The sequence below is a fragment of the Centroberyx affinis genome, unplaced genomic scaffold, assembly GCF_046629955.1.
Source record: "Centroberyx affinis isolate AG114_WGS23_722 - 3 ecotype Tasmania unplaced genomic scaffold, CSIRO-AGI_Caff_v1 ptg006222l_1, whole genome shotgun sequence".
Lineage (NCBI taxonomy): Eukaryota > Metazoa > Chordata > Actinopteri > Beryciformes > Berycidae > Centroberyx > Centroberyx affinis.
In genome coordinates, this window is record NW_027283160.1 from 1 (window position 1) to 70,064 (window position 70,064).

Below are 70,064 nucleotides of genomic sequence, written 5' to 3' on the forward strand. Positions count from 1 at the left end.
TATATGTATATATCTACACATACATGGTGACCTCTAGCAACAGAACTATGCCTGGTCCCTCATCACTGAAATCACCGCCGTTTGATGGCAAGTTTGAAAGAGTAGGTGGTCATGGAGAACATTGTGACAGCTGATCAGTTAACTGAAATCCAGTTAATATGATTCACATGATTCAAAGATTGTTCCAGACACCATTTTTGAAAAACAGGTTGTGGGGCTGAGGGACAGGATCCAGTATCACCAGCCCCTCTACCATGTCATCAGTGATTTGTTAGTTAGAAATTGTGCAAAGATAGCATGGTGTTCCATATTGCAGCCATTTGGGAAAATTGGGCCTCAGTAGCCAACTTTGCAGTGACCTAATGTTTCAATGGTTTCTCTACCTTGAACTCCAGAAAAATCTCTGTCGGTTCACATACTTCCAAATGACAGAAAAGATCCCCCAGCAGTTTTTTTTTCCTGTGAACAACAAGCCCATCCATTTTCATTAATAATATAAAATGTTCTCTGTGCCACATTTGGTGCTTTTATCACAACAAGCACAACAGTTGTGCTTCTCTACGCCATTGGATGCTTCTGAGTTATTAAAATAAAACAGCACTGGGTTGGAGAAGAAACATTTTTGCCAGAATTGTTGTGTGCTGTTGTGTTTATTACTGTACCTCTCTCTCTTTTCCCTTAGCTCAGTTTCTGCGCTGCCTGTCGGTCTTAAGCAGCAGGATAGGGAAGCAAGGCGGAGAGGCAGCTGCCGCCGGTGCAGCGAGCCTGGTGGACAAGATGGCGGAAAGCCCTGAGAAGAGTGTCTCCGTCTCCGCTCAGGAGCTGAAGGAGCAGGGCAACCGACTCTTTCTGAGCCGCAAGTACCTGGAGGCCGCCGCCTGCTACAGCAAAGCCATCGTAAGGACTGGGTGACAGGAAGTAGGCAGGGGTGTGTGTGTGTGTTTCTGCGTCTGTCACGTGTGTGTTCAGCCTCACGCATGCATACACCTGGTCCTGTGTGTAGGTCAGAGGTCACCAGCCGTTCCAACCAGATGCTACAGCAGCTGATTTCACTGATTAACACACCTTCAGCCAGAGAGGAGGAACTAATCAGAGAAATCAGCTGCTGAGTGTTTGGGCGGAATCAAAACCTGCAGACACATGGCTCTCTATGGCACACGGTTGGAAACCACTGGTGTAGATCAGTGGTTCTCAGCCTTTTTGGCTTGTGACCCCTTAAAATGAAGTGATTCCTACTCCCGACCCTCCATCAAAGACCAAAGAATGATTTTCCCTTTTCAGTTTGTTTCATTTGATATCAGAGAAGACCTAGAGGCTGAAAACTGTTCAGTATTTCACAAGAAAAAAGCAAAAATTTGAGAAAAAAATGGACATAATCATGAATTTGTATGATAGAAATACGTGTTTTTCTTATCCCATAAATCATGTCACGACACTGAAATTATCTTGTGACCCCCTGGGGCGTCCTGACCCCCAGGTTGAGAACCACTGGTGTAGATGATGAAGTAGGAAATGGGGGATCAACAGAAAGTAGAGCCACATATTTTCAACTGACAAATGATGCCATGTAATAAAAGTGTTGATAGTAAATGTGTTAGGAATATATTGTGAACTCCTAAAGAATGCAGATCTAAATAAATAAAATGCACTCCCTCTTCCTAGAGCCACAGTCCGTCTGTGCCGGCGTACTACACGAACCGGGCGCTGTGCTACGTGAAGCTGCAGCAGCACGACAAAGCCCTGGCAGACTGCCGGCACGCGCTGGAGCTGGACAGCCAGTCGGTCAAGGCCCACTTCTTCATGGGCCAGTGTCACCTGGAGATGGAGAACTACGATGAAGCCATTGGCAACCTGCAGAAAGGTGGGAAGGATCGCCTGCATTAAGACTAGTTTAACCAGTGTTTCAGTTCAGTTTGATAGAAAATTATCACTTACCAATAGGCTTGGGGCATATCCGGAATGTAATATCGCGATGCTGTCCCGCCAAAATATTGTGATATACGATATTATCACTGTTCCTCCTGTATTTTATTTTATTCCTTCTAAATGACATCATTCTTCTAAATTTGATGGCCATTTGGTGTAATTTGCTCATTTCTGATATTTCCAGGAAAACGGGCTGATTGTGGAAAAGGGAACCCACTTGAAATAAAAATTTCACTAGAACTTTGGTTATTTATTTTTTTTTTTTACTATCCTACCACTAGTAGATTATAGATTTAAAAGTTTGCACAATTGTACTCTAAGAAACAGGACGGGGGGGCAGGGGTAATGTTCGATACTGCAGAAAATTAGATATTTTATATGATCGAACATCGGCCCAAGCCTCCTTTCTAAAAACAAGACAATATGGCGTTCACAAACCGCCAATATTGGTCCCTCTGTGAGCCTCCATCAGTCGAGTACTTTGGTTGTGAAAACCCATTCTAAAGATACTGTGCATACAAACATGACAAGGTGACTATTATCATTATTTCACTCTGTGTCCTGGTATTTTTCCCTGGTGCCAGTTAATATTGAGAGCTGGGAAAAGAGACAGTGGATTCACGAGACAGATGATGCTGGATGTGGACTCCAACTGAACAATAGAGACGTGCATGCAATAAAATAAACGAGATTTACCAAAAATGAATTAACTCTTTAAGCGTTCCTGTTCACAGTGGCTCAACATCACACAGTGGGCGAGTTTGGTGTTTGCCCTTATCTTGTTTATCGGACATTTCAGGAAGTGGAGTCACATGGTTTTGCTGAGATGCTGAGTGATCACGTGCAAAGACAGCAGCTACTGAACATACACTTGGAACAATTAAATGGAAATAGGCAAGTAACAGTAACATCTAGTGCGTCTTTATTTTTTTTTGCCAGCTTATAACCTAGCGAAGGAGCAGCGGCTGAACTTTGGCGATGACATTCCCAGCGCTCTGCGAATAGCGAAGAAGAAGCGCTGGAACAGCATGGAGGAGAAGCGGATCAACCAGGAGAACGAGCTGCACGCCTACCTCACCAAACTCATCCTCGCTGAGAAAGAGAGGTGAGCGAATGCAATGAAAATTAAAAAAAACCAAAACAGACTGATAGCCGGAAACATATCTCCCATTATCCGTGACAACACAATTTGGGCGATCGCCACACTCTGAAATCTTTGCTTTCTTCCCCAAATTATTGCTGTTGCTAGGGTCAGGCAGTCCTCGACTCTGATTGGCCCGGGGCCTGCACTGTGTTGACTTGTGTTCTGCCTCTGTGTGGTCTAATCCACAGAGAGCTGGAGGGCTGCCGACAGAAACAAGAGGACAAGTCCGAGGACAGCAGGAGTCAACACAAACTCAACAAGATCCAGTCAAAACATGTAGGATTTTCACCGTGACCCTAGTCCAAACACAAAGTTTTGGCAAGCCTTGAAATGTAGTTCTCCATTGAAAACTCGCAGATACTACCCTACCACCCTCAGATACTCTTACACTGTTATTACATGTGTATCTGTAATGTTTGAGTTATTTTGTTGTTGGGTACTGTTTGGTGTACCCACTCTCTGTCCGCCTGCCTCGACTAGTTCTACATCTGTCACTGATTTCCAAACTATTCCCAAAATGCCTTTTTGATAACCTCGAGAGAACAGGCGTGACCTTGTTGTTTTGAATTAAAAGTGGGCTTATGGGCATATAAATATAGCCGGCCATGCCCCCTTACTCAAAACACAACATGTCTTGTGGCTGCAATGCATTCTGGTCTATCTCCTGCTCCTGTGGGTGGAGAAATTGGTCTCTCTGCCTCTTCTACGATGGCTTTCTCCCTGTGTGATTGGCTGAACGTTGAAATTGAAAACAGCCCTCGCTCTTTGATTTTGAGGGACTGACACCAAAATCTGACGTTTACTGTTGATGTTTTAGTTCGCTGAAACATTTTCTGATATCAAACTCAGGTGCTGGAAATATCTCAGTGTGACGTCACCTCGTCTACGTGTGGCCAGTTATTCATGGAAATACAAAAAATATACCACCAAACAACAAAATGGACCCAGAAATGTAACAGTTTTAAAGTGTTTGTGGGTGGATTTGTCCTGTAACTATCTATTAACCCCAGTGTGTTTCAATTTTGATTGTGTTATTTATTTAAAACCTACAAAACCCCTGATTTGAGAACTCTGCATTTATTATTATTGTTTGCATTTATTTACATTTTTGCACTGTCTCTATAGTTTTATATTATGTACATTACCTTTATTTTTTTTTTCATCTTATTACCTCTTCTCTTTATTATCTTCTGTACTTATTTTTCCCTGCTACTGTTCTGCCAGTTGCTGCTGTGGCACCTGAATTTCCCCATGGGGATTAATAAAGTGATATCTTATCTTATCTTAAAACTCTCCTGTCTCTTTCCTCCCACAGGACAAGTACCTTGCAGACATGGAGGAGCTGTTCTCTCAAGTAGATGAGAAGAGGAAGGTTAGTGTTTGTGACTAATGACCTAACCTCTGCTCAAGTAGGCTCTTTCCTTTTTATACAGAAAGGGGAACTATGGTTTTAGAAAGGGATTAAATGATCCTGAGCATCAATATCAGGCAAACAACACTTGAGTGGATATAGAGAAAAAGAGTGGCAATCTTATCCGTTTAAGTTAACTTATCGAGCCTAAAACATGCTGTATACGGACTTCAGTATAGTGAAACATGCTGGTAAAACTATTAAAGTAAACCAGAGTTAACGGAGGTAGTATGGAATAATTCAGCCTAGTTGTAGGATGTGGATTTCTTCCTCTGTAAGGCAAGTGAAGACTTTGTTTTCACAGTTTCAGTGAAGTATATACTGTCCTAGGGAGATTAAACTGATCCCAAGCAGAGTACAGTCATACACATGGTTTATTAACAGCTGAGTAGTTATTAAAGAGATGAAATTATTATTCTATTCTATTATTATATTATTATTATTACAAAACTGGAATCTGTGCATTGTTAGTTTCCGCTTATTTATTGTCTTGACATTACAGAAAAGAAGTGAGTAAAGTGAGTTTCCTCTAAAAGAAAATACACCGGGAAACTTGAAAGACAAAGGGAATCTATGCATTGGTATTGCTGATACAGAAAAAACAAAATTCATTACTATTCACTCCAGTCTTAAAATGGATTTCAGTTTAAGTAATCGGAAGTAATTTAGGTGGACTGTCTCTTTTAAGATGAAGCTAAGATAACCAGACCCAGGTGGAACTGGCTGGTGTCTGTTTGACAGAAGCGTGAGATCCCAGACTACCTGTGTGGGAAGATCAGCTTTGAGTTGATGAGAGAGCCGTGCATCACGCCCAGCGGCATCACCTACGACCGCAAAGACATCGAGGAGCACCTGCAGGTAAACGGCGTTGGGCAAGTCGCTCTTACTAACCCTAACCCTACTTATTACTCATTTAAGAAGTAATCACAGTACTTTACTAATTCCTCAACAGGAGCAGTAATTAGTTACATTACTCGTTACATGATTTACCGTTTCGTTGGCAGTAGAGGCTCCTTGTCGGGTTGTTTTTCTCCGAGTTTCACATTGCTGTTTTGCCGTATTAGATGATTTGATAAATGTATGGTTGTATGTTGTACAGAAGAGGATTAGCGCTTCATTCTGAGTTTCTGACTTTATTCTCGGAATTCTGAGATTAATGTCAGAACTCAAATAGATTTTTCACGTGGCCCTAATCCTCTAGCCTGGTAAGACCATCCTGATCACGTGACCTCACGTTCTGTTTCGCCCCACGGATCAGTCTGGACTTCTAGCCGCCCACATCGATTTCAGCGGGCGGGAGTACTTGCCTTGACAGACAAACTCCTTCAGCCAATCAGCAGAACGGCGAAAACGTCTTTTCCGCCGTTAGTCCGCTAGTGCGTACTCTTGTTCTTGTTTAATTGTTGTTATTGAGTCTATTTCTGCAATAACTGCACTTATGGCTGTGTTTACTCTACTGAAGTTAACGTTTCCGCTCGTCGCTTCGGGAGACGCCATTACTGTTTTGCCAGCGGCGGCCTGTATTTCACGTCATCAACTACGACGCAGTCCCTGATTGGCCCGGTTACAGTGTAATTTCAGGAAATCGATGCGGGCGGCTAGAAGTCCAGACTGATCCGTGGAGCGAAACAGAATGTGAGGTCACGTGACCAGGATGGTCTTACCAGGCTACTAATCCTCTTCTGTAGAAATGATCTTGTCTATGTAATGTAAATGTAAAAAATAAGCTTGTGTATGTAAGTTGTTGATTTTATTTCATCCCCAAAATGATTTCATGTTGTTTGTTGTACCTGTTAAACTGAGTATCTGCAGCAGGAGTGTCTAAGGTCACACTCTGTTTGGATTGTTTGCTGGACAGTGGGCTTGATATTTTTGGGAGGTGAAACAATTCATATATTTATGTCCAGCAAATGAAACATCACATTATGTGTTATGTGTGTGTTCTTCCCTTCCAGCGAGTCGGCCATTTTGACCCAGTGACCCGCACCCCGCTGACCCAAGACCAGCTCATCCCCAACCTGGCTATGAAGGAAGTCATCGATGCTTTTATTTTGGAGAACGGCTGGGTGGAGGACTATTGAGCAGTGACATGAGATGAAACGGAGTGGAGAGAGGGAGGGAAGTCGGTCTGAGGAGAGATCGATACGATGTGGATCGAGACAAATCGGTGTGTCCAGTCACAATAGCCTTCACTTAGACTTGGTTTCCCTCTCCTGTGTTTGGTCGTTCTCTCCATCTGTCCCATTCTCCTTCCATGTTCAGGGACCAGTTAGCTGAGCACCGCAACTATCAACTATTACGCTTCTTTGTGAATATTCATAATCAAGTGATGGGACTGGGGAGAGATGCCTATCTGTCCGTACAATTCTGTGCGTCAAAGGACTTTGCATGACTGAATCACAAGCTTCGGTTGGCGGTCACCAGTTGCCCAACGGCGGATTAGTCTGATAGTGTGATGTGATCAGATTGCATGTCCGTGAGAAGTCATCAGTTGCTGGTTTCTGATATTTTAAAGTAATCCACTATTTATTACTTTTTAATTATTTCTTACTGACTAGAACATTAAGGTCCAAATTCACTAAGATTACGTTGTGAGGGCGATCTGCGCATTTTTTACGCCTCAGTTGTTTGAGCTTAGATTTTTTCTCTTATTTACTAAGAAATGCAAATCAAGTTGTGGAACAAACGAACACTGTGGCAGCAATTATCCCCATGATCACCAATTCCAAGTGCAAATCAGCAGTAAAACTAATCCACAAAAGCTGCACCCTTTACATCCCAGAGTCTCATCATAATCGGAGCGTTCTCGGATCTGGTCTGAGGTTCTAGGATGGAAAAGGCTCTTCCCTTTCTCTTGGCACAAAGTCTTTATTTCTCCTTTCAAAGGATCTTGTGTGTGCTACAATAATTTGGGGGAGTTGGTATTGCGAAGTGTTAGTGGATTGGGTGCAATCTCGAATTTGCATGACCTCGCCTACAAATAAATATGTGGGCAAGATAATGTGATTTACCTATAATTTACATGCACGACCAAGAGTTTATTTTTGGACCGCGGGTATTGGGCAGCTTTCCACTTGGCTGCATACGGTTAGTGAATAGCGCTGTGATTGGGAATTCAGATTTGGGAATTTTGGTCGTAATCGGTGAAAATCTTTAGTGAATCTGGACCAAAGTATCTTAGCCTAGTTTTTAGCCAAACACACTTAAAGTTAAATCACCAAAAAAGCATCTTGCACACGATCTATAAATGGTGTCAGGCCGCCCATTAAAAAGAATCCATCAGCATTTATGACAAACACTTCTACCACTAAAAAATCATATCAATCATTAATGAAGTAATCCACACTGCAGCTACAAGCATCAACAAAGTAACTACAATCAAAGTAATCTGATTATCAAGGATCATGGTTGCACCTCCAATTCATGACAACAACAATAATCTTAAATGGAAGTAGAAGACTAGTTCTCCTGGTCTTTTGTGTTTGCTGGCAAACTCTAAGAGGAAAACAGTGCTGCTGTCATCACTGAGTGATGTGACACAATCATAATATAAATGTTGGTTGCTGATCGTGCTGTATAACGAGTTCCTCTGAAGACCGTTATCTTGTCATTCAGCTGTTCAACCTGTCTGCTACCAGATCAGCCGCCTGCTGATGTGAACACGAGGCTTCGACCGATACGGGTTTATGAAAGCTGCTGCCAATATTTTCTGAAAATATTCAGTCTTTAAGTTTGACTATTTTGATTCCAAAAAATGACAAGTATTCAGTGTTTCCCCCTTCATTTAGTTCTTGTCAGGCTGGAAAAGCCTTGACACTGCCTGGACCATGTCTGATTTTTAATAAAATGCCAATATCGGCCCAATATATTGGCTAAACAATGTATCAGTCTAAACCTAGTGCATACTGGCAAATCCCTTTTTTGCCAGCTTCAGAGTTAGTGTATATACCATATTCCTACATTATGAATTTATTCCTAATAACATGAGTAGAATACCTCCCCAAATAAGACATTATTCCCTGTTGTCTTTTCCTGGGAAACTCCAATCACAAGTTTCCTGACACTATGGTGTGTTTTTGTCATGATGCTCCAGAGTGAGGCCTTGTGGGTTTTGACATTATAGCGCTCAGCGTTGGGGAAGCAGTTGTCTAATCCTGAGGATGCTCTGCTTCTGAAACACCTTTTTCCCCAGTGTGACATTTTAATGATTTCAAGTTTAGGACCCATAACTCTGAGCATCATCTACTATTTGCACATCTCCACTGCAATTTGCACAAATAATTTGAAAAAAGATAGGGTTAGCTCAATACTACTGTACAGTGAGTACAGAGTTGTACTGTAATACAATACCAGACCAGTATCGTCCAATACAAAGAGTACAGAAAACTCCTTGATGATTAATATTCAGCGGTCGGAGTGATCCTGGTTTACTAGTTGATCTTCTAATAACCTTTAAAATTTGGACAAATGCCTTATTTGTAACTTGTGATGCCACAAACACCCCGCCCCATACATAATAATCTGGTATCAGTATTGTGGGTTAGGTGTTACAGTACTTCATTATTATTTAAAGCATCTTTCGACCCTAGGAGTTTGAAAACGTGTATTAGCTTCATTAATATTAAAGTGCTGTATTGGGATGTGTGTGTGCCGGGGGGGACAGATAATGTTCTTACTGTGTTATTCCATGACAGTTCATGTTATCAACAGACCAATAAAAACTGAAACCCAGTCATTGCAAGTTTCTAACAAATAGAATAAAAACAGACAGAGACTTTGACAGTTTTTACTTAAATTACATTTGTAATTACATTTGGTTTGATCGAGGCAGCAAAGCATAATCTGTGTAACTACAGTAAAATCAACTCTTCCATGGAATGAAAATACCAAATCTGTTATCCAGAACTAAGCAAAATGGTAAATCAGTACAGAAAACAAAACAGGACTAGACAGTTAATAAGTCTCACATGTATTTCCATCTACATTTTTCCCTGATGTATGATGCCTGATTTTCTCAGTAGTGAGCAGAGGGTTTGAACTTAAAACCTGAGCCTCAGCCAATCATCTCCATTTGCTTGATTGGTCATTAAGACATTAAATACACACAATAATTACAAAGCGTAGCTGCATATTAAGATGGCAGTCTGCTCTCTGACACCAGTTAAACCGGTGAGGAGAGCAGAGTGAGGAATCGACTGGAATGTTATTTGGTCCCTGGTGTTAAATTTGGAGGTTGTGTCATTCCCAGACCACAACATCAACAAAATCACAATTTATCAGTCTCTTTGTTGATCAGCATAATCACTCATGTGGAAGATCAGATCGGGTCCCTTGTTGAGTCTGATCGGCTGTGTCCGTCCTCCTGTCCTCCTGTCAAAGTGCATCAGAGGAGAGGAGAGCGGATGGAGTCTCAGCCCAGGAAGGTGGAGATGAAAACACTGGTGTCCAGGTTGAGAGTGGCGTGCCACCAGCGGTCGGGGAAATACAGCAACTGTGGAGAAAGATCTGCTGTTAGGAAATACTGTGAGGTCACGTGATCAGGATGGTCTTAAGGAAATACACTGTAGGAAATAACTTCTTAGTGTTCCTTCCAGACTTGTTTCTGTCACTCTGGGAGGTTTAACTATGGAGGCCATGAGGCAAGAGAGGAAGAAATCCAGGATTCCCTTGGTGAATCCAAATATCTAAGTTTGGTCTGTGTGTTTTTTTCCTCAATACATTGCTTACCAAAAAGGTTATTTTTTTTGGCAGGATCCCCAAGTTGCCTTTCTTACTACAAATTCATTCAACTTTATTTTAACAAGAGCTGGACAGGCTTTTTTCTGTGGCAAAATAAGAAAAGCGTGATCAAACAATAATAAAAAAAGCCTATCAAAGTAACAGAAATAGTAACATTAGCAAGAATATTAGAGTAAATGACAAAAACATATTTTTATCACAAGAGCGACAAGCAAATGTTTAATGTTTCAATCACGTCTTCCTCAGTGACCTGATCTGATGTAACCACATTCTACAGGACCCACACACTGCAATATTACATCTCACACTGTATGAAATGAAACAGGCCTATTGCATGGTAAATTCAAATTCAATACCCAGAGTTGGAGTGTGAATGTGAATGTTACCCAACTGTAAGGAAACAGAATGTGAATTGAATTGAAATGACAAGAAACAGAATTTAAATCCATGAAATTCCACTTCTAAGAGAGCTCGTCTTGACCCATGAATCAAACATTATGCATCAAATAAAAGACTAGAGTTAAATCAAATGCATTCAATCATACTGTATATATTACGATAACATGTTCTGCATCAAATACCACCTGAACGATTCCTTTAACATTTTATGATATTCAGTATTGATAATTCATAACACTACATGTAATCTCAGATATGTGGTATGAAAAAAACATGTAATTTCACTGAATTAAATTTAAATTCCTGAAATTCCAATTCAATTCCAGTTCTGTTTCCTGTAGGTTTTTTTTTTTTTTCTTCAAATTACAGTTCCCCTTTCTCAGCTGAACTGGAGTTGAGTTGTTCTCACCTCTCCGGGCCGGATGGTGCACTCCAGCGGAGCCTCCTCCTGCGGCAGGAGGGGGTAGGTGTCCGTTACCCAGGACAGAGTGGTGCGGTTGGGGTGGAAATGAGGCTCATTCTCTGGCGGGTAGAGGAACCAGCGCTGTGTGAAGACACCCAAAGTAATTAGAGTTCGGCAGACTCAACTCTCATCAGACAGCGGTTGTGAAAGCCCAACATGTGTGCTAGTAAGTGTACAATGTAGCTTGGAACATTTTGACATTTATCTCCATTAAAGACCCCATGAAATGGCATCTTTACTTCCTTGATTTGATGCATTTCCTGTTGAAACAGGATGTGGGGGCGGGACACAATGCAGGGAAGAATCATTCAGAAATTCAATGTTCAATGTTTAACTGATATAGAAAATGAGTTTCACTTTGTTTTCTATTGCCCTTTTTATTGGGAACTGTGCAATACTTTGTTTAGTAAGATAAAAACAGATTGATTTTGTAAATATGGATGATGCACAAAGATTGAGTTGGCTGTTTGCTTATGAAACATTTAGAAAGCCTGGGAGATGAGAAAAAAAGCTCTTTATCAAGATAAACTAAGTTTGTAGCAGTTCTTTTCAGTGTATTGTTCAAATGTTATTTGAAAGAATATAGTAGTACTTTATAATGTGGTCATTTATTTTATTTAATTTTTTTGTTCTTATATGTATCACCAGAAGATGTATGTTTTGTAAAATGGTGGTGTCCTGTAATCCCATGTGGGATGGGCCAGATGTTTGGCATGACAACTAATGGGAGATCAGTCAGGGAGAGAAAGATCAAAAATCTGTGATGGGTTGGAGATTTTATTTACGCCTCCTGCTGCAGCATGAAGTCACTGTTAAAGATACTCTGTTTTCCAGGAGTGAAAGTAATGGGAGTTCATTTCATGGGGACGTTAATATTAATATATCAGAAAAAGTTACACCGATTCCCCTTCTCCTCCCCTTCCCATGTTGTGTGTGAACCCGCTACAAGCTATTTAGTATGCAGCATGCAGAGCGAGACTTTCAGACTTACAGACCAAGAAATCAACATGCAGAAAGTAGAAGAAGAAGAAGAAGCTGGCTGTTTTTTGGGTTTTTTTTTTTACCTTTCTGCCATAAATGACCTCAGAGTATCCGGGGCCGTGCCAGTGGAAGGGAACGCCTGTCCCTGGACCTGCAGGGGGAAACAGAGATAATGTGACTAGAGTTTGACCAATATGGGATTCAGAACACCGATATTAAAACATTTTTGAGTTGAAGCTGCCGATAGCCGATACTTTAAATTTGACAGTTTTCACGCCCAAGAATTGTCTTCCTGTCAGGGAGCAAAAAAAAACATTTCTCTGTAAAACAATACAAGCGCAGACCGCACTCGGGACGATTCAGCCGAACAGAAGAAGACTGACCTGCGATCCCAAAGCTGTGCGCCCCAGTAGTGCGAGGCAGGACGTATGGCGGAGACTTGTAGTGGTCAAACAGGCTTCGCCACTCGGTGAAGTTGTTGTCCCCGAAGAAATACAGCGTGTCTGTCGAGGAGGGAAACGATGGGATCTTTTAAAGAATGATGGCAGACTGTGTATCTGGTGAAGCGTCAACTGGAGATATCAGAGGTGGGGACTCGAGTCAGCTGACTTGGACTGAAGTCACAATTTGAATCGCTTGAGACTTCACTTGATACTTGAAGAGAAGACTTGAGACTTTGAAGACTTGAAATGGTTTCTAAAGTCTTGACTTGAGATCTTGTGTTTGTGTAAATGACTCGGACTGAAAGTGATGAGATTTGTTCCAGCAGACGACTGAATTTAAATTCTGTTTTCTGAATTTGTATGGAATGATTGAATTTATTGAAGTTGAAACTGATTGTAGAAATCAAACTCATGATGCTCTTACCAAGTTTTTATCCTATTAAAACCATATTGCATTGAAAAGTCCTAGATATTTAGTTTTCTTTAAGATATTAAATTGATACTGGACTCTTGATTTGTTCTGACTTGACTTGCTGTTCTACATTTAGACTTGAGACTTGACATTAATGACTTGATTTGGTAATCTGCATTTAGATTTGAGACTTGTGCCTCAAGGCTTGAGACTGACTTGGGACTCGAGCAGACTTTACTCGGTCAAACCTCCAGTAGATATAAAGGATTTCCCTGAACCAGCAGTAGAAAAGTGGTGAATCTCTCGCTATTCTTTCTCTCCTTTGTTCCCATAACAGACGACTGAACTCCGATGAAAACTTGATTCCCAAACCCTCCCAAGGCAGAAGAAGGCTTTACTCACCGCTGCCTAGAGAGTCCACAGACTGCGGCCTCAGTAATAAGTCCACATACTCTTGGAAAGGGACATCCACTGCAACAAATTGATCAGTTAATTAAGGGCTTGTGGAGAGAGAAATCAGAAATCCATGTGGGCGAGAAGTGGACCTGCGTACCTTTCCTGTAAGAGAAAGTGTTCGCTGTGCTGAGCCTCACTTTCCGGCTGCCGTATTCTTCAAGTAAGCTCGACTTGGAGCACAGCAACCTGAATTTCTAGAACAAAGACAGCGTGCGGTTTATAAAGTGAAGCAGTTTGTTTACGACCCTGTACTGTGTGCATGTTGGACGTCTTAAAGGAAAAATCCCCTTTAACACTGTAAAAAAAAAAAAAAAAGGCTACATTGCATTTCTGGGTCCATTTTGTGTGTAGTGTTTTTCTTATTCCCTCAGATTATATAAGATTCTGATATTCCCAGAAAGTGGGTACACTTTATTACAGCATTATTATTTCAGATATCGATATTATTACAACACCTAATCACAAAATAACTTCTGGAGTACATTGGACATCACAAATTGACATCCAACGGTGTCAGAGAGTCGGAGGCTGGATTTTTCCTTTAATACAGAACAAGGACAAAGCCATTACACAGGAAATTTATCCAAATTAGACTTCCAGTGTAAACTCTCTTATGGTAACAGGTTTCCGTCACACACCATGCAGTGGGATTTACCGGCGTCCTCGCTTTTGAAATTCAAATACATACCGTGTTATCAGTTAGACCTCTGAGAATGACCGGTCTTGTGTACGCATATCTGGGGATAAAAAAAAAAAAAAAAAAAAAAACATTTTATCAGCAGTGTTCAGCCAACCTTGATGTGGATCTATAGCCACAAAGATAACCACACACTGAGGAAAGGGCAGCAGATCTTCAAATGGTAGTTTAAAGCTGCACCAGGCAAGATTTTTATGTAAAAATACACCGATGATTATCAGCCTGAATCTGCAACAGAGAACAGCTTCCCATTCCCACTGATTGAGATGCCGTCGATTCACCATGTGTGTCCAAATTAATTTCTGGTGTTGGTCACTGGAGCAAAATGAATCTTAAAAAGGCAAAATGCAAAACTCTCTGCTAATCAGCAGCGAGTAAACACTCCGTCCAGAGAAAGGAGAAACGATGAGGAGAAACGATGCACTGAGAAGAAGACAATCGGGTCCGAGGAGTCTGCACTTTGATGACTTCATGTTGCACGATTTTTGGGTAATCAAGTCCTTCAGCCTTTCAAAAATTCAAAGATCGTTATCTTCCGCCACCACTTGGGGCCGCAAAGCAGTGCAAAGCTGGCTAATGCAGCTTTAAAAAGTTAACAATTATAGGCAACAGAAATGTGAGAAATTAGCAGCTTATAAAACCACATACAGCCACATATAATTCACAAATAAGTTATCAGTGGTAGAAAGAGTACTATACTCAAGGAGAAGTACTGCCACTTTGCTGATATTTTACTTAAGTAGAAGTAAAAGTACTGGTGTAAAAATCGATTTAAGTAAAAGCAAAAAGCAGCTCATTTAAAATGTCCTCAGTTCCTGAGTTTCTCTTTAGAAAAGAGAACGTTGTTAGCTGTGATCTTTTCCATGTGATTCTACCAGGAGAGAGGACAGAGTTCAAACTGGATTCTTTTAAATTTTAAAACGTGTAAATTACAAAACAAAGTGCACAAACAAAGTAAAGTCAGATTCCTCTTCTCACTGTGAATGGCTTCACTTTTTTGCCAATTTACACTGATCCAGTTTCTGTTGCTTATGGCGACACAAACTCTGTTCTGTAATGGATGGGATTTAAAATGCAGCAAAGTACAATACTTAAGTAAAAACATACTTAAGTAAAAGTAAAATTAGTTTTATTAATTAAAAACACTCAAAAAAGTACAAGTACACAAAAAAACAAACTGAAACTGAAAACTACTGAATTACAGTAACGTGAGTAAATGTAATTAGTTACTTCCACCCTTGTCAGTGACAGTATCATCTTACTACTGTACCTCCTCCTGGAGAATAAACTCTTCAACTTATTGGACATACTTACTGTTCGATGAACTGTCGGTGTGAGAGCGAGGCGGCATCCAAGACATCTATGTTGCACGGACCTTCATCATGCAACCTGTAGTCTGAGTTCGATGACCTGAACATAAGATGTAGATATTCACATAAGAACAAAACATTAGCTCACATTTTGCTGCCTTTCGTAGCCTTTTTTATTTCCCATCTCATCATGATGTGATCACAACGCAAACAAAGCAAGTGCATTGAACCTGAATATCCTTTGCTGCTTTGGCTCCATGCACTTATTAATGAGGATGGTATTCTCCATTTTTAATTATTTTAGCTGTTTTTATTTGTTTGTATTTTTTTATAATTTCATTTGAATTATTTCATTCTTTATTGTTTTTGTTTATTCTTTCACATTAAGAGTATTTTAGAGCCAAGCAAGTGCAGCAACAGTCGCAGCTGAATACTCATAGGAGATATATTGAAATTTGAAAAAGCTAGAGTGAAAACCTGACAAAATATCACAATTCTGGTGTTATTTATTGATTTATGGATGAATTCACAATATTTGAGTACATGTGACTAATGAATATAATCTTAATTTGTCCAAATATTTTTCACACCCCACGGGGGCCATCAAGGGGCCACGTGCAAAAGGGGCTGCAGTGTTTCTGTTAATTAGATAGAACTGAAAATAGAATTTCACATCCGAGGTGTGTGGAGCCAAAAGCCAGTGACTGGTGACTGGACTGTTAAGGACATGTATTAGCCTTAGGGTGCCTGATGTTATGAGATATTCTATTTATGACAACAGTCATTTAAGTGTTAGTGTAGTTATTAATACCATTTTAATTGTGCTGCATGGTTGAGAGCCTCCACTGAGCCTACAGCACTGGATGTACTGTAAACCATACAGTGACTGTCAGTGGATGCCAAATTTCTCACAGCTAGTGGTTATGCTACAATGCAGTGGTTCCCAAACGGTGGTCCTGGGACCACTATGGGTTCCACAGCAAAATGAGGAATTATTCATTTCCCTATTATCTCACTCCCTTGACTTTACCACAATGACAGAATGTATAAAGATGACTATTTTGTTAAGTTTCCCTGTCCTGACTGCAGTTACAGTAGGTTACCTCACCACCTACAGCACTGGTGTCCATCCATGTGCCATGAGACCCATGTGTGTCTGCAGGTTTTCATTCAACCAAACACTACACCAGCTGATTTTAATCATTAACACAGCTTCAGCCAGAGAGGAGGAACTAAACAGTGAACTCAGTTGCTGTAGTGTTTGGGTGGAACAAAAACCTGCATACACATGGCTCTCGATGGCACATGGTTGATATAGACAGATATTTAATTCTGTATTATATCTAACAACAAAAACTTAGTGTAAAATCTTACCAAATTGGAATTATCTATTTGGGTGGTCTTCGATGTTAAAAAGTTTAAGAAACCTCGCCACAATACTTTACCCTTCTCTCGCTGGGAGAGACGTTCAGGTATATACCTCGTAAAACATGAACTAAGAGCTTTTTCTACATATCTAGGAGCCACTCTTCAATTCGGCGGACATATAATCCAGCAAGCAGCACTTCGTTATAATAAAATTTCAATTTTGTAATTGCTCCACACTGGGGCTCTATAGCGCCCATCGCGGTATATTTTGGTGGGAAAAGACAGCGAATAACAGGAAAACCAGTTCTAAAATTTTAGAAGTTGTTGAAATAAGTGCTGCTTTCTATATTGGATGCATGCCGTATTGAAGATAGCTTTCTATTTGTTCGTAATTGATCATAACTTATATTCTATGTGATGTGTAATTTTGCTAGTAGTCACAGAGACATTACATTGCCAGAGTTTTAAACGGAGTTTGGTGTTATCCTCATACAAGAGAGCAGCAGGTATCGGAGCTAGGGAACCCCTGCTAAAATGCACAGCAGAACCGGCAAAATGGAGATCCCAAACATATGCTAATGGTTGCTAGCTTACAAACATATCTCTGTTTAGTTCAGATGAAAAGTTACAGCTGTCAAGATGCTCAGTTCAGACAGATTGAGACTCACCAGCCGCCTCCGTCATCTACCAACACCTCTGCCTTCTGTACAGCGAGCCATAACGAAAGAAACTGTATGAATATATGTAATAAAGCTTTATATTCCATTCAAAATCGTATAACCGCCAATTTAATTATAATTTAATTCAGGAGAAAAATGTAGTTAATTCCAATGAAATGCAAAGCTCCTTGAATGCTTCCCCATACAGCATCAAGTGCCGTCTTCTTCCTGTAAAAGGACCAATCAGAAACGACCACATTAACCTGCCTGCTTATCGTGCTGCGTTCACATACCATGGGGAAATAACAATTGAACATAGAATATAGCCCGTACCTGTCTCACTGAGAAGTAGTAAAATTACTGGTGTCAAAACCACTTAAGAAAATGTAAAATGTACACTAAAGTGACTGAGTTACTTAAGAGAACACACATTGAGATCTTTCCCATGTAATGCAGAAAGGACAGAGTTCAAACTAAATTACTGTAGTTAAAAAAACAACTTTACAAAATTAAGTGCATAAACAAAGTAAAGGGTGAATTAACAACAATTTAGCAGACATGTTTACAGTGGTTTCTGTACAGATCATCCCTTTTTACTCTCCAACTGACTTTCCCTCACTCCTCACTCATAAATTGTCCAGTTTCTGATGCAGATGCAATGCTGATGGAGAGCCTCCAACATTTGCAGTCTGTAACAGATGCAATTTAAAATGTTGTGATGTGTAATGCATTAGTCAAAGTATTTCAAAAAAATACAAAAAAAAAGTACAAGTACACAAAAAAGCTACTCAATTACAGTAACAAGTGTAATTGTAATTCATAACTGTCACCACAAGTGCTGTATAGGCTGACTTTGGGCCAAGCTACAACATTGGTAAAATGATTTCATTAACAGTTTGATGTATGAACAAAATATAGTAAAGTCTAGCCTTCTTTATACTTTGAAATTATTAATTAAAAAGTTTCTTTCATAGGCCCACTTGATGCCTGTTAAAGGTACAAACAGGCCTATAAAAGGGTTGAAAACGTTTATAGGTGTGTTTGTACCTTTGTACATGCATCAAGTATGGTAGTAGACCTATACTTTGACATATTCATTAAAACAATACTTTCTATTCATATGCATTTGAATTGTAGTCTTTGGTTGTATTTTTGGCCCTGATTACACTAATCATTGGTACATAAACATAAATTACTTTTTTTTTTTTTTTAAGTACAGAAACAGGCAAAGCAATAAAGGAAGAATGAAGGATGCAAAAATTTAGGTTATGAATAAAATAAATGAAGAAATCATTGATTAAAAGAAAAATGCTTTTATCAAGAAGATGCATACAGGGGAGAGCGGGGTAAGATGAGCCAGTTTTTACTGAAAATGTTATCTTGGCAAGGAAAAATGAGACATAACTAAAACAAATGCTTCCACCCATATTTCAGGATGTTGACTTTCAAAATAATTGGTAAGAATGCAGCTAAATGAAAGAAGAATGAAAATATAACTTCTTAAAAAAAAAAAAAAAGTGGTCCTGTGACTCAATTTGCCCCAGGGTGGAGGTGAGTTGATCCTAGCAAGTGTGGCAAACTGAGCCACTGAATTATTAACGTTGGAATCTGGATAAAATACAAATAAACTATTTCTATGTCAAATGAGATTGAAGACAATGTTGTCACTTTAAAACATCTTTATTATTTTAGTTTTTCTCATAACATTAATAGTGAACTAGAGCAGTAGTAAAATGTTCTTCCATGTTTTTTTGCAAAATAATCTGAGTTAAATGTGACATTACTTGACAACACAAGTAACATTACTTGAAAAGTCTTAAATTAAAAGATTTGAAGCCATTTTTTTTTTAATTGACATTGCTCCAAACTAAATGCACATGTATGCCTTCAAAAAATATGTCTCCTGCTGATGTCATCACTATTATTGTACAGAAATCATTACTAATCATCATGTTTGGGACACAGCCTTAAGTAACAAACTACTGTTGTCTAAAGAAAATATCAAGGTGGCTTTCAGTCACCTGGTTCCACAGTAAATAGTCAGATCACAGAAGTGTTAACTGGTCTCTGGTCTCAAAATAAACGGCAGACTGCGCTCACAAGCTTTCAATTCAAATCTTAGGTGTGACAGTGAAAGCTGAACTTACAGTTAACAACAATGTTCTTACCCTTTTCTTTGATCAGTTCAAAGTAATGTGAATATTTCCAAGTTCTGCAGTTTATTGTGTTCATTCTGAAAGCAAGTCGTAACCTACAAGCCTCCATCGCACTGCCAGCCTATAGTCTGCTTTTAATAACATCATCAACATCATTTTTTTTGCACTAACTAAACATTTAACCATTAGTAAGAAAAATAAAAGTAGCAAAATGTAACTTTGAGAAAGTAACTAATACATAAATTGAAAAACTAACGTGTTAATTTAGAACACTATTGGTAATAGACCAACATTTATTGTATATTTTGAATGTAGCTAAATTGGTATTGAGACAACAGCCATTAAACAATGAATGTAAAAAATGTACTTTTTTGCAAAAAACGTACTACTTGTCCTATGTTGCTGGTTCCATCACAGCCATGTTGCAATGGAAGTCTCTTCCTAAATGCCTGGTCACATGACACATAGAGCTTACCGTTGCCAGGACCCAGGGGATCGCTCAACTTACCCACGGGCTCATCTCACCCCGCTCTCCCCTACTGCAACTACTATAAAGGACACGTTCTGCATTTGGTTTTGCATTAGGAAAGGTTACTTTAATCAAAGCGGTGTATGGGATTGTACATTTGTTCCAATCATCTGTAAACATAATATATACATTTATACAACAGATTATCTATTGCTTAAATAACTTTGTTGAAATGAATCCCAAGAAGACCAGTCCATGACTCCAAAAGTGTTGTTATTGATCATTTCGGACAGCAAAAACTCTCTGAGACATAAAACAAACAAATTGCCAGCAATTATACATATACGTAATAAGATAACAACTTCCAATGCTGAGAAATTAAAATAAATTAACTTAGCATACTTCAACTTCAGTGAAAGGTCAAATTTACATCCAGTTTATTTGGTATTGTTCACATATAATTCAAATATAATGGTTAACACAATACAAAGCCTTCAAGTCTGCTTTATTTTCTTTTTCAGGTTTATAGTCAAGCATAATGTCTTTAGGGTATTGTTAGTATAATTAGTATATTCTGGGTATTGTGTTACTATAAAATCTATTATTCAAGTTGATTTGAGACAATTTGAAAACATACCAAACCCTAACCCTAACCATTTATTACTTAGTTATATGTAATATGATTTGTACATAATATATTCTAATTCTTCTAGACATGCTCTGCTGAAACAAATAAATCACAGTTGCAGTTAAATAATACAGTTGCAGTTAGTGCAATAAAATAAGAGCAGTTTAAGGAGGTAACAGTGAGCTGATATCATTCACCATCTTCACATACAAAGATACTCTTCATCTTTCCTCTGTGTGGAACGTTTCCCCACTGCTGCATCACAGCTTTAAGTTTATGACTTACTAGAACGCACCCATATGCACAATAGTTTCAAACCTGACCAGAAATAAAAAAGTCATTTCAATTCTTAAAGGATAAGGCTGGTGTTTTTTAATGCAACAAATCCTATGAAAAGAACAAAATCAGCAATGATTTTGTTTTGCCAACAAGTCTCGTCCATGTAGCCGGTGCTCAATGCAGCAATGTCCCAGCAGCCATACAATTACATACAATTAATTTTTTATTTTTTATTTTTTTGGTTACCCGGGCCATTAGGTGAGAAGGTAATCGCTAAAGAGCTGGGTCTTTAGCCTTTTCTTAAGTATTGAGAGGGACTCTGCGGATCGAATGGAGTTTGGTAACTCGTTCCACCACCGGGGAACCTCAGAAGAGAAGAGTCTGGCTAGAGACTTAGGGCCTTGCTGTGGTGGCAGCACCAGGCGCCGCTCCTCGGCAGAGCGTAGTGGGTGGGAGGGAGCGTAGACCTGAATGAGGGAGTTTAGGTAGGTCGGAGCCGTTTGGTTGCTGCTTTGTAGGCGAGCATCAAGGACTTGAACTTGATGCTGGCAGCAGCTGGGAGCCAGTGGAGGGAGATGAACAGCGGAGTGACATGTGCTCTTTTGGGCTGGTTGAAGACCAGACGCGCCGCCTCATTCTGGATCATCTGCAGAGGTTTGAACGTACATGCTGGGAGCCCTGCCAGTAAGGAGCCATAGAACTCCATTCTATTAAAAAACTATTAAAAACCCGTCACAGAGCCATGCTGCTGTTCTGCAGCATATTTCATCATCGCGATGCACCGGGCCGGCCGACTGTTTCCTCAAACAACTTAATAAGCCGACCATAAACACGTTTTCCATCTCAGGAAAGTAATTCCATAGCACCGAAAATAGTCCCCGGCATAATGAAGAATTTGTTCCCATTTGAATTTGATTTGGTAATAACTACAATAGCCTGACTTTTCATGGTAGCAGGTAGCGATTTTTAAAATTGAAACTTTAGCTTACAATTGCCAATAACTTCCGAGTTGAAGGCTAAAAAGGGAACGTGGGAAGTCGGAAAGTAACGGGAGTAGAGCAAACGCATTGTTGATTTTGTTATTTTCATAGGATTTGTTGACGGTAAGAAATGCATTTAAAAACACCTGCGTTATCCTTTAAGTCATTTCAGGTTAAAAGCTCAGGTTAAAACGGATATTTGCATTCATAATCAATATCTTTACATCTGACCATTTTCAGCCCAAAAACATGCAGAGTAAAAAAAAAAAAAAAATTGTATCTTATCAGGGTGAAAAACCTCTGAAACAGCCTTCAGACCATGGGACACTGAAACCCAGGAAAATGGTAATCATAATCATTACATACTGGAATCTGATCAAAATGTCTCATTAGAATCAATTCAGGTTAAGGGCTTCCCATAGACAGCCAGCATAGTATTGATCAATTCTACAATAACTATATAATCAAACAAACTGCATCATGTCAGATGTGTTTGACACTGACAGGCCAATATCCAATTTTTAATAAAAGGCCCATATGTTGGTACTGGTAGCCTATACCTGTCTTACCTTGTTCTTTGCTAGTGTTCTCTTCAGCTTTAAATTCCCAGAAACCCCAAAAATTCACAGAAATCACCAAACTGCTAAAAAGGAAACCTGCCACTTTCTTACGATAGGATACACAGGGAGAAGAGCACGGGTAGAATGAACACCAGGAGGGAGATGGAGAGGGAGAAGAGAGAATTGGTTCCGATGGAGGAGGAGGTGCCGCCGCCGCCACCGCCGCCGCCGCTGGAGCCCCTGAAGGCGACGAAGCCCGGCTGGTTGCTGCTGCCGACCTGGCTGGTGATCCAGGTCTGGTACCGGGACACTCTGGCGTAGACTCCTGGGAAATCAGCCTGGGCACAACCCCGACCAAAACTCACCACTCCAGACTGGATCCAGATGGAGTCCTGTTTGCTCACCATCGGCCCGCCTGAATCCCCCTGGACACGACGCACAAATTATGTCAGTTAAAGTAAGTACCAGGATGTCCTGCTCCAGTAGAAGTACTTTTACTATGTTGATGTTTTACTGAGGTAGAAGTATTGGTATAAAAATCTACTGAAGTTTCATCATGTCTCTTGGTCCACAAGGCCATAAATATGTACAGGGGTGCAGACGTGTTGCACAAAACCTTTTCACTATAAACTACAAACGATCAAATATACAGAATTTACAGATACAGACACATATTTACAGACAGGGGTGGAAGAAGTATTCAGATCTTTGACTTAAGTAAAAGTAGCAATACCACAGTGTAAAAATACTTTGTTACAAGTAAAATTCCTGCATTCAAAATGTTACTTAAGTCAAAATACAAAAGTATTAGCATCAAAATGTACTTAAAGTAGCAAAAGTAAAAGTAGTCATTATGCAGAATGGCCCATTTCAGAATCATATATATCATGTTATTGGACTATAATTATTGATGCATTAATGTGTTAATCACTTTAATGTTGCAGCTGGTAAAGGTGGAGCTAATTTTAATTACTTTATATACTGCTGGGTAGCTTAACCTATAAAAATATATCATAATTTATTAGTTGATTTATAATTTGTATTAATAATCTAAATCTGCAAAGTAACTAGTAACTAAAGCTGTCAAATAAATGTAGTGGAGTAAAAAGTAGAATATTTCCCTCTGAAATGTAGTGGAGTAGAAGTATAAAGTAGCATGAAATGGAAATACTCAAGTAAAGTACAAGTACCTCTAAATTGTACTTAAGTACAGTACTTGAGTAGATGCACTTAGTTACATTCCACCACTGTTTACAGAATATGCAGATGTGGATATGTGCATTACCAGCTGTTGAGTTTATTAAAAACGTTGTGCTCACCTGACAGGAGTCTTTGCCTCCCTCTGACAGACCGGCACAGATCATGTTTTCTGTGATCCCTCCACCATAGTTGGAGTTGCACTGGCTGTTGGACACGATGGGAACATCCACCTCCTGCAGCCTCTGAGGTGAAGGGAGGGGAACTGAAGAAGAAGAAGAAGAAGAGAGAGATGTGTAAATCTTTACAGAGTTAAAGGTAGACATGGGTCAGAGTCAGGAATGAGTCGCATCCTGACTACAGTGCCAGTTTATTTTAAACTTAGGTTCATTTAATCATTTCTATGGTCAAACCAACAAAATAGGCATCAGCAAGGTGTTTTGCACGGAGATCATATACACAAAGTTCATGATGCGAGTACTGACTCTGTGGGAGCTCAGTGATTAGTTTGTATTTTGAATGTATATTTCGAAACTGTACATGGATGTTTTTATGCTTTAATTTTTGGTAAACATGACAGCAAAATAGATCTACATTTTGAGTTATAAAAGGATCTGAAAGGTGCAAGACAGCAGCAAGTAGCTTCCAGTGGCAAATCCTGTCCTACTTGGACCTGCAGGGAATATTGGCTCCAGGGTCAGCTGTCAGTTAACAGCTAACAATGCTGCTAACAATGAGTCCACACAGGCTTTGTCAAAAAAGCTGACTCTGGAGCCAATATTGTCGGTGGGTCCAAGTACTACAGGTATGTAACAGACAAATTATGTACAGGTCCAAAATCGCTGAACTTATCCTTTAAATTAAGAAAAGTTTATCTATGCTACTACTGTTTTTATAATCTGCTTGCAATGCATCACAGCACACTACAACCTGTTACCACTGTTTTGTTTTTTATACCAATCACTTCAAATGAATCCAGCTGTCTCACCTCCACTGTTGATAGTTCCCCAGCCAGTGACCCAGCTGGTCGTCCCGGCATCGAAGGAGCTGCCGTCCGCAGCCAGGCAGGCCGGTCTGATGTAGTCTGTGAAGTCGACCGGGGAGGACAGCTGCAGCAAGGCCATGTCGTTGTTGCTGGTTGAGTCGTCGTAGTCCGGGTGTCTGATGATCTGGGACACCGTTCTGGAAACCTCGTTCACATTGATGCTTTGCTGGGTGTCGCGTCCGAGGTAGACGATCAGCCCAGATGTGCTGGTGCTGAGAGGAAGACAAGACAATATCGATGTGAACGTAGAACAATCACAGGTGTGACCAAGTCAGCTTTGCTCGAGTCCCAAGTCAGTCTCAAGTCTTGAGGCACAAGTCTCAAGTCAAGTCCCGATATGGTTTTAATAGGATAAAAACTTGGTAAAAGCAGGAGTTTGATTTCTGTAATCAGTTTCAACTTCAATAAATTCAATCATTCCATACAAATTCAGAAAACAGAATTTAAATTCAATCTGGTTAAGTCAAGACTTTAGAAACCTTTTCAAGTCATGGATCAAATATCAATAAGTTTATAGTGGTAATCTGTGGCATTCTCGTTTCTTTTATTTAGTCTCCATCTTTGTCCCTCAGCCTCACTGTGGTGTTTCTGCCCGGCCCTTCCCAGACAGATCACCTGTCAATCAAACGGTGTGGGCGGAGCTTGGATTTTCTGTTGCTGCAGTTTGAGTTTCTCTTTTCTTTGTCTGTTCAGCCATGGTGGCTATCACTGCTCATGCTAACTACCCAGTTCTTCTTCTTCTGTTAATTCCAAACAAATCGGAAATATAAAATGCATCATTTCCTGTGCGGCAGGAAAGAGCTACCAGACACCAGCTGTTTGGAACAGACAATGGAAAAGCTTTCATGAACTGGATGTAGGTTGAATCACTGTTGTGTTAAATCAATCAGTGATAGAGAGTAGGAAGACGGACATTTATTAATGGAAAATGTGGTTGGGACAGGTGAGGACTCTGGGCCCCCCTCCACTTTCCTCTTGTCCCCACACCAACATTATTATCGATGTCGATCCTTCCACAACTCAAACACACGTCCACACATTCATTTACTGATCAATTATCGGACACATCTTGAACTGAAATTATAGGTTTTGGGTGCTGCCACCCTGATAACGCTAATCAACTGTCTGAACCAAACTTTCACCAGCAGTCTCCTGGTCAAAAGTTTTGTTTTAGTCTGGACAGGAACTTCCTCAAATTTTACTCCTGCTTGACTTTGTCTCAGGTGACACAACAGTTGCTGTTTTATATTTTTGAGAAAGTTTTGTTTGCAGTTTTGATTTCAACTTACCCCATTTCAAAACTAGAGCAGTGTAAAATAAAAGTATAAAATATTTATAAATACACACTTGACGACCACAGAATGCATTTTAGTTCAGACAGTTTTGGGGCCCTGTTCGCCCCCACTGCGGGGCCCCAGGCGCTGTGGTACGGACATGGGTATCGTTCAGCCGCGCCATCTGATCAAATCTCACCTTTCGAAGCAGTGAGCAGCAGTCAGAACCCACTGGTTGTTGATGAGCGTTCCTCCACAGAAATGTGACCCAAACCTGTGCAGGCTGGCCTGCCAGGGCCACGTCCCTGCTGGGGCGTCTTCGCCTCCTACGATTTTAGTGTTGAGCGGAGCGGTGCCGCACACTAGATGGAAACAGATCGGGACACACAGTCCATGACAGATCACATAATACTCTGCGAGACTTCTTGTTTTTTAAATTCTTCCTCATGCAAATCAAGTAAATCTGTCATTGTTGATCTGTCACACCTGCTTGTTAATGTTTGCCTAGCATTTCCTCACACCCCTTTTGTCTTTATCTGACAGCTTTTGAACCTGCCTGTCCACCCTGCATTCACCATTGTTTAAGCATAGCATGGTTTGCATGACTGACATTTGCCCGTGTCTCTGGATGAATGGAGATACACATGCCAGAAAAAAAACACATTCATGCTGATGCCTTTCCTTCAGTTGGACTTTACCTTGTGTATTGGTGACAAATATTGTCTCTTATACCTTTGAAATCAAAGCAAACCACACCCTTCCTTTATGTTTGCAACATTTTTCCATACATTGGAAAATTAGACAGCACCCAATGCAGCACAACATCATGGTTAATTTGTCCAAAGGACGATGAATGAATGAATGAATGAATGAATGAATAACAACAGAACTCACCATCCAACTGTGCTTCGCCACCTGGGGAGATAACAATTGATTATTTACAGATCAGCCTGCTTGCCTTGTTTGCAGTACAGTGATATAGAAATCTGTCTTAAAGGTGTGTCCGGCCTTCCTGGCAACCTGTTTTTTCACATGTTACTGACTTCTGTTTGTAACCCTGTTAAAATAATAAAAAAAGAAAGTATAAAAAAAAAGACAGGAAAAAAAAAGGTGTGTCCAGCCTGAACCCACTGGTCACAGCCAGCAGGAAAGTTATGACAGGCACATTTGCATTTTTAACCAAACATAGAATGTGGTTTAGGAAAAGAAAGCCAGCTGGATGTACTCTTTATGTTCCTCTTTATTCTTCTTTATGTGTGTGAAACTTGTGACCCTGCGATCTCCCTTACATCCCAAACATGTGGTCATTAACAGGGTTGGATTGCTTTGCTGTAAGCGATGGGTCATGGGATGTTGTTGGGTAGAGGTAGAAATTTACAACAAAGATTTATTCTGTGTAATGTAACGCCAAAAGGAGACATTCAATCCTACTGACACTAAAATTAAAGGCCTATAAAAGTCAATTTTTAGCTCAGGTACGTGCCTCAAGTTGACAGATTAGGCTGTTTGAGTTTCAGCAAGCATCAACACTCTGAAAGGAACAAACTGGAACTTCTGGAATTTCGTGTTCATCGGCGGTGGAAATGTTTGCTTGGATATGGGTGCTGACGCATAGCATCGGAAAAGGAATTAATCTTGTCATTTCTTGTCTCTTACTCACCTTTGGCAGCACAAAAGGCTATTCAGATCAATAACCTGTGTTTGTTTTATATCATAACCAAACATGGATGGACAAATGTGACACTCAACAGTCTATAGAAGTGAGCTTTTATTGTTTGTCTAGTTTTAAAATAGTCTTTATTCAACTCAAGGACTATGCTATTTTTTTCAGCTGTGCCGTATCTCACGTAGTTTGTTCATATGTCCAGAGAAAAAAACCCTAATTCATATAACCACTTACTACTTACATGAGTAATGTTGATGAATTGTCACAATTCACAATTAATAGACAGATACATTGAAACAGGCAACTCACTCTATTCTGTGCCAAATTCAGACTTCACTATAGTCTTTGTAAACACAAAACAAATCACACTATTTCCATAGTGACTCAGTACAGACACCAAGTTGCCTTTCCGCAGCAAACTAACTCTTGTAGAAGAGGATTTGTAATATTAGGACTTACCCTTCACCATTAAGGCCAGAAGCGTTACAGCACAGGCGAGCAGCCTTGAGTCCATCTTGTTAATTGTTCTGACTGTGTGTTATCAGTGAGAGAAGGGAGCGGTATCTGCCGAGAGAAGGAGTGACACTCCACACCAAACCTGTTTTCCTGTCAGATGCATTGCTCCATCTGATGATGTCATTCTCCATCACTGTCAATTCTTCACATGCTCCACATGTCTAACTCCCTCTGTTACAAACATAAGAACCAACTGTGGTGGTCACAAGTCTGCCAGCTTTCAACATGTTAAGTATTGAAACAGACCAAGACAAAAAAGGCATTTTTATTCACTACACTTGCTGTTTTTGTCTTAAACAGTAACTGCTAAAGCCTACTGTTGTTTTACACCTGAATGTTTTAATGTGTAAGGATACTGCAGTAATCTAATCTATTAGTTTGTAAATTGTTGGACGGTTGAAACAGATTGAAAACAAATCCTCCATGACAGCCAATCACATAAAAAAAAAAATTGTAACAAAACTGTATATTTTATATAAGTTGATCTAAGAAATGTGTTGACTTCTGCCCTTATGAATTCCTTTTGGCTCGATGGTTATGAAAAACTCGAACGGGTAGTTTCCATATGTAAATGATGTTGTTTGTGTGATATCTGAGTTTGCTGAATCTTTTTCTTTTTTATGATGTTTGTTCACCCATGTAACTTGGTAGTGTTATGTAAGTCCATGTGGGCTGGGCACCTGGTGTGTGTGACACTTTAATAAATTAACAATCAATCAAATATAAGTATAAATCACAAAAAATGAATAGAACTCTTAAGTTGCCCCTACACAGCTGGTTTAATCCCAGGTTCAGATGCTTACACACTGTATTGGAGCTAACAAGCTATTTGTTTTTTGATAAACACTGGTCTGTGATCCCTGGAGTGTCCCTCTCTATTAGGAGAGAACAACCTGTCTGACTTCAAATTTGACTGCTTAGTGTTGCCTTGCTTTTGAAAACATATGCACTTTGTAAGACATTGCTTAAGACCTTTATCGAATCATTAGAGTCCACTGACGAATTCGGCACACATTTCAATAAATGTCATGTTATATACAGTAGGTTCCTGTTATATATATGACATTTAAAAAGTTGACATGTTATTGAAATAAGTCCTGCTCAGTGGATGGAAAGTTTGGGGTTCGACAAGGTGCAGCAGTGGAAAGAGTACAGGAATGTCCTGCTCCAGTAGAAGTTCTGTTACTTTGCTGATGTTTTACTTAAGTAGAAGTAAAATTACCAGAGTAAAAATCTACTGAAATAAAAGTAAAAAGTAGCTCATTTACAATGCACTCTACTAGAACAAGCTAGATTCTTTTAATTGGAAAATTTGGAAAAGTGCACAAAGTAAAGTCAGATTAAAAAAGTTAAATTATTGACATTAAAAAAATACTCAAAAAAGTGAAAGTACACCAAACACTTTGCCAACAAGAACGGAAAAATTTAATTCCCAGGTTTCAGGGTCTGATGTGATTTTCTCTCCCACAGTCGTCCAGAAGAAGAAGTCCCTCCTCATCTGATGTTTCAGCAACACACAGACAACATAAAGTAAATCATGAAATGGCCTCTGAATTTATGTTGATAATCAGTGAAGTTTAGATTCACTGTGATCTTGTTGCTGTATCTTGTGTTTTGAAAAAGATCTGCAGACCAAAACTCTTAAGATGCAACCAGCTGCATCCAATGCCTCCCAACTTGCTCTTTGTTTCTTTTTTTTATTGTTTATTACGGTTTGTCTCACACAAAGCACATTTCTTCTGCTTCCTGTCCACAAGCCCTTTTAAAGGTGCTACATGTAATATTTTAAAATCAATAAATCATCACTTTAATTTGGAAAGATCAGTATAATTACCATAAACAAACAAGACCATTTTCTAGAAGATTAGCAGCCTCTAGTGCATTTTACATTGTTTCTTCACCTGGTGGATTTGGAGGGACGCTTCACATGACGCTTCAGAGGAAAGGATGTCTCATTTCTCTAAAAACATATTTCCTTGGGTGCATCCCAAGTCTCTTAAATTGCATCCACGTTTCCCTCACTTGTGTCTTTTCCTTGCGTCTTAGTCCCTCCCACCGAGGATGCATGGAGAGACGCAAGGAAACCATGCGAGGAGAGAGGAAACAAGGAAATATGTTTTTAGAGAAATGAGACGTCCTTTCCTCTGAAGCGTCATGTGAAGCGACGTCCGTTTCTGCATGACAAAACGGGTTGTGGATTAAATAAACCTAATTTAGGTTCCCCATGTTCTTGCATTAACATTATATATCAAAAAGCATAAAATAACGGGCATTTACACTCGTACTGTTTCTCCGCCATCTCGTTCAAATTTGCCAGATATAGGGGCGGAGAATTGACGTTGTGGCGTTCAGCTGAAAGTCTTCTGGGAAGGCTGCTCTCGTGTCTCCTCGCTCATAGCTCCTCAGAGATCCCTCCTCCCTCCTCGCTCCTCGCTCCTCGGAGCAGAAATAAGAGCTTTGGGACGACCTTCAAAATGACGGACCAGAACGACTTACAGTTCAAGCGAGGATCGAGGAGCGAGGAAATATCAAATAAGAGACTTGGGATGCACCCCTTGTTTCCTCTCTCCTCACATGGTTTCCTTGCGTCTCTCCATGCATCCTCGGTGGGAGGGACTAAGACGCAAGGAAAAGACGCAAGTGAGGGAAACGTGGATGCAATTTAAGAGACTTGGGATGCACCCTCTGTTCTTCCAGAATGCATGTGGAGCCACACCAGGGAGGGGGACAGGAAGTAAGAGGGAATATGGGAAATGTAGTCTTAATTTGGAGAAACACTAGCACTAACAATACCACCGGTGTGAGATAGAGATGACCAATTGCCTCCACCATGGTCTCATTTGTTTACAGTAATTATACCAAGGTATCACACTTAATTTGACAATTACATATTGATGTTTAAAAATGCTACATAGAGTACCTTTAAGATCATTGTGTAACCCTCCACAGCAACTTTACTGGCTACTCTCCCTCCAGCTTGACTCTCTATCTGTCCATGCCCTCCTAAATTAATTTAGCATACTTCGACTTCAGTCCGCTTATTTGGTATTGTTCAAATGTATTTTAAAAACAATGGTTAACAATACAAAGTCTTAAATTCTGCTTTATTTTCTTCTAACCTAACAGTTCTAGTTTGTTTTTTTCTGGTTTATAGTTACGCATAATGTCTGTAGGGCATTGTAAGATAGCTGTAGCCTGAGGGGCTTTAGTGGAGTAGGAGGCTGACGCAGAAGGCAAGCTGAAGGTCCCGCAGGTGGACATTTATTTACAGTGCAACCAGGACAAGTGCAACACAAGAAAAATGAAAATAAAAATAAAACTAGAAATAACTGCCTCGCGGTTGTATGCCTCTGCCATTAAACTTTGTTTTATAAACTTTGTTTTATCATTGCAAGGTCTTTATTTATTGAACATATATAATTCATGTGATTATTAGGTCAACTTAAAGGATTTTGGTGTCTGCAAAAGTAAGTGACAGCACTTCCACCGATTTTGTAGAATGACCCAAGATCGTTTTCTCAGCTACAGTGGTAAGCAAAACATTATGATGTCACAGTGAAGTTGACTTTTGAACTTTTGGATATAAAATGTCATCACTTCATCATTTTATCCTATTAGACATTTGTGTGAAATTTTGTCATAATTAGCATATGAATTCTTGAGTTATGGCCAAAAAAGTATTTTGTGAGGTCACAGTGACCTTGACCTTTGACCACCAAATTCTCATCAGTTCATCCTTGAGTCCAAGTGGACGTTTGTGCCAGATGTAATGAAATTCCCTCCAGGCGTTCCTGAGATATCGCGTTCATGAGAATGGGACGGACGTGAGGTCACAGTGACCTTGACCTTTGACCTTTGACCACCAAATTCTAATCAGTTCATCCTTGAGTCCAAGTGAACATTTGTGCCAAATTTGAAGAAATTCCCTCATGGCGTTCCTGAGATATCGCGTTCATGAGAATGGGACAGACGGACAGACGGACGGACAACCCGAAGACATAATGCCTCCGGCCACAGCTGTCGCGGAGGCATAAAAACTGATGACTTAAAGGATAAGGCTGGTGTTTTTTAATGCATTTCTTACCGTCAACTAATCCTATGAAAATAACAAAATCAGCAATGAATTTGTTTTGCCAATACAAGTCTCGTCCATGTAGCTGGTGCCCAATGCAGCCATGTCCCAGCAGCCATAGAACTCCATTGTATTAAAAAAACGATTAAAAACACGTCACAGAGCCATGCTGCTGCTCTGCAGCATATTTCATCATTGCGATGCACCGGGCCGGATGACTTTTTCCTCAAAGAACTTAACAAGCTGGCTGTAAACACTTTGTTGATCTCAGGAAAGTAGTTCCGTAGCACAGAAAATAGTCCCCGGCATAGTGAAGAATTTGAATTTGATTTGGTAATAACTACAACAGCCTGACTTTTCATGGTAACAGTTAGTGATTTTTAAAATGTAAACTATGTCTTTGTGAGATGTATTTCAAGGTTTTTAGCTTACAGTTGGAGCCAATGACTTCCGGGTTGACGGCTAAAAACGGTACGTGGGAAGTCAGAAAGTAACGGGAGTAGAGCAAACGCATTGTTGATTAGCCTTATCCTTTAAAGAACAGAGGATAACTCAACTCATGCCAATACAAAATCAAAATAACAGTATGTGCATGTGTATCCCATTTTCCTACCGTACCTGAATGCATCACAAAATACATAAATACTCTCTGTCACCCTTAGCATAAACACAATACACAAATTAACAAAATAAGAACCCCCCTCCCACATGGAATAGCCCATGACATCATCGCTGACGTCATCGAGGACGAAACAAAAAAACTTTACTATACAATTCTGAATATTCTGTAACCAAAACAGCAATAAAGGTAACTGAAATAGCAACAATGTCTGTCTGTCATTAATGTGTTAACCTGAAAATATGGAAGATGGAAATCTCAACAAAATATAATGCTAAATACAAACAGACCGGGGGTCAGCATGACAGCATTATTATTGAGTGGAATTACCGGTCATCTTAACACGTAATGGAACTTAAAACATGCAGAGATGTACTAATGAAATTGACTTATGGATGAATATGAACAATCATAATAATAATAATAATATGTAAAAGTGACAAATGATCCCATCTATCCACTTTATCACAGGCATTAAAATTAGTATATTCTGGGTATTGTGTTACTATAAAACAATCTATTTTTTTTTTTGTTAATTTGAGACAATTTGAAACCATAATCGTTTATTAGTTAGTTACACATAATATGAGTTGTACATAACATATGCTGATTCTTTCATTCAAAAACATCCAACATACAAATTTTATTCTTATCAAGGTGGAAAACCTCTGAAACGGCCCTCAGACCATGGGACACTGAAACCCAGGATAATCATAATCATAACACACTGGAATCTGATCAAGACACTCTCAATAAAATCAATTCAGGTTAAGGGCTTCCCGTAGACAGCCAGTGTAGTATTGATCAATTCTACAATCAATATGTAATCAAACAAATTGCATCATGTCAGATGTGGACGTCACTGACAGGCCAATATCCAATTTCTAATTTCTTATATTTCAAACTGGTATATCACTATAACCTTATTGTCTGCTATCTTCTGGCATTCTCTTCAGCTTTAAATTCCCAGAAAAGCGTCCCTGACCTGCCACTTTCTTACGAGAGGATTTACAGAGAGAAGAGCACAGGCAAAACGGACACCAGGAGCAAAATGGAGAGAGAAGCAGTTCCAGAGATGCTGCCGGAGCCGCTGAGGGTGACGAAGACGAAGCCCGGCTCGTTGGTGGTGATGTGGCTTTTGATCCAGGTCTGGTACTGGGACACTCTGGCGTAGACTCCTGGGATATCAGGCAGGGCACAACCCTGACCAAAACTCACCACTCCAGACTGGATCCAGCGGGAGTCCTGTTCGTTCACCATCGGCCCGCCTGAATCCCCCTGGACAGGAGGAGCATATTATGTCAGTTAAATCACCAGCAGTGGTACAAGAATGGAGAAGTGCTGTTACTTTGCTGATATTTTACAGGGGTATTTTACTACAAGTAAAAGTACTGGTGTAAAAATCTACTGAAGTAAAAGTGTCTGATTTAAAATGAACTCATAGTAAAAGTAACTGAGTTGCTTTTTAGAAAAGACAACGTTGTGATCTGTGATCTTTTCCATGTGATTCTACCAGGAGAGAGGACAGAGTTCAAATTGGATTCTTTTAATTGGAAAAATTAGAAATTACAAAATAAAATACACAAAGTAAAACCAGATTCCTCTTCTCACTGTGAATGGATCCACAGTGTGACAGTTTACATCGATCCAGTAAAAACTCACTTAAGTAAAAGTAAAGTTACTGATTTTAAAAAATCCTTACAAAAGTACAAGTATACACAAAAGCTACTCAATAACGGTAATGTGAGTAAATGTAATTAGTTACTTCCTCCCTTGATGACCAGCGAAACTCTAACCCTAATCCATGATCTAGAAAGGGATAATTAGGCCTGACTGGTTTATTCCAGTCAGCCCATAATTAATTATACAGGACTTAAAGGTCATATTTTAAATACACTAGTTTAAAGCTGCACTAGGCATGATGTAAAAATACGCGTGTATCATCTGGAATCATGACAGAGGGCAGCAACAGAGCAGAGCGTCTCATCTCCACTAACAGACACGACCTGTTTGCCTAAAATAAACTCTGGTGTCGGTTTGGACACTGGTGGGAAATCTTCTACAAAATTTGAGTCTCTGTAGGTGGCGCTCCTTTCTCTGTCTGTTCAGCCATGGTGGCTATCGCTGCTCATGCTAACTACCCAGTTCTTCTTGCAGCAGAGGATTTTTCCCAGGAAAGAGCTACCAGAGACCGGCTATTTAGAATGGAGAGTGGAAAACCTTTATAAAATGGCATCATCGTCTAAATCTGGACAATCAGCCTTTTATTTTAGTGCTCCAAATTCTTGGAATGATCTTCAACACACACTAAAAATCAATACTCTACTAACCTATGGACAATTTAAAACCATGATCACAAACCTCCCTGCCTCAATGTGTAACTGTTTTAATTGATTTTCTTTATTCTCATCTATGTCTTGTCCTATTTATTTAAAACTTTGAACTTGTTTGTAACTCGACATCATTGTAAATGAGGGCAACCTCAATGGTTATTTGAGTTTAAATAAAGGTTTGAAAATCATTTATTTATATGAAAATGTCACCAATTGTTACTTTAAAAGTTTTGTCATTTCTCTTGGTCTATAAGGCCATACATATGTACAGAAAGTGTCCAGGGGTGTAGAGATGTTGTACAAAACCTATTCACTATAATCTACAAACTGTAAACTATCAAATATACTGAATTAACAGATCTAGATGACATATTTACAGAATATGCAGATGTGGATATGTGCATTACCAGCTGTTGAGTTTATTAAAAACGTTGTGCTCACCTGACAGGAGTCTTTTCCTCCCTCTGACAGACCGGCACAGATCATGTTGCCTGTGATCCCTCCACCATAGTTGGAGTTGCACTGGCTGTTGGACACGATGGGAACATCCACCTGCTGCAGCCTCTGAGGTGAAGGGAGGGGAACTGAAGAAGAAGAAGAAGAAGAAGAAGAGAGGAGATCTGTACATCTTTACAGAGTTAAAGGTAGACATGGGTTGATGTCCCACAGTCAGGGCTAAGACTCCTTGAAAGCCCAGGTCCGACTCTACAAACTGCTTTTTTGGAGATATTCTGAGAGGCAACAGAGCTCGCCGTTTCAACTGACAGCTGACTCTGGAGCCAATATTGTTGTTGGGTCCAAGTACTACAGGTATGTAACAGACAAATTATGTATAGGTCCAAAATCACAGAACTTATCCTTTAAATTAAGAAAAGTTTATCTATGCTACTACTGGTTTTATAATCTGCTTGTAATCCATCACAACACACTACAACTAACATGATACCATTCTTTTGTTTTTTATACCAATCACTTCAAATGAATCCAGCTGTCTCACCTCCACTGTTGATAGTTCCCCAGCCAGTGACCCAGCTGATCGCCCCGGCATCGAAGGAGCTGCCGTCCGCAGCCAGGCAGGCCGGTCTGATGTAGTCTGTGAAGTTGACCGGGGAGGACAGCTGCAGCAAGGCCATGTCGTTGTTGCTGGTTGAGTCGTCGTAGTCCGGGTGTCTGATGATCTGGGACACCGTTCTGGAAACCTCGTTCACATTGATGCTTTGCTGGGTGTCGCGTCCGAGGTAGACGATCAGCCTAGATGTGCTGGTGCTGAGAGGAAGACAAGACAATATTGATGTAAATCAATAATTAATGTGTAATTAATCTTGTGTGTTATATGTTTTTATTGTGTTGTTTTTAACTTATGTAAAGTGTCTTTGAGTACCCTGAAAAGCGCTCTACAAATAAAATGTATTATTATTATTATTATTATTATTAAATGTAGAACAATCAGAGGTGTGACCAAGTCAACTTTGCTTGAGTCCCAAGTCAGTCTCAAGTCTAAATGTAGATCACCATGTCAAGTCCATGTCATTAATGTCAAATCTCAAGTCCAAATGTAGAACACCAGGTCAAGTCAGAACAAATCAAGAGCCCAGTATCAATTTAATATCTTAAAGAAAACCAAATATCTAGGACTTTTCAATGCAATATGGTTTTAATAGGATAAAAAGAGCATCATGAGTTTGATTTCTATAATCAGTTTCAATGAGTTTCAGAATTTAAATTCAGTCATTTGGTGGGACAAATCTCATCACTTTCAAGTCATTTACACAAACACAAGACTTTTTGTCAAGACTTTACAAACCTTTTCAAGTCATCAAAGTACAAGACAAGTCACGTCTCAAGCAGTTAAAATTGGGTACAATCAAGGAAGTGCAGTGACTGTTAACAAACCACTGATCGCATCTGACTGCAGAATGCCCCTGGTGTGTCCATCTTAAATTTCATTCATGACACATCTGATATCTACAATCTTTACATATCAGACATATCAGATGTTTATCTGTTAATGCGACCTGCAGCTAGTACAACATGGTCGTTGGTTAAATTATCGAATTCCACTAACGTTACAATACCACAGGTAATAACGTTACCTACTGCTAAGATTTGTAGGGCAGCAGAAGATGTGGATGTATGTAAATTAACGGCGGAGAGTGGGAGTCGGTGTGTGAGAGCAATGCTCAGCGACCACGACACAGTTATCGGTTAAATGACCTATTCCACTAATGTCACTTCAATACCACAAGGTAATAATGTTACCTACCATTAACAAAAGGGTCTGGGCAGCAGTTAATGGTAAACGTCTTCTGCCAGAAGACGTAGATGTCTGTAAATTGGCGGGTAAATTGGTGGAGAGTGGGGCTCACTGTGTGGGACTGAATGTGGCATTTAGCCCATAGGCGAGAGGCCAACTCTTAAGGCCTTTACACACCAAGAGTGATTTATTCACACGTCAATAATATTTTTCGTACCTATATCCAGTCAATGCAACTGTGCATATCAACGGCAAAGTTTTGCTGAGGGAAACTGCGGTACTTACCAAGGTCGATTTTTACGACTTTTCACCTGCGACGTGAATACATCTTACCAATCAGAATGAAGTTTGTTGATTGCGTCACACTCGCACCATTCAAAATGGTGGATCATGTGAGAAGCACCCAGCTGCAGCCTGGAGAACGGGGCGGGGCTACAGATTGGGGCGGGGCTACAGGTTGACCGCTAAACCAATGAAATCATCAATGGGCAGGATTACAGGTTCGATCTGTAGCTAACGTTACCAGCTAGCGATCTGTAGCTAACGGTTAGCGATCTTTAGCTAACGTTACCAGCTAGCGATCTGTAGCTAACATTAGCAATTAGTGAGCCAGTAATGATAGCCTTGATGTTAATTATGCTTGTCGGTTGTGCATTGTGATGATTTGAATAGTGAGTACTGTAGTGAGTGAAAAGTAATGTTCTCTCTCTCTCTCTCTCTCATTCTCTCTCTCTCTCTTTCACTGTCTTTGTCATTTGAAAAAAATCGAAAAGGTATTAAATATATTTCACCATAAAAACATTTTATTTTAATTGCTGGTGTTATTGACTTTTCTTACATGCAACAGGGTGTTTGCAAATATATGTAGGAAACTGAATAACTACCGCTAAGTAAACAAACCACTACCCTCATTTCCAACCATAGTGGATTCTCAGTTTAGATTGCAGGTGATCTGTAGTCCCACCCTGTTTCAACCTCTAAACCAATGAAATAATCAATGGGCGGGATTACAGGTGTGCTAAACAAATGAAATCATCAATGGGCGGGATTACAGGTTTGATCTGTAGCCCCGCCCCGTTCCGCGGGCTGCAGCTGGGTATACTTGGATCGAGTTATAAACTTTGTCTCTCAGAACGCTGCTCTTTTTGATAAAAGAGACAAAACTACAAAGACAATGATTACAAAGACAATATGGAGAAAGATTGCAGATGAGCTGCAGTACGAAGATGGTGGGTTTATATCCAGTGTCAATGGTGTAACTTTTGCTACTTTTATGGTAATATGTAGCCAACTACCCAGCTATAACAGCTACAACGTTAACTACCTGTTTTAAGTGATGTTTACCAGTGTTTTAGCGATGTGTAGGTTGGCAGTTGAATATGTCTATCATTCTCTGCACAATGCGGATGTTTATCGTCCAGATATATCTATAACGGCCGTTACAGATGATCAGATACATCTGTAATTACCGTTGTACAGATCATCCAGATACATCTGTAACGCCAGATACATCTGTAACGCTAGATTTATTGTCTGATTGACTGGCGTTGTACAGATCATCCAGATACATCACAAAACTTGGTACACAAGTTTTGTGTAAACTTACTTACGTACTCTTACTTACGTACTTGGGAGTCCTTATGGCACAAATGTGCACAAATGTGCCATAAATGTGCCATAAGGTCCCCCAAGGTCCGCCTGGAAAGCGATGAGATTTTTTTTTAGATATTTTGAATTTTTTGAAAAAAAACAAAACAAAACTACCCTGTTCTTCTTCTGTCTATTCCAAACAAACCGGAAATGTAAAACGCATCACTTCCTGTACGGCAGAGAATTTTTCCCAGGAAAGAGCTACCAGACACCGGCTGTTTAGAACAGACAATAGAAAAGCTTTCATGAAATGGATATAGGTTGAATCACTGTGTTAGAGCAATCAGTGTGAGTAGCAAAATTGACATTTATTAATGGAAAATGTCACGGATTATGACTTTAAGGAGTGCTGTGGTATGGACGTACAGTAGGTATTGTTCAGCCGTGCAGTAAGATCAAATCTCACCTTTCGAAGCAATGAGCAGCAGTCAGAACCCACTGGTCGTTGATGAGGGATCCTCCACAGAAGTGTCTCCCAAGCCTGTGCAGGCTGGCCTGCCAGGGCCAAGCCCCTGCAGCGGCATCTTGGCCTCCTACGATCTTAGTGTTGAGTGGAGCGGTGCCGCACACTAGATGGAAACAGATCGGGATAAAAAGCCTGTGACAGAACATAGAAGACTGTGCAAGACTTTGTTTAAGTTCTTCCCCATGTAAATCAAGTAAATCTGCCATTGCTGATCCCTTCTGTCACTCTGGTTAATCCTTCCTTGCTGTCACACTCTGCTTTCATCAGTTAATGGTTGCCTTGTAGGGATGTTCATGAAAAATCAATGATCGATTTATTGTTTGTTATGCATCACGTCAATTAACCTTAACAACTTAAACGACTTTTTGAATTGTGTCATCGCAACTGGTTCGTCCAACCGTGCAAATGACCATGAAACTGAAGTGGAGGGCTACTTGTAAGAGATGCCTCAACCACTTGATACGAATCCACCGGACTGGTGGAAAGCCAACCAAGTAGGATTCCTGACAACACTGACGCAGCGGACCGTTGAGGCAATCATCTCCAGTTTGGTGTGCATCATCTCTGGACGCCCATGATTAAAGGTTATCAGAAGATTTTTGATATTCCTTACCGTTTTGATATAATTGGCTTCCAAACTTCAAATGTTGTGGGTGAGGTCTACTTTACAAAAATTGTCATAACTCATGAACGCATTGTGCTACTTTTACCAAATTTTGTAAATGTATGTGTAATGAATATATGAAAGATGTATATTTGAATTTTGATGAGCTGCTATTTTATTTTTCTCAAGTACGGGTTTGGTTATTTTACTTTAGTAGATCATAATGGTGTTTTATATTAATATTGTATTCAGGTTCAGTAATCCAGTGGTTCTCAACGCGGGGTCCGGGGACCACCAGTGGTCCTTGAGGGAGTTCCTGGGGGTCCCCAGCAAATTGATGAATTGTTCAACTTCAGCATTATTTCATTTACATGTTAACACAATTAGAGAATATAGAAGAATAATTGTATTGATCATAGTTTCACTGTTATCTCTCTACCTACAATACAGATAGTTATAAATTCCTGGATAAAATCATATCAAACAATAAAAATATTCTCAGGTTTGGGTCCGAGAGACAAAATCTCATCAAGTGGGGGTCCGTGGCCGTAATGTGGACTAAATTAGGGGTCCTTGATATGAAAAAGGTTGAGAATCACTGTTCAGAATCCATTCTGTTACCTACTAGTCATGTCTAATCAAAGAAATGTGTGATTGATTTAATTGGCCTTGCAGAGTTGCTCCTGAGGTGCGTGCAGCATCATGTGTCAGTAATTGGGGGTCCAAGCACATACTGGAACCCTATTGTATTTGCTGGAATTATTCTGCGTGCTTCTTTCTTTCTTTCTTTATTTCTTTCTCTTTCTTTCTTTTTCTCTGCTAAAAGTATCTGCAGCTCAGAAACCGTAAATCCTACAGCAACCATATTTGGCAGGTGAGCTCCTGTGGCCCACCACTACTCAGACAAGGCCCACGCACATTGGCCAGATTGTGGCGCTATAACAAGCAACTTTACGTTTTGACCAATAACTTCTGAACCGTGTCGTAGACTGAAAATTCTTGTGTTCCTAGATGCCTAGATTACCAAGAAACTTGGTGTGGAGAATCTAGGGCCTGTCCTCTTTCAAAGTTGTATAAAGGTTATTGATAGGTCTAATGGTTTGGCTTTTATTGACCAATAAACTTAACGAAACACGCCATAACACTAAATTGGCCATAACTCATTAGCCATTCATCTAATTAAGCCAAACTTTGAAACACATGTTGGGAAGTGTTGCGTGAACACCCCCCCAAAGGCATTTTAAGCTCTACCACTAGTGGGTGCTACAAATGCAAAAAGTTAATATCTCATAATTGACAGCATAGATTTTTATGAAAATTTTTACACATGTTCTAAGATGATGTCCAAGTCGATCCATGAAATTTGGTCATTATTGATGAAAGTGGGCGTGGCTTATTGCATAATAACCAAATCTTCATTGGTATTAAAGTCACAACTTCAAAAATTCATTAAAAATCAGCCGTATGTCATAGAGAGCTGAAATTTTCAGGACATGTCGGGTGAAGTGAGATAAATCTTTCGTACACTGGTACCTCCGATTCTGAAATCGCCCCCCTCTGTTTATAGCAAACTGACTGTGATCCCACACTGTTGTCCTAAACCGTATGTTACAGGAAAATAATGTGATTTTTTAAATTACCATACCTTAATTAGTAAATAGCCCAAGAATTATAATGATATCTTGAAAACTGAGTGCACAGTAGATGGAAATGTGATAAATGATAAATTGACAATGTGATATGTTCAAGAGGCTTTGCCTTTTGCCAGGTCGCCAGGTTAAATAAAGGTTAAATAAAAATAAAACATTTTTAAAAAATCGTTTGATCAATCTTCATCAAACTAAATACAAATGATGTCTGGACTGTCAAGATGATGTCTGTAAAGCCATGTGTAAATTGATTAATGTGGCGCGCTAGTACAGTTATAATATTCTTTCTGAGGCTTTCAATATGGGTTGAACTTGCACCTGTGACCTATCACTTGTCCCTTTGTTTTGTTTCCCCACAGTGGCACAAATCAAAGTGGAAGTTGGCAGAGTGGTAAAGCTCAGGTCTTTGCACCATAAAGTTGTGAGTTCAAGTCCCTGATGGACTGTGACCATTTTGAAGTTTCATAAAAAGTACAGCAACACTAAATCACACAGTGCAGAAAACTCAAAGCAGGTGTTTGACATCATCTGTCAATGGCAAAATACCTGAATGTCATCACTGATTGGGGTGTGGCCAGACCTTTCAACCCATAGAGAGCAGTGCAGCAGCAGTTTTCTGGCCCATGTGACTTACTATTGTTTTATTTGTTAATGGAGAGCACTACAATGTTTTATAAAGTGATTAGCACTGTCAGTCTGTCAATCATAGGCTGCAGTATCACACTACTTCTCCCATTAGTTAGTTTCTCCTTACTAAGCCTATAACAGGCGTTTGGCTCAGTAAGTAAAGCATTGGCCTTTCATGTGGAAGGTTGTGGGATCAGATCCAGACTTGTCCTTTCCAAAGTCATCAGTCATCAAGGACAAGTAATAGAAAGTTTGGCCGTTGCGAACAACTCCAGCAATGTGGTTGCAATGAAAAGATTAACTTGACAGAAGTCACAGGCCAACACAAAAGCCGGTGTTAGACTGCATGTTCGATCTTCACAACATGTCAGTTTTTTCTACCTTCTGTAATGTTTTATCTATCGGCCTGTCTTATCAAATTGTGCTAGGACCCGCAATCGCCGCTTGCGGCTATATTTCTTTTAACTATTCTTCACCTCTTTCAGGTAAAACTTTCAGAATGTGTTTACTGTAACATAGTGTTTCAACGTATATTTTATGTTGTGAAACTAGAAAGAGTTTTGAATTTACGCTAAACGAAGGGAAAAGGACTCTGTCGACAGCTAGCTTACTCCGTGTTGCATGCTAAGCTAACTTAGAAGGCGCAGACAGTGTGCTTGGCCCGTTGTCGGTGTAGAGAGGGAGTCGCCATTTTGCACATATCTGTGTTTGGCAGATTTCATGTTTTGCCAGTTAGATAAGTTGTAGGATGCATCATAATTCATGGGTAATTGGTAATAAAAACATGATCTACATGCAATTCATTCATCGAGATAAATTGAATAAGTTAATTTAAAAGCCAAGTTTATTGGATGGAAGGTTGGCTTAAATCGTTGGTTAAACTATAAGTGCAAATGTGATTCAGTTAAAGTGGCATTGCATTGCATTTGTTTTGTTGGATTATCATTTTGACTATATGTAGCCTATTTTTGTTTTAAGAGAGAATTTTCCTATTGATAATTATACATTATATATTCACCAGAAAAGAATAATGTCTGTTTAGTTTATAAGGTAATGTGAAAGAGTTATTACTGTAATTGAGTTGTTGGTGCATCTAGGCTACTGTATGACTCTGACTAATGCCATATAAAATACACATTTGGTCTTGAGGAAGAGGCATCGTGTGTCAGTAATCTTCCTCCCCTCTTTCAGGGGCGTAACATGTGAAGGCGTCTGTGGTAATGTGCAAAATTTGGTGTCCACATCACACATTTACCCCAGAGGTCATCAGGTGCTTGGACCCCGCCAATTGCCGTTTGCTGCTATATTGAGTATTATGTCTAGTGTGAATATTATTTAGCGTATCGTATGTGTTGATTGTGTATACTGTAACTGACTGTGTTTAGTGTGATATTGTATATTTTGTTTGATACTGTGAGAGGAAGCATGTAAGATTTCCAGTGCACTGGTAATGGCAATAAAGAATCCTGGTTTACATGACTGACTTTTGCCCTCCTCTCTGTATGAATGGAGATAAGATAAGCGCACCTATCTTATCACCACTTTATTGGCACTTTATTAATCCCCTGGGGAAAAAAAATGCATTTATGTTGACACCTTTCTTTCAGTTTGACTTTACCTTCTATGTTAGTGACAAATATTATCTCTTATACCTTAGAAATCAAAGTAAACACACCCTTCCTTTCCATACATTGGAAAATTAGACAGAAAATTAAACAGCACCCAATACAGCACAATATCATGGTTATCTTGGCCAACGGGAAATGAATGAATGAATGAATGAATGAATGAATGAATGAATGAATGAATGAATAAATGAATAAAACAGAACTCACCATCCAACTGTGCTTCAGTACCTGAGGAGATGCAATAACTGATGTTATTTACAAACCAGCCTAGATGCCTTGTTTACAGCATAGTGATATAGAAATCTGTCTTTAAGGTGTGTCCAGCCTGAACCCACTGGTCACGACCAGCAGGAAAGTTACGACCGGTGTGTTTGCTTTTTTAAACAAATATATATAAATCATGTGGTTTAGGAAAAGAAAACCAGCTGGATGTTGCTCTATGTGTGTAAAACTTCTGACCCTGCAATCTCTCTTACATCCCAAACATTTGGTCATTAACAGGGTTGGATTGCTTTGTTTTACGCAGTCATGGAATGTTGTTGGGTAGAGTTTAGTTTAGTAGAAAAATGTTAAAGATTAATGTGTACTGTCCATTACAAGGAAGTAGGATGCCTCTGCTCTCTTTCCCAGCTGTGCCTTATCTCATGTAGTTGGTTCATATGTCCAAAGAAGGAATCCCAATTCACATAACCATATTTATTTGAATAATGTTGATGAATTATTTCAATTCACAATCAATAGACTGATACTTTGAAACAGAAAACTCACTCTGTACAAATTCAGACTTCACTATAGTCTTTGTAAATGCAAAACAAATCACACTATTTCCATAGGGACTCAGTACAGACACCAAGTTGCCCTTCCGCAGCAAACTAACTCTTGTAGAAGAGGATTTGTAATATTAGGACTTACCCTTCACCATTAAGGTCAGAAGCGTTACAGCACAGGTGAGCAGCCTTGAGTCCATCGTTCTGACTGTGTGTTATCAGTGAGAGAAGGGAGCGGTGTCTGCCGAGAGAAGGAGTGACACTCCACACCAAACCTGCCGTCATTCTCCATCAGTTAATACTTCACATGCTCCACACGTGTAACTCCCTCCTTCTCAAATATAAGAACCAACTATGGTGTTCACAAATAACTATTTATGTCAAATATTGAAACAGACCATGACAAAAGGGCATTTTTATTCACTACACTTGCTGTTTTTGTCTTAAACACTAACTGCTAAAGCCTACTGTTGTTTTACACCTGAATGTTTTAATGTGTAAGGATACTGCAGTAAACTGCACATTTTAGAGTGGCCTTTTATTGTGAGCAGCCCAAGGCACACCTGTGCAATAATCATGCTGTTTAATCAGCATCTTATGCCACACCGGTCAGGTGGATGGATTATCTTGACAAAGGAGAAGTGCTCACTAACACGGATTTAAACAAATTTGTGTACAAAATTTGAGAGAAATAAGCCTTTTGTGTGCATAGAAAAAGTCTTAGATCTTTTATTTCAGCTCATGAAAAATGGGAGCAAAAACAAAAGTGTCGCGTTTATATTTTTGTTCAGTATATTAGTTTGTAAATTTTTGGAAGGTTGAAACAAGTTGAAAACAATTTACAATTTCCCATTTGGCAGACACTTTTATCCAAAGCGACTTACACAAGCAAGGTTCTAGTCAGGAGAGAACAACGAGAGTAAGTGCCATTGTGATGGGTAGAGACTAGGACCCAGATGCAGACACACAGATGCAGAAAAATTATGAAAAAAGTACTTTACTGATAGTAAGCAAAATACAAAAAGGCAACTAAACCAGGCAGGGATCAGGCAAGGCAGAGTCAGACAAAGCAGAGTTCAGATAACCGATTAGGGGTGTTTTCACACTTGGTCCGTTTCAGCCCTCCAAACGAACTGAGAGCGATTAGTCAGCATTTTTTGCGCATATGTGAACACTCCAAAAGAACTCAGACCCCTCTGAAATGAACCGTACTCAGACCTCCTCGGGAAGTGGTCTGAGTACGGTTTGCTTCAAGTCTGCGTTGCGGTTCGCTTACCCTGTGCATTGTGAACACAAAGCGCTCCAGGTTCGCTTCGCCCTTTGCCATTGTATTTTAGCCCTCTAGGCTCGAAAAAACAAATATACGTAACCATGGCAACCATGGTAACGCTAGCAAGACTAGTGGACGAGGAGCAGTTTGGTCCGAGGATGGAACTACTGCACTTCTCCAGATACGGAACGAAGAACACATTAAACGGCACCTGTCTACAACGCACAGAAACGCGAAGGTTTTCCTCCAATTTTCAGTTCATATGAAAGCGAGGGGCTTCATTAGGACCGCACTGCAGTGCCGCGTGAAAGTAAAAAAAAAAAAAAAAACTACGTCAAAAGTAGTTTACCACATACGATCAAATGAGAAAAAGCGGAGAATCCTCTCCCTCCCTCCCTCCCTCCCTCCCTCTCTCTCTCTCTCTCTCTCTCTCTCTCGCCCTCTCTCTCCCTCTCTCTCAATGTAATTAAACTACTTTTATTGGCATGAAGTACAATTGATTATGTCAAAGGTTTTGTGATAATGGAGGATGGTAAAAGTAATAAATGAATAGCAAATAAGTAATAACAGTAGGCTAATAATAATACATAACAGTAAATACATAGGCTACATAGCAGTAAAGATCTGAGCTCCAGAGGAACTACTATAGTGTGAACAGAAAGAGGACTGAGGCCCCATCAGAGCTGAAGTGAACCAGAAAGAGAACTGAGTCCTCTTTCAAATGAACTGACAATGTGAACGCAAAAAGAACTGAGTCCCTTTTCTGTTGGTCCACTTTTTGGTCCACTTTAAGAGGACTGAGTTTGGTTCGTTTAAAGAGGACTATATGTGAAAACACCCTAACACTAACAGGAACATAAAAACGCAGGAAAGCTAGGCTGAACACAAAAGACAATCTGGCAGGGACTGAAGGGAAAGTGACTGGTATGTATAAGTTGCTAATTGTGAATTACGGCCAGCTGGTGCAGGGAGGAGCTGGACTGGACTAACTGAAGCTCTCAACGGGACCTAGAAACACAACACATAGACAAGACACACAGACAAAGAGATCAGAGAGGAGTAGGAGAGGCAGGCAGGTCAGGAGGTGAGGCAGGCAATGGAACAGCCGGTCCCATGACAGCCATAAAGCTAAGTGTCCTGGTCCAACAGGACATAGGTGCTACGAGGCAGTGCATAGAGTGCATAGAGGCAGATAAAGAGTTTTGCTTTTTTTTTGGTTACACAGTCCATCAGGTGAGAAGGTGTTCACTAAAGAGCTGGGTCTTTAGCCTTTTCTTAAAGATTGAGAGGGACTCTGCGGATCGAATGGAGTTTGGTAACTCGTTCCACCACCGAGGAACCTCAGAAGAGAAGAGTCTGGCTAGAGACTTAGGGCCTTGTTGTGGTGGCAGCACCAGGCGCTGCTCCTTGGCAGAGCGTAGTGAGCAGGAGGGAGCATAGACCTGAATGAGGGAGTTCAGGTAGGTGGGAGCCATTTGGTTATTGTTTTGTAGGCAAGCATCAAGGACTTGAACTTGATGCGGGCAGCAACTGGGAGCCAGTGGAGGGAGATGAACAGCGGAGTGACATGTGGTCTTTTGGGCTGGTTGAAGACCAGACGCGCCGCCGCATTCTGGATCATCTGCAGAGGTTTGAGCGAACATGCTGGGAGCCCTGCCAGTAAGGAGTTGCAGTAGTCAAGGCATGATATTATAAGAGCCTGTACTAGGAGTTGTGCTGCATGCTCAGACAGGGGCAAAGGGGGGTGGCGTTCCTTCATCCAAGCCGAGATATCGGCGAGGCATGCCGATATCCGTGCCGAGACTGTGGGGTCGTCTGGCGGGAACGACAGGAAGAGCTGGGTGTCGTCAGCATATGAATGGTATGAGAAGCCATGTGAGCGGATGACTGCACCAAGTGAGGTGGTGTATATTGAAAAGAAAAGGGGTCCAAGCCCTGACCCTTGAGGTACGGTACCCCTGTGGACAAGCAGTGCGGTTTAGACACTTCCCCTCTCCAAGACACTCTAAAGGATCTCCCTGAGAGGTAGGACTCAAACCAGCGGAGAGCAGATCCTGAGAAGCCAAACTCAGCGAGTGTGGAGAGGAGGATTTGGTGGTTAACCGTGTCAAAGGCAGCCAATAGGTCAAGCAACATTAGAACAGAGGACTGACCGGCAGCTCTAGCTGATCGCAGTGTTTCCACTACAGACAAGAGCGCAGTCTCTGTTGAGTTTCTGCGTTTGAAGCCAGACTAGTTAGGATCATACAGGTTGTACTCAGAAAGGAATTCAGAGTATGATTAAAGACTGTACGCTCAAGTGTCTTGGAAAGGAAGGTGAGGAGTGAAACCGGCCTGTAATTTTCAACCTGAGATGGGTTGAGTGTAGGTTTCTTTAGCAGCGGGGTAACCCGGGCTTGCTTAAAAGCAGTGGGGAACACACCCGTTGTAAGCAGGGAGTTGATGATGTGTGTGACTGCAGGGATAGGTGTGGGCGAAATGGCCTGCAGGAGGTTGGAGGGTATGGGGTCCAACCGACAGGTAGTGGGACGAGAGTCAAGCAGAAGTTTGGAGACTTGCTCCTCGGTGAGATGGGAAAATGAGAGGAGTGAGGTCCTGTTAGCAGGTGGCAGCATACTGAGTTGGTCAGGCTCAGAGAACTGATTACTGATGGTAGAAACCTTATCAGTAAAGGTTGAAGAGTGAGTTAAAAGCTGAAAATAATTTCCGAGCATCTTTGGCGCTGTTGATTTTCTCCTGATAATAAGTGGTCTTGGCACTTTTTAGATGGGAGGAGAATGCAGATAGGAGAGTCTGATAGTCACTGAGGTCAGTGGGATCTCCGGATTTGCGCCATTTTCTCTCAGCTGCTCTGAGCCCCGCCCGTTGCTCTCTGATGACACCGGTGAGCCATGGACTAGGGGGGGTGTTACGAGCAGGTTTGGATGAGAGTGGGCAGAGAAAACAAATCATATAAAAACAAATTTGTAACAAAACTGCACATTATGTATAAGTTGATCTAAGAAATGTTGACTTCTGTCTTTATCAATTTCTTTTGGCTGGATGATTATGAAAAATTTCAACTATGTTTTAGAAAGTTTCCACATCTCTCCACCTCTCTTCATTTTTAAAGCATAGGAAAAAAGGCAGGAGATTTTGTTTGTGTGATATCTGAGTTTGCTGAATCTTTTTCTTTTTTATGATGTAACTACGGTGTTATGTAATTCCATGTGGGCTGGGCAACTTGTGTGTATGACACTTAACTAATCAATCAATAAAGCAATCCAATATAAGTATAAATTATAGAAAATGAATAAAACTGTTAAGTTGCCCCTAAAACAGCTGGTTTAATCACAGGTTCAGATGATTACACACTGTATTGGAGTGAACAAGCCATTTGTTTTTTTATAAACATTGGTCTGTGATCCCTGATCTCTCTGTTAGGAGAGAATGACCTGTCTGACTTCATGCTCAAATTTGGCCGTTTAGTGTTGCCTTGCTTTTGAAAACTAACATACTTACACTACGCAGTCAAAAGTTTGGACACACCTAGGTATGCATACATAATGTTTTTGTTTTTTTTTACTTTTAAAATGTTGAAAACTCAATAAACATATTGTTGAAAAAAAAAAAAAAGGTTGGACACACCTGATTGAATGTTCTGTTTTTCCCACAGCGTAGCCAAGGGCATCACACGGCAAATTCAGGTCATGTATTCAGCTTCTTTTCTATTTTCGACCCAATGTGAGTGATAAAACAATGGACCTCATGTAGGAACCACTCATACGAACATATTTGTTCTTAAACCTTGCTTGTGTTGTATGAAAATCTCATGTGTAAGTCGCTTTGGATAAAAGCCAAATGTGAAATTGTAATTGTAATTCTTAAATCACTCGTACGAGCGATTTAAGAGAACTTGCCGTATTCACCAATTTTCTCATATTTACAATTTTCTCTTAGGTACGAACAAAATGTACCAGTGGTCGTACGAGTCATGTACAATCAACATGTATGAGTCATGTACAATCAACATGTACAGACTGTAACTCCCCGTCATTACCATGTAATTTCCCGGAACTTACGGTGTAACATCCTTGTATGAATCAGTACATATAAAATATATACATATAAAACATACTTACAGAGTAAGAACGGGAGAACAGAGTACTTACAGATTAAGTACTTACAGAGTAATTACTCTGTAAATACAGAGTAACAACAGGGGCGGGCTGGATTATGAAGTTTACACTGTTCTCCCGTTCTTACTCTGTACTTGGAGTACTTACTCTGTAAATACAGAGTAAGTACTCTGTATCTAAGAGACTTAAGAGCAGGAGAACAGAGTACTCACTGACTACTACTTACTATGTAAGTAGTAAGTACAGAGTAAGTACAGAGTAAGTACTCTGTAAGTACAGAGTAAGTACTCTGTACTTACAGAGTACATACAGCACATACCTTGTGGTTTCTCTGCAATTAAACAAAAACATTTTTTATAACTCCCTGCATACCTTATTATTGTGTAATTACAGATATACATATGCATATTAATAATAATAAAGTAATACAGACTATACGAAAGGCCAAAGCAAATTTTTTTATGGACATTATTGAAGGTGCAAAAGGGAATGGAATTTTTTTTGGGCAAAATATCAACAAACTAATCGGTAGACAAAACAAACAGGACAATAAAGAATTAGAACTCCAAATTAATAATGTATTAGTGAAAAATCCGATCACCCTCACTACCAATTTCAATATTTTTTTTTTAATTCTGTCCATGAGATAACCAGCTTTTTACTCCACCTGATGTTACCTATAGTCCTATTAATCACGCACAGCCTATTTTTAAAACAGAGGAAATAACAGAACATGAAGTGGCCACATTATTGGTGCACTGAAAAGCTCTAAAGCTAAGGATGCCTACGGGCTTGACACCAACTTCCTGAAATTACATTAAGACTCTTCGGTACGCCCGATTACACATTTGGTTAATCTGTCATTCAGGCAAGCAGTTGTTCCATCAGCCTGGAAGGTGGCCACGGTTACCCCAATCTTTAAATCTGGGGAAAAAACAGACATGGCTAACTATTGGCCAATCAGCATCCTCCCGGTTATATCTAAGGTTGCTGAGAAGTGGGTAGCAAAGCTATTGACTGGACATCTAAATAAAGGCTACACTCCTCTGCATCCCATGCAATTTGGGTTCCATGCCCACCATTCCACAGAATCAGCAAACTGTGTCTTTTTAGAAAAAGTCAAATGCTTACTGGATAAGAGTTCCTATGTCAGTGCTGTCTTTCTGGACTTAAAGAAGGCATTTGATACCGTCGACCACCAGGTTCTTTTTTCTAAATTAACACGTTTTAATTTTTCTGAAGAAGCTATCCTGTGGATGAAATCATATCTATCCAATAGAAAGCAATGTGTTTGTGTTGACGGCACCAAATCTCCTTACCTTGACTGTCCTGTAGGGGTCCCACAAGGCTCTATTCTTGGACCAATTTTATTCACACTGTATATTAACGACCTTCCCAATGCATGTCAAAACATCAATATTCAAATGTATGCAGATGATGCAGTAATTTTTACACGTGCAAAAGACACCCAAGAAGCCTCCTTAATTCTTACATCTGCAATGACCCATGTTCAAGACTGGCTTACTAAATCATGTCTCTTATTGAATACCAAAAAAACGGTGTGTATGATGTTTACAAAACAACCAGTAGAGGTGACACATTCTAATGTGTTCCTGAGAGGGGAGGAGCTTGACATTGTAAATGAGTTCAAGTATCTTGGGGTCACGTTGGACTCTATATTAACCTTTAAAAGTCATGTGAAGAAGGTGTCAAACACTGTAAAATTTAATTTACAGAATTTTAAGCAAATCAGGCCATTTCTGACAGTTAATGCTGCCAGGATGTTCTTACACTCAATGATTTTTTCACACATCGAGTACTGTTTTACTAACTGGTCACTTAAAGGTGTAACGACACTTAAAACAATAGAATTACTCTTCAAGAAAGCCATAAAAGTTTTTGATAAAAAAAAACACTTTCATTTCATCATTGTAAAATTCTGGAAAAATTTGTTGAGCTTTGAGAATTTCAAAAATTTCAAATATGCTTGTTTTATGTACAAGGCTTTGCATGGGCTTGCCCCACCTCCTTTAAATGAATTCATAAAACAGAGGGCTAACAGTGGCATTGGCACCAGGGCCACCACTAGAGGGGACTGCGAGGTGCCACATAGGCGCACCACATTCGCACAAACTGTGCTCTCAGTAAAGGGAAGTAAATACTGGAATAGCCTACCACTTGTAATACAGGAGTGCCCTACATATCCCACTTTTAAGACCCATCTAAAACAATGGCTCAAGGCAGACCAGAACTGTGATCACTTTTAACCTGACATGTTGTTCAGTATATTTTGTCTATTTCTACTTGTGTATTTGTATATTTGTATTTTGTTACTTGTAATGTTTCTGTTTTTGCTACCTGCCTAGGGACTACGGATGTAAATTAGCATTTTTGCTAACTCCGGCATGTTTACATCTTGTATTTTTATGCTGATGTTCATTAACGTGCTCTGTCCCTATCAAATAAACAAATAAATATTACATTACTGTATTGTTAGTTTTTCGTCCTCGGATGACAATACAAGCCTTCTGTGCACTTAAGAAAGGTAAGTTTGCTTTCTACTCCAGCCTGCCGATTATGAGCTGCTGCAGTGCTGGACGAACATGCCTGCTAGGAGCTAATTTTCAGAAGTATAGACCCATTTCTCGACTTGTTCTTATTCAAATTCATACAATGAAGTATAAGACTGTTACACCGAATTTGGTGACCCATCAGATTCTGTGACCTGCCCTGATATTCTTACCCTAACCCCAACCATCTCGCTCCTGATGCCTAAACCTAACCATCCTAACCAACACTGCAGGGCACAGAATCTGATGGGTCATAAAATACGGTAGAACAAAGACATAAGCATAATAAATCCCCAGAGTGTGGGTGAAGCTTGCCTGCCAAACAACACAACTGCCATGAGCAAAGGGCAAAAATTTTATTTTTATTGCACTTCATCCATACTGATTCATACAAGGAAGTTACACCGGGAAATTACATGGTAATGACAGGAGTTACACTCTAAAACGCGGACTGTAGTGTTACCCAGGAAAAATAGCAAGGGAGCACTGATGGACAAGCTTATTTTTAACAATACAGACAGTCGTCGACAGTATAAAAATCCAGCACTAAAGCAGGAATGGTCTGGTACACAGTATAAGAACATATAATTTCCAATGCTATTCAGATAAAACAGTTCAAATAAAACACTTGATCAAATAAGTCACTGGACAACGCCACATTAGGAAAAACAACACTAGACATAACAGCAGCCTGGCACTGGATCCTAAGGGAAAAGAATGCAGGTGTCAATCCTCCATATTGGAGGGATGATGTTCATACATTACCTCGGAGGGATTAACCCTCCTACTGTTACCACTACAAATAGGTTACCTGCATGGAGCGTAGGCTATGCTTGGTGTGACACAGGAAAGGGTGACTGGCCTATCACTGCCTGGAACATCTGTCAAAGGCCTACAGCATGGGACCAGTCTGAATCCTCACCGTATAGGAACACACCTACAGTATTGAACATGTGCATATTGGTAACACATTCATATATGAATGTTATGGAGGGACAGGTATAATAAACTCACCGCCTACCTCATAACCACTGGGCTACAGCACAGGCCACACAGGAATCACAGAGGTACAAAGCCACCCTAAAATCTGAATCACCAAAATAATATAAGACTATGAACTAAATATTACAATTTCTCAATCTCAATCTTAGACTAGCATTACCTGCATCGACTGTATTGCAGAAGAAGGAAAAATACCCTACACACCAAACTTCAGTCAGGCTCAAACAAGGGAAGGCTGGCTCACACACCTGTCCTTATGAGGAGAATGGACTGCTAATCAGTTCCAATGGCCCTCCTACTAAAGGCGGTGCCTTCTACCTAGGGTAGCAGCCATCACATGTAGTATCACTATAATATTGCTATAGGGAATTATAGCTTTGCTGTGATATTTATTTAGTGTTCATCTAAAATGTATAGGAATACTATAGTTGTTTATCGCAAGGGAACGCACAGAGTTATTTTTCCACATTCCTTGGCTTTAGCAGGGCCTTTGATTCCACTATTGAATTATATTAAATATTATATGCTTTGGGTGACTTATTTCTGATAGCAGGACTTCAATCTCAGAGCTTGTAGACTTCTCCTTATGAATGAAGCTTCCTGACATATGGGCCGGAGGCCTAACCATATATGGCATTATTGGGCGGTCAATTATGCAAATTCACAATTCTCATGAACGCACATTCATTTTGAACAGGTGGAATTCATCATGTTTACGCAGGTCATTTACGACAGTTTTCTGAAGATACAAGTGTTTGGTGAATCTGACGTGGCACACTCGTACGAGTCCACCTCACGAAAAAAGTAAGAGAAATTTAAGATAAGAATACGAAAATGTTCTTACATGAGGTCCAATGTGTTCATGTGAATTTAACTTGTTTCTATGAAGTAGCACCATTTTTATAAAGCGCACACGCTTTAGTAAGTCGCACGTGCACTTTAAGTAAGTTGTATGCGCGCTTTACTAAAGCGCTTTTGCGCTGGCAATGCCCAACGGCATTTCAGTGCTCAGTTAGTGCCTGGCCGGGCCGGAGCTCCACTTCAGAAAGCGGTAAGGTGCATGAGTGAGTAGCCTAGTTGTGTATTACATATTACAAGTTAAGAATGTGTAGTTATCTAGCTTTCATACTTTGTATAATTGTGAAACAGGTTTTAAATTGCATTCTGTGTGGTATTAAAAAGGTCTTAAGAAGTCTTAAATTTAACTCGGTGAACCCTGCAGAAACCCTGTAGATGCAGCTACAGGTCATATGAATGGGGAGGTCTATTTGTGGAGGGATGTTGTGAGACTTTATTGACTAACTTTTCTCTATCTTTTCTGTGTAGATTCTGACACGCACATCACTTCAGAAAGTGAAAAGGGATCAGAACTGTCTGGAGTCCTATGTTTAACAGCTGGTGTCCTGTCTGGAATTTAAACATGGTGAGGACTACATCTTTTTGTTGAGTTTACACCACACACGCACAGTGCTTCTCCTACAAATATCAACATCTCTTTCTCTGTTATCATCCATACCTCCAGACCCAGGAAGATGCGACTGCCACCAACCCTGTGACGCTGGCCCTGCCTGCCTTGCCCAGCCTATGGCCTCTGCTGCCAGGGCTAGACACCTGTTTGCACGCCACCTGCTGGAGACACTGTGAGTGGCAGGCCATTCATCCCCATGAGCTTCTTTGATGGAAGGATTTGATGGATCGTGCATGATTAATCATCTGTCATTAAAGCCTCATCTCTTCCTTAATGTTTTCATCTGCCACCTGGTGGTGTGTGCTGTCTGCCCCAGAGCACCTTCTGAGACTATGTAATGACTATGTAGAATATGTGGATTGATCTGAGCACCCTGGGAAAGGATTCCTGGGAGAACCAGCAATAGAAAGAGCTGTCTGAGCACTGACCTCTCAAGATGATTTCCAGGACTGATGCAGCTCTAATTCACCATTAACTGCTAACAGAAGATTAAGAGGTGTAGATAGCATTCTCATTTTGTATTTATTTTGCTTTCAGTGTGCATTGGAAGCAGTTATGAAAGGTTATTTCCTCTTGGGGAAAGGAATATTTAAAAACAGTCTTGAGTGATTTTAATATTGTCACCTGAACTTTCTTTCACTAATATTCTTGACTTCTGTTAACAAAAGACTTCTGTACAGATTATGTGCCATATATATTGAAATAAGTATGTCTGTTTGATTAGTCAAACAACTTTCATCTGTTTTATTTGGTATAGCATGGAACGACATCACAGTATACTGACTACCACACAAAAACCTACAAAGACAAATAAATCAATACTTAAACTTTGACGTGCTTTATATCTCAAACCTCCTGGTTTAATTGGGAACAAATAAACTGTTCAGCTGATGCAATGATGAAAACATGATGAAGATGCTGGTTGTTTCCCATCAAGTCCAGTGATCCAAAGTCCTGCGTTGCCGCAAAAACGATAGGAGGTCCTCATCCATCTATAGGGAGAACAGTTAGGTTAGGAAATTGTATTAATGGTGTTGAAGTGAGCCCATATTATAGTTACATGTTAGATGCATTTTATTTACACTGAGCAAAAAACATGGTCCCATTTTTGATGTATTCACAAATTTTCATTAAAAAAAGTTTTGTTTTAGCTAACGTTACCACATTAACATTATGGAATGATGTTTAGCAGCAATGCCTACCGACAGACAAGACAAATAGCTACTGCAGCAGGGTGTCACATTAACCCAGTTATAGCCAGTTTGCTTACCTAGAGACTGAGCACTGAACTGCAAATATTCATGGAGAAAATCCAGAAAGCATTTAAGCATGTAAGTTAGCTAGCTGACAATCAGAATCTGAAAAAAGCGCATGCGCTTTAGTAAAGCGCGCATGCGACTTAAAGCGCGCGTTTTATAAAAACGTCCATCACCTCCCCGGCTCCGTAGTTTTCTGACGGATCAGTGTGGCCACAGCTAGTGGAATTCAACACAAGCAGCCTGGGCTTGTACTTGTTCATTCTCTTAAAGCCTTTTTGATCTAAAGGCTTATGCTTAAATGCTTGAAATTTGTTCTTGACAAATAGTGAAGTTGATGCCTATGTATGAATTTCTTTCCAAAGCCTTTGCATCAAGGAAAAGGGTGGCTACTTAGGTACCATATTGTGTAAAATAGGATTTCCATTGCCTCTTTGATTATAAAGGAGTTGGATGTGCTATCTAAACATCATGAGAGTATCAAAACGTACGGTCGCCAACCAAATCCACACAATCCATACTAGAAAACTGAGCCTCTAAATGAGCCGTTTGGACTTCCGTCACTTTGTGGCGACAAAGGTTCGCTCATTATCATTTTTGTAAGAAATACTGTCAGGATCAGTACAAGGACTCAAATGCAGACAAGCAGACAGGGAATTTCATCAAAGCCCAAAATAGATGAAACAAACACACCAGACTGCTTATGCACACACATACATACTCAACCACATACATACATACATACTTATGCACACACATATATACATACTCAAGTACAAACATAAATACATTCTGACACACACACGTACATACATTCTCACACTCATATACATAGATACTTACATGTGTATACGTATGTATGTGCATGCCTGTATGTATGTATATGCATGAGAGTATGCATGTACGTATGTGCAAGCACTTAGTACCTGTATATATGTATGTGCAAGTGAAGTATTAAATTTTGGCCTAGGCGGCTTCTCATACACAACAACTAGCCTAGTTGCATTATATGTAGAATGCACTACAAAATGCCTACACATTATTCCATAGCATGAATAATAATATAAATATCACAACTGAAATTATAGCGTTTTCATCTTAAGTAAATTTACATACAAATATTAAACATTACTATTGGGCAGTCAGTAGTTGCACTGGAATTCATAAGTCGGACAGTATTGCACATGAAGGATAAAGGGGGTAGACTTACAGGTATTCATGGACGCTCACGTACACAGACCAGGTGAAAGACCAACATAACTTGTGAGACATACATTTTCGGAGGAAATATTGCCACCCTCTTCCTTTATGCCACACACACACACACACACACACACACAACTGGTCGTCATAGCCACGCCACATGAAACTGCCATGACATCATCTTCAATGCAACACACACAGCAACAATGGAGGATATCGAAGGGATGGTGTTCTTGATTCTTGGTATGTGGCTGTTAGTCACCTCCTCATTTGACCATGACGTGGTTTTGCGGGTTGCCATTTAATAGTAGTTAATTAAATTTAAATTAAGTTAAGTTAAATTAAGTTAAAAATTTGTGGCCGCTACAGTAGCTTGGCTATTTAAATATGGCGGGTTTTTGCAGGATGTCCCGTGTCACGCAATGACGACGATTCTCTCTGACCAATAAGTAGTCTGCAGTGTTTTCACGTCACCTTTTGGTATCGCCTCAGTTCACTTGGAACCTCGACGGAGGTGCTACCAAAAAAAGTATTTGCCAAAAAGGCGAGTAGAGTCGAGGTGAGCCTGTACCATGCGGTGGAAAAGCGGCTTTATACTTTTCTCCAGTGACCTCACGCTGTTTTCGGTCCGTCTCCGACACAGGTCCGACTTTCTCCTGGAGGATGTGAAAAGTTCTGCTTCGCAACTGGAGGCAGGATTAACAGTACTCAATCAATCAGCTAGGTTACCTCCAGACTGTACAGAACTCAGCTGCCAGGCTTTTAACCAGAACCAAGAGACCTGATCACATCACTCCTGTTTTAGCCTCTTTACACTGGCTCCCAGTATGTTTTAGAATAGATTTTAAGATTTTACTGATTACTTTTAAGGCTCTTCATGGCCTCTCTCCCTGCTTTATCTCTGACCTCTTAGTACCGTACGCGCCGGTACGTACTTTGAGATCCTCGGGCAGAGCAGAGGTCTTTTGTCTGTTCCAGAGTCCAGGCTGAAAACTAAAGGGGACAGAGCGTTTGCAGTCAGGGCCTTGAGGCTCTGGAACGATCTGCCCGAGGAAATCAGGTCGGCTGAGTCAGTGATCTCCTTTAAGTCCTTTAAGAGCTTTTCCCATCTTTTATTTCCTCTAAAAAAAAATGTCTTTTCCTATTCTTATCTTTTCCTACACTGTATTGGTTTTTATACACCAAATTGTTTTCATCTGTTTTCTTTTAAAACCTGATGATTTTATGACTTGTCTGTTTTATTTTGCTGCCTTTGTGAAGCATTTGTAAACATTTTTTTGTGGATTTTGAAAAGTGCATGATGATGATGATGATGATGATGATGATGATGATGATGATGATGATGATGATGATGATGATGATGATGATGATGATGATGATGATGATGATGACACATTCAGACACAAATAGACACATGACTGGAACCTTTCTAACAGGTGGTCACAAGGCTACAGTACCAGTAGGAGAAGGCAACCAGGCAGAGTAGAACAGGTAAGGCAGGAATGAACTAGGTAGAAGCTAGGTCGATCTGGCAGAGACTGAAGGGAGAGCAGGTAATATATAGGGAAAGACTAATTGGCAGATGAGCTGCAGCTGGTGCAGCCGGCAGCAGGCGGGGCAGATGCAGACAGGAACTGGTGAGGTGAAAACCAGGGGCACGTTCAATCTGAAAACGGTGTGCACCGTTTTGCTACGGTTTCCGGGTTGAACGTCATGTTTCCTCGAAACGGTGTGAAACAGGCTCTGAGGTACGTTGTCTCTCCTTTGATGGATGTGTCAGAGGTGTTAGCCAATCAGCAGCGACGTGTATATAAACCCCGCCGTATTAAAAAGGCAGTGCACACAGACATATTTGACATATAAGATATATTTGTATCTTTTGCTATTGTATATACCATTATGGAGTGACACTTTCATAAACATTTCTACTCCACTCTACTCCTCTAAATATATAATGGTAAATATTACAATATCATATCACAACAACAGTGATCAGCAATAATGATAGACCTAATACTCATAATAAAATAATTAGCTCATATAGATGGTAACACAGTCTCGAAGGTAAGAAGTGGATTATCCTTCACCTGAAATGTTTGCCTTGTCATCCTGAAATGCAAATGAGGCAAATGTTGGATCACTATAATTAGGAACCACAGTTTCCACAAACCCCTTCACTCCATTGGGATGTTCTCTGCTGTTCTGGACGGCAAGGGCAGCGACTGTAACATCGAGCATATTTTGTAGTATTAAACACATATTTAAAGAACGCAAAGAATGGCCTTCTCAGCTGCCATAGTTGCAACACTTGCGTAACACAACAGGGTGTTCAACGCACCACCGTTTCCATTTAAATAAACGTTTTGCTACGTTTTGTCGGGGCTGAACGCAGGGCGGGACTCGAGCACAGCTGGTCAGGATGATGAGCGGGCTGGAGTCGTGACAAATAGACTAACAAAGTGGTTTTTTTTAAAGCGGTTGAGCGGTTGTCATTGTTTATTTACCGGAGAGTTTTCCCTACCTGTAGCTGCCGGGCTGCGGTGTCTCACGTTTCACTCTTGAAATGGTTAGCCAATCAGAACAGAGGGTTGTTAATATTAATGAGCCTTAAAGACACAGCGACAGAAACAGCCTGTTCTTGGTAAGGCTCAGAGAGATGCTGGAAAATGAACGTGTAAAAAATGGTTGAGAGTGTTTTTGGTACATGACACCACACACACAGCTTTGAATGGACCTCAAGACAGAAAATAAAACACTGGAAAGTGTAGAACAGGCGTGTCAAACTCAATTTCATCCCGGGCCACATCAGCATTATGGTTGCCCTCAAAGGGCCGGTTGTAAATGTAAGACTATTATAAATGTATCTACTTGTTATCATATTACATAATTGCTTCTGCATTCGATTATTATTGGTTTTAGTAATAACTTCATAATGAATAACTATTCCTAATAAGTATTCCTTTGGCACTGCCTCGTTACAAATAACATGTATTCACAAACATGTATTCGCTTTCCCATCTCTCATTAAATTGCCTTCCCTCTGCGTCAACTAGGGCTGACCCGAATACTTCGAAACTTCTACCGTTGCCATGGTAATCGACGTTTTTTTATTCATTTGACAAAAAGTTACGTTTCCATCCTGTACATCTCTGTACACGCGTACGGAAACGCACTGTATCCGGACATGTCTGGTGACGTGCCAGGAGATATTCGGGCCGCCACACATCCGTAATTCCCCGAGAACGCACAACTTTTGTGTACTGGAGATTTCTGTCACTGTACACCCCTCGTTAAATGTCAGCTCACTCCCGTATAGGCTACTGTCGCAAATTACCAGATATCACTATACACTCACCGGGAATCTCTGTGCACCTGCACACATGGTCCAAACACGTCCGGAAAAGGCCGATTATCTCCGCCCACATCAATGTAGGCCTATATTTGCCAGAAAAGTCCGTGGAACACAGGGCTTTCCTACGCTGCCCCAAAATCGGGATGCATTCTGGGACATGTAGTTTATGGACACCGTACTTCCTTAACGCAGCATAGAATTGTTTTGCGCAAATTACATTCTTTGCAAGCTCTCGCGGGCCACATAAAATGAGGTGCCGGGCCGGATTCGGCCCACGGGCCTTGAGTTTGACACACCTGGTGTAGAATATGTGATCTTAAAGAATCTAAAATATAAGATAGTTTTCATTTGTTTAACACTTTATTGGTCACTGCATAATTCAATTTGTGTTATTTCAAGATAAGATAAGATGAGATAGCATTTTATTGATCCCCAGATTTTTCAAGTGAGTTCCCAGTTGAAAGCCTGATACTAGTATAAGGATTCAAACTGATCATCTGGGCTCTCCACCTTTACGATGGTAGAAAACAGTCTTTGCTGTTGGTTCTGAACCTCCCATAGCTGCTCTATGGGGGATGATAACAGGTTGAGGTATGACAGGTAACAGCTGGGATGTGTGGCTGCAAAAGCCCTGAAAAACTTGAGGTTCAATAAAAGCGAGTCTGTTACAAAGAGAGAGAGAAAGTGTGAGGGGAGTAACAACGTGGAGGAAAAACAGTGATGTGAGCGGCAGGGAGCGAGTGGTGATGTGGGAAAGGAGAGACGAGATGGCAGCTGGTTTTCACAAAGTGCACTTTAAAACTAATGTGTTTCAGTTATTTACTATGCAGTTTGGCTGGGACTCGTGACGTCAGAAGGCCCAGCCCACCCCCAGCCCCTCACCCATAACCTGCACAATAACTTGATCTGGACTATGTTGCACATGGATAATATGCACCACTGGACTATACCTGGACTCAAACTTACACAGGAGTTACACTGCCGCAACACATTTGTAAATAAAACACAACAAAACTACTGGACTACGGAGGCCCCTAAGGACAAACCATGCATAAATGCTAATAGCTAAGACAAACGTACCTGCAGTATCTGTATCTCTGCCCCTGTTTTTTTTGTGTATATAATTTGCATTTTCTCCCTATGTTTGCAGTAGACACATGCAAATGAGTTAGTAGTAAATTATATTTCAGGCTACCAAGGTCCCTGTATTCCCATAAAATGAAGGCAGGCTACCATACCCAAGGTGTCTATATTCCCGTCAGCGGTCCCAATTTATTAGCTAGGCCTAACTGCTGACATTCAGTGTCTCTCTTGTGTATTATAGAAGCAAGATACTGTCACACATCTGTTATTACCTGTCAAGAAAGGGAGCAAATACTTTCACTCCAGTACTTGAGAAATATTTCCAGGTATTTGTACTTCACATTTAGATGAATGTAATGGAGTAAAGACTTTGGCTATTTGCTTTAAACTGTAGTGGCATAAAAGTACTCAATGAGAATAGAGAACAAACTGACTTTCAGGGAAAGCAATCAGCAGTCAGCGTGAACACAACTGGACCTGGACCACCGACCCCTTAGCTTAACCAATAAAGATTAATGCTTCTGGAATTTTACCAAAGTATTTTTATTTTTTTATTTTTTTTATTTACCTTTATTTATTCAGGGTGGTCAATTGAGAGCGGGTGCCCTCTTTTACAATGACGCCCTGACACAATACAATAACAATAAAGCATCACAGAGACACACGATATAACAACACAATATATAGAAAATACATAAAGCCATACATATACATATAACATAAAGCATCTTTACAGATCAATAGAAACAGGAACACTCCACTGTTACCATGTCCTTCAATAGAAACTTAAAATGATTGAGTGAAACCAACTGTTTTAGTTTCAGCAATTCCTGCAGGCTGTTCCACTTGTCTGGTGCATAAAAACTAAAAGCTAATTTCCCAAGTTCAGTGTTAATGAAGGGAGTTTCAAGAGTCAAATATTCCTGTGCATGTGTCTTATAAGAGATAGATTTGAGCTTTAAAAGAGATGTAAGATATGAAGGTAACTGATTTAGTAATGCATTGTAGACAAAGAGGAGACAGTGTTGTTCCCTCCTAACACTAAGCGAAGGCCATCCTAATTTCAGATAAAGTAAGCAGTGGTGAGTTCTGAAACTATCCCCAGTTATAAACCGTAGGGCACTATGGTAGAATGTATCTAGTGATTTCAGAGTAGTAGGGGCAGCATGCATATAAAGTATATCACCGTAATCCAAAACTGATATAAGAGTTGATTGTACAATTGCCTTCCTGTTTTCAAGAGTAAAGCATGATCGGTTTCTGTAGAGAGATCCCAGTCTAGTCCTCAGTTTCTTTTTGAGCTCAAATATGTGAGTTTTAAATGAAAGCTTTTCATCTAGCCAGATACCTAGATATTTGTATGAGGCTACACGCTCAATTTTGGCCCCATTAAGGGAGCAAATGTTTAATGCTTTGTCTTGGTTTCTGGCTCGTGAGAAGAGCATATACTTCGTCTTAGAGTCATTGAGGATTAATCTGAGATCAGTCAGAGATTTCTGAACACAGTCAAATGCAACTTGAAGATTTTTTACAGCTTGTTCTGTGGATGATGCACAGGCATAGAGAATTGTATCATCGGCATAGAAGTGTAGCTTACAGTTCTTTACAGAGGCACCAATGTCATTTATATATAATGTGAACAATGTTGGACCTAAAATAGAACCCTGCGGCACACCATTCACTATTTCCAAAACCTGGGATTGCAAGCCCTTGGCCTCTATACGTTGGGTTCTTGCAAAGAAGTAGTCCCGAAACCAGTTACAGGCTACTTCATCACACCCTAAAGAGGACAGTCTGTCCAAAAGTAACCTATGATTTACTGTATCAAAAGCCTTTGATAGGTCGATAAACAGAGCTGCACAATGTTTCTTATTATCAAGAGCAGAAATTACATCATTAACTACAAGACTCGCAGCTGTAATTGTACTATGACCAGCTCTGAAACCAGACTGATAAGGGTTTAGAATAGCATTTGTAGACAAGAAATTCCGAAGCTGTGTATTAATGAGAGATTCCAATATCTTGGCTAGGCAAGGAAGCTTAGAAATGGGCCGGTAATTATTTAGATCACTTGTATCGCCCCCTTTATGTAAAGGAGTTACCAAGGCCGATTTCCAGATTTTAGGGATTAGGCCAGAGGTGATTGTTAAATTAAAAATGTGTGTTAGAGGCTCTGCTATAAGGGGGACAGCAAGCTGTAACAGATATGGGTCTAACTGATCTGCGCCTGTAGAACTTTTCATAAATTTAGAAGAACACAGGGCATCTAAAACTTCATAGTAGTTAATTTCTCTGATTGTGAAAATGGAAACGCTTCCATGAGGAGAAGCCAAGGGCACTTCCTCATTTGCGTCAGCGACCCTGTCATCTAGAGCTAGTTGTGAATTAGGTACTCCATACAATTTATCAAATAGAGAGCCTGAATCAATAAAGTGATGATTAAAAACATTGCAGATCTCCCTCTCGTCACTTAAAGGGCCAGAGTCCAGCATTATCTGCTGCGGGAGAGTGGCTGAAATACTGCCCTTCAAAGATTTAGCCAATTTCCAGAATTTGGCTGAGTTGTTTCCACAATCAGACAGACTGTTCAGGTAGAAGGTAGACTTAGCTTTTTTCACCATGAACGTACATTTATTTCTAAGACATCTGAAAGTTTGCCAGTCCACAGCACAGCCAGTAGATCTGGCCAATACCCATGCTTTATTCCTCTGCAAAATAAGACCACTTAATTCACGAGTAAACCAAGGGTTACATCTGTTCTTAACTCGTTGTCTCTTAAATGGGGCATGTTTGTCTGTTCAAGAGTTAAAAATAGACAAAAAATGTTCCAGGGCCGGTTCAGCATCTGGAACCAGAGCTGTAGAAGCGAGATCACTATGATATAGATCATGTAGAAATGCTTGAACCACTAGGCCACTGTATGATTCTACCAGGTATTTACACTTAAACCAAAGTGGCCTTTTATTGTGACCAGCCCAAGGCACACCTGTGCAATAATCATGCTGTTTAATCAGCATCTTGATATGCCACACCTGTCAGGTGGATGGATTATCTTGGCAAAGGAGAAGTGCTCACTAACACGGATTTAAACAAATTTGTGAACAAAATTTGAGAGAAATAAGCCTTTTGTGTGCATAGAAAAAGTCTTAGATCTTTTATTTCAACTCATGAAAAATGGGAGCAAAACCAAAAGTGTTGCATTTATATTTTTGTTCAGTTAGGTGTGACTGTCTCAAAACAAAGGGACCACCATCCCTTTGTTTTGTTTCCAACTTGTTTCCTTCCCCACACCTCACCAGTGGCCTAGTGGTTCAGGCACAGGTCTGCAATGCAGGAGATTTTGAGTTCAGATCCTGTGGTCAGCACCTGTCCCCTCACAGTGACAAGGTTGTGTGTTGGAATCTCTGCCCCAGCCTTTTCTGTGTATATAATTTGCATTTTCTCCCTGTTTGTAGTAGACACATGCAAATGAGTTAGCAGTAAATTATATTTCAGGCTACCAAGGTGCCTGTATTCCCATAAAATGAAGGCAGCGTTCGCTATTTATTAGCTAGGCCTAACTGCTGACATTCAGTGTCTCTCTTTGTGCATTATAGAAGCAAAGATACTGTCACACATCTGTTTTGTTTTTTTTGTTTTTTATTTGTGCAATAAAGTGATAACAATACAAGTGTAAAACAGTACAAAACATGGTGTTGGAAGACAGGACAGAACAAGGTAACAGAGTCACAAAATAATCAGACATAATCAAAACATAACAAAACAAAACAAGACAAAACGAAAAAGAGAAAACAAACCAACAAACAACCAGAAAGAAAAGAGGGAAGTTCAACTCGATGGTCTTTGAGGGAGTGAAAGTAAATGAAAGGGGTTGATGTGCCTGAATATGCGCATATGGGTGTGTTGGTGTGTATATCTGTGTGATAGTATGTATCACACAGACATACACACCAACACACCCATATGCGCATATTCAGGCACATCAACCAGCGAAGGGGTCTCGGGAGGGAGTAGGGTGGGGTTGAGGTTGGGGATGGGGGTAGGAGGGTTAGGGTTTAGGGTTAGGTTTAGGGATTGTGTAAGGCGGAGTGGGTTGTAATGGAGGGGGGTGGGGGTTGTATTGTGGAGGGGGGAGAGGGAGGGGGAGGAAGATATTGAATGAGTGTGTGTCACACATCTGTTATTACCTGTCAAGAAAGGGAGCATATACTTTCACTCCAGTACTTGAGAAATATTTCCAGGTATTTGTACTTCACGTTTAGATGAACGTAATGGAGTAAAGACTTGAGATGTTTGCTTTAAACTGTAGTAGCATAAAAGTACTCAATGAGCATAGTGAACAAACTGACTTTCAGGGAAAGCAATCAGCAGTCAGAGTGAACACAACTGGACCCGGACCACCAACCCCTTAGCTTAACCAATAAAGATTAATGCTTCAGGAATCGTACCAAAGTATGATTCTACCAGGTATTTACACTTAAACTTAAGTAAGTCATTCATGTGCGTCCAGTCACACCAGTGTTGTTGTGTACTAGCTGCCTGCTGCTTAAATTCTTGAACTGACCTCCAGTTGCTGATCATCAAAAGGCAAACAACCACCAACATTGACAAAAATCAATTATCAGAAACGTTGTTCATCTCATCAACCCCACTACCATCTTTTTGGATTACACACCAGTAGGACATACCAGGTGAAAATGTAGGTCCTTATCCCCTCAGACACAAACACAGTGTCAAGACGGCAGCACACGCTTCTACAAGTGAGGAGCTTGTTTCCAAAAAAAAAAAAAAACATGGCAGCGTCTCCTCAGTCGTTTGGAAGCGGTTCGGTTTTGCAACGTCCGACGTCATGCGAACCTCTGTCCGTTGTAAAGTTTGTCTAAAGTCTGTGGCAACTAAAGGCAGCAGCACGACTGAAGCACAGGCCCTCACGCTAGCGGCAGACCCCCAAACGCCTGCTAGCATGCAGGTAACATTAGCGGCATCATTTTCCCGTGGCATCCCATATGACAAGAAGGGGCCCCCGGTGGAAAGACATTACAGATGCGCTGGCGTTTCATATATTTTTCATTCACATATTTGAATAATGCCTTTGTCTTTTTTAGTTGATGAGTCATGAATCGGGTGTAGGTGTGAAAATTTTTTATTTTTAGGCCATATCGCCCAGCTCTACTTTGAATATGTAAGATCCTGAAGTATATCTAAATTACAACGGACCACAATATTACCTTATTATTAATTGCCTGGTGTGCGCTCTGCGTTCTGTGCTTGATATCCCGCATCGGACAATGTCTGAAATGTGTAACAGTCAGAAATATGCCTACTATGCTTTTGGAACATTGAGCACGTTTACATGGACTGAAATATTCGGATATTAACCCGATTAAGACAACACTCTGAATAAGACACTGCCATGTAAACAGCATTATCTGATTACCTTAATCCGAATAAGGTCATAGTCAGAGTAAGCAATAGTCGAATTACGACATGTGGAGTATTCAGAGGATTCCGATCTTAGTCGCATTATTAAAGTGCGTTGTAGACATGTAAAGACCTTAATCGCACTATGACGTCCTATCAGAGTTTTCGCAGCATTTTGCAAAACATGCGACAATCCAACTGCTGGACGACGCATGCTCTAGCTTCCAGCGAGTGTTGCGAACTTGTTTACAGAAGAAAAGATGACTGCCACCAACATTTTGTCCCGACCACAGAAGCAACATGACAGAAAGGGTCTCAGGTTAAATTCCGGAGGGAAACTCAGACGTAGGACGTCAGGAGGTAATGTGGCCGTGCGTCTTCAGTCAGTAATCGGACTCTGCTCTGTAGCATGTAAACGGGAATATAAATGGAATATTCTATAAGCAACTCATGTAAACGCCTTAATCGAAATATTGTCTTATTTAGAATAAGGTCAATAGTCGGATTATTGCATTCCATGTAAACGTAGTCATTGTTTGGTTGCAGTAACAGATTACATCACTGGGTGGCGCTCCTTGTTTTAGGGGAGAGCAGGGTATGTTGTCACACTTTTTACTTGTTGGAGTATTTCTCAGTAGTGCCTTACTAGGTCTTCTCTAAAAAATTGCATTTTTACGTTTTGAATAATTTACTGGAAGAAAAGGTTACTGCTGAAATACCACTTGACAACTTGTGACAACTTACCCCCCATGTTTGTACACACAATTCCATTTCCTCTGAAGTATGTACAATAATAACATGAAAAACATACTCTTGTATTGAACAACATACTTCATCTCAGAAAGTCACACCCACCACACACCAGGTTAAATAACCCGTCCCTCACCTATCCTGGGTGCTCAGACAAAGTTATGATACGATTTCTAACAGTATGATATATTAATGTATATGTAATATATACATACATATATTTAATTTGACGTTTTAAAATGGTTCTTAGTCACTTAAAGAAAACAGTAATAATAGTAATCTGCCTATGCAGCCTATCCTCTGTGACTGTATGTTTGCTTGACCAGCAGTGAGATCACTTGCTACACAAGTGTGTCACAGTGTATAATTATTTTGATTCCTTTATAAGAAAAAAATGAGAAGAAAATATTATGTACATTACCTTTATCTTATTTTAGTACCTATTTCCTCTATTACCTTGCTGTATATATCATACTTGACATTTTCTTGGCATTGTCCACCAATTGCTGCTGTGGCACCTGAATTTCCCCAACGGGATCAATAAAGTGCTATCTGATCTGATCTGATCTGATCTTATCTTACCTTAACACAAATGGAATGTGTGACCAAAAAAGCGTTAAACAAATCAAAAAGTTTCAGCAAACTTCAGCAAAAGATATTACACAAGCAATGTGGAAACTTTCTAAAACATAGTTGAAGTTTTTCATAATCATCTAGCCAAAAGAAATTCATAAAGACAGACTTAGATCAACTTATACATAATATACAGTTTTGTTACAAATGAGTTTTTATGTGATTGGCTGTCATGGAGGATTTGTTCTCAATCTGTTTCAACCGTCCAACAATTTACAAACTAATAGATTAGATTACTGCAGTATCCTTACACATTAAAACATTTAGGTGTAAAACAACAGTAGGATTTAGCAGTTACTGTTTAAGACAAAAACAGCAAGTTTATAGTGAATAAAAATGCCTTTTTGTCTTGGTCTTCAATATTTGACATGAATAGTTATTGTTGAAAGCTGGCAGACTTGTGAACACCATAGTTGGTTGTTATATTTGAGAAGGAGGGAGTTACACGTGTTTCCTTGGCATTACTTCCTTGTAATGGACAGTACACATTAATCTTTAACATTTTTCTACTAAACTAAACTACCCAACAACATCCCATGACTGCGTAAAACAAAGCAATCCAACCCTGTTAATGACCAAATGTTTGGGATGTAAGAGAGATTGCAGGGTCAGAAGTTTTACACACATAGAGCAACATCCAGCTGGTTTTCTTTTCCTAAACCACATGATTTATATGTTTGTTTAAAAAAGCAAACACACCGGTCGTAACTTTCCTGCTGGTCGTGACCAGTGGGTTCAGGCTGGACACACCTTAAAGACAGATTTCTATATCACTATGCTGTAAACAAGGCATCTAGGCTGATTTGTAAATAACATCAATTATTGCATCTCCTCAGGTACCGAAGCACAGTTGGATGGTGAGTTCTGTTCTTATTCATTCATTCATTTATTCATTCATTCCCCGTTGGCCAAGATAACCATGATATCGTGTTGCATTGGGAAAAACTGGATGAAAACATTCTAGGGGAAGGGTGTGGTTTGATTAAGGTATAAGAGCAGTAACGGAATGCAAATCCATGTGCCCCCGCGGGGGGGGGGGGGGGGGGGGGGGGTTGTATACTTTATGGCTTTTTATAAGAGATATTTGTCAC

At 40.1% G+C, this 70,064-nt stretch overlaps 3 protein-coding genes across 4 annotated transcripts; 1 reads left to right on the forward strand and 2 right to left on the reverse strand.

Annotated features, from left to right (window-relative positions):
- Positions 1-686: 686 nt before the first annotated feature.
- LOC139638238 (E3 ubiquitin-protein ligase CHIP-like) lies at positions 687-9,760 on the forward strand. 2 transcript variants are annotated; one of them, XM_071512306.1, is made up of 8 exons: positions 687-897; positions 1,663-1,861; positions 2,866-3,031; positions 3,259-3,346; positions 4,386-4,442; positions 5,223-5,339; positions 6,063-6,116; positions 6,437-6,461. In XM_071512306.1, exons 1-7 carry the CDS (start codon positions 778-780, stop codon positions 6,081-6,083), a joined length of 768 nt encoding a protein of 255 aa, XP_071368407.1. In that variant the 5' UTR covers positions 687-777; the 3' UTR covers positions 6,084-6,116; positions 6,437-6,461. The 2 variants fall into 2 exon arrangements, with proteins under 2 accessions (XP_071368407.1, XP_071368406.1); XM_071512305.1 differs by lacking the exon at positions 6,063-6,116 and having other exon boundaries at positions 6,437-9,760.
- A 2-nt stretch (positions 9,761-9,762) lies between these two features.
- jmjd8 (jumonji domain containing 8) lies at positions 9,763-17,631 on the reverse strand. Its single transcript, XM_071512307.1, has 9 exons — positions 17,418-17,631; positions 15,386-15,481; positions 14,063-14,111; positions 13,472-13,568; positions 13,321-13,389; positions 12,447-12,566; positions 12,147-12,214; positions 11,029-11,163; positions 9,763-9,972 (listed from the first exon to the last, which is right to left on the reverse strand). Exons 1-9 carry the CDS (start codon positions 17,513-17,515, stop codon positions 9,892-9,894), a joined length of 813 nt encoding a protein of 270 aa, XP_071368408.1. The 5' UTR covers positions 17,516-17,631; the 3' UTR covers positions 9,763-9,891.
- Positions 17,632-22,444: 4,813 nt separating this feature from the next.
- LOC139638240 (transmembrane protease serine 9-like) lies at positions 22,445-45,073 on the reverse strand. The gene is made up of 12 exons (XM_071512308.1): positions 44,993-45,073; positions 44,288-44,308; positions 39,513-39,675; positions 36,200-36,468; positions 35,644-35,786; positions 33,882-34,147; positions 32,897-32,907; positions 26,891-26,911; positions 26,196-26,358; positions 24,666-24,934; positions 23,800-23,942; positions 22,445-22,905 (listed from the first exon to the last, which is right to left on the reverse strand). The coding sequence occupies exons 1-12, from the start codon at positions 45,045-45,047 to the stop codon at positions 22,588-22,590; spliced, it is 1,842 nt and encodes a 613-aa protein (XP_071368409.1). The 5' UTR covers positions 45,048-45,073; the 3' UTR covers positions 22,445-22,587.
- Positions 45,074-70,064: the final 24,991 nt, after the last annotated feature.

Bases quoted from the DNA above. Each gene is read 5' to 3' on its own strand.
- jmjd8 (XM_071512307.1), bottom strand. From the start codon at position 17,515: ATGGAATATAAAGCTTTATTACATATATTCATACAGTTTCTTTCGTTA. The intron at 15,482-17,417 runs GTGAGTCTCAAT...TCTTATGTTCAG, and splicing joins GTAGATGACGGAGGCGGCTG to GTCATCGAACTCAGACTACA. The intron at 13,390-13,471 runs GTACGCAGGTCC...AATTTGTTGCAG, and splicing joins CACTTTCTCTTACAGGAAAG to TGGATGTCCCTTTCCAAGAG.
- LOC139638240 (XM_071512308.1), bottom strand. From the start codon at position 45,047: ATGGACTCAAGGCTGCTCACCTGTGCTGTAACGCTTCTGACCTTAATG. The intron at 24,935-26,195 runs GTGAGATTTGAT...TCTTCCTCTCAG, and splicing joins GCTGCTCACTGCTTCGAAAG to CACCAGCACATCTGGGCTGA. The intron at 23,943-24,665 runs GTGAGACAGCTG...CTTCTTCTTCAG, and splicing joins GGGAACTATCAACAGTGGAG to TTCCCCTCCCTTCACCTCAG.
- LOC139638238 (XM_071512305.1), top strand. From the start codon at position 778: ATGGCGGAAAGCCCTGAGAAGAGTGTCTCCGTCTCCGCTCAGGAGCTG. The intron at 898-1,662 runs GTAAGGACTGGG...CCCTCTTCCTAG, and splicing joins CCTGCTACAGCAAAGCCATC to AGCCACAGTCCGTCTGTGCC. The intron at 5,340-6,436 runs GTAAACGGCGTT...CTTCCCTTCCAG, and splicing joins ACATCGAGGAGCACCTGCAG to CGAGTCGGCCATTTTGACCC.